The 72,089-nt window shown below is 40.7% G+C and overlaps 1 pseudogene; it reads left to right on the forward strand.

Annotated features, from left to right (window-relative positions):
* Window positions 1–29,119: 29,119 nt before the first annotated feature.
* Window positions 29,120–48,378, forward strand: LOC121764090 (annotated as a pseudogene).
* The last annotated feature ends 23,711 nt before the right edge of the window (window positions 48,379–72,089 follow it).

Raw genomic sequence — 72,089 nt, forward strand, 5'->3', positions numbered from 1 at the left:
TATAACCGCTACTCCAATGATAGCCCGAGCAATATGATAGTACCGCACCACACAAATGATGCGATGCAGGAAATCCAGGAAACTCAGAGGGAGCAGCGGGCGGCATTAGAGATGCTGACACATCATCTTTCTCTAGTTGCAACGTCGCTAGGAGAGTTAAAGGGAAATGACGGAAGAATTCCAGCTACTGAACAGCCGCCTGGGCGTGAACACATTAGCGAAGTGTCCCTAAGGTCGGGAAGGGTCTACCAAGGCCCCAGTTATCCTGCGACGTCCCAAACAATTGATCCTGGACCAAACCGTGAAGAGAAGGAAGAACCCAAGGTGGTGGATCAAGCGAAAGAGAAAGGCAAGGAAAAAGTGGGAGATGAAACCTCAGAAGGAAATCAGAAAAAGGGGGGTGAGAAAGTTAAGTTGTATCCGTACCGCGGAATGGTGGCAAGAAGGAAGGATGCCACAATCGATGTGGCGAGTATGTTAAAAGATGTGGACGTTAAAGTACCACTCTTAACGGCATTTAAAATGCCCCCTGTCAGCAAGTTTATTAAAGACTACCTGGCAGGGAATGTCAATGAGGAGGGTAGAATGATTGCAGATGAAACTGTCTCTGCCGTGATCCAACGGAATGACCTCCCTTCAAAGAAGACCGACCCAGGAATGTTCACGCTCCCAATTTTCAATCGGAGACGTCCAGGTGGAGCACGCCATTTGCGACCTGGGGGCATCTATCAATGTTCTGCCATACTCCATCTATCAACGGCTGGGAAAGGCAAAGCTAGTCGACACGGATATAATGATACAGCTGGCCGACAGATCATGTATTCACCCGGAAGGAATTTTGGAAGATGTTATTGTTAAGGTAAATAACTTTCTGTACCCAGCTGATTTCTTCGTAATCAAGATGACGGAGCCCGCAACAAAGGAGTCAAGCGGAGTCCTACTAGGATGGCCGTTCTTGTCCAAAACCAGCACTATCATAGACGTACGGAATGGAACGATCAGCCTAGATTTCAAAGGAGAACAATACACGTTCAATATTGATGAGGCCATGAAAAGGCCAGCCGACGGAGAGAACGTGTACTCCATCGATGTGACTGAGCCCTTGGTACAGGAGTATTTGGAGGAAGAATTTTTAAAAAGGCAGTTCACTGACTCCGCCGCAGATAAGGAAGTCGAAAAGGAAGTGGAAGAATGGTTTGAGACCATGAAGGTCGGAGAAATGGACGACCAAGCCGTCGCAAATGCAATAAATGTTTTTTGCGAGCGCCCAAAGCCAGCTGGGTCAAGTGGGACAGCTCAAGTATCTAGCCTAGCGAAGCGGCATGATCAAGGCGAGCTACTGGAAAGGGACACAGCAGAAAACCCTCTGCCCAATGAAGAACCAAAACCTGCAAAAGAGTTAAAACCCCTTCTCGCACATCTAAAGTACGCCTACCTGGGTGAAGATGAAACCAAGCCTGTCATCATCAACAATCAATTAACCCAGGGGCAGGAAGACAGATTGCTGGAAGTATTTAGAAGGAATCAGAGGGCCATCGGCTGGAAGCTGACAGATTTGGTAGGCATCTGCCCGGACTTATGCATGCATCACATCCGACTGGAGGAAGGAGCCAAGCCACACCGCGACCAACAATGAAAACTCAACCCCAACATGATGGAAGAGGTGCTAAAGGAAATCGTCAAGTTGGTTTCGATCGGGATTATCTATTCCATTCCCGACAGTAACTGGGTCAGCCCAGTGCACATGGTGCCTAAGAAAGGAGGGATTCAAGTGGTAAAAAATGAAAAAAATGAGCTAATCCCGACAAGGCCAGTTACTGGATGGAGAATGTGCATAGATTACAGGAAGTTGAACCAAGCTACGAAGAAAGATCACTTCCCTCTGCCGTTCATTGATCAAATGTTGGAGAAGTTGGCAGGGAAGCAGTACTTCAGTTTCCTGGATGGTTATAGTGGCTATTTCCAGATTGATGTGAATCCAGAAGACCAGGAGAAGACGACGTTCACCTTCCAGAGATGCATGATGAGCATTTTCTCAGACCTATTGGAGGACTGCATTGAGATTTTCATGGACGATTTTACTGTCTATAGGGATGATTTTGATCAAGGGCTGCATAGTCTAAACAGGGTATTGGAAAGATGCCGCCAGAAGGACTTGGTTCTGAATTTCGAGAAATGCCATTTTATGGTTACCGAAGGAATAGTCTTGGGCCACATAGTATCAAGCAGAGGGATCGAGGTCGACCCAGCAAAGATAGCGGTCATTGCAAAACTTCCATATCCTACCAACCAGAAGGAGATCAGAGCCTTTCTGGGGCACGCTGGGTTCTATAGACGATTCATAAAAGATTTCGCAAAGATAGCCCAGCCACTGACACGACTTCTTCAGAACGAGGTCGAGTTTGAGTTCTCAGATGCTTGCAAAGTCGCGTTCCAATTTCTAAAAGATCGATTGATAAGCTCTCCAATAATACGAGCCCCCGACTGGAATCACCCCTTTGAGGTGATGTGCGATGCTAGTGTCTATGCTGTGGGGGCAGTATTAGGTAAGAAAATCGAAGGGAAGAGTTATGTCATCTTTTACGCCTCCAAAACTCTGAATCAGGCACAAAAGAACTATGATGTGACCGAAAAGGAGATGCTATCGGTAGTCTTCGCGTTTGAAAAGTTCAAACCATACTTGCTTGGTTCCAAAGTAATTGTTTATACAGATCATGCGGCCATCAAATACCTCTTAGAAAAAAAGGAGTCAAAGCCGCGGTTAATCAGGTGGGTACTCCTTCTACATGAGTTTGATTGGGAAGCAGTGGATAAGAAAGGATGTGAGAACAAGGTGGAAGATCACCTAAGTCGAATTTTGCAAAAGGACAATGAAGAAGCAATTCCAGACGTTTTCCCTGAAGAGCATCTCTGCCTGATCGAGTCATCACCTGAATGCCGGTGGATCAACCAGGCGGAGGGAGTTGATCAAGGCAACCAGAGAAGCAAGGGACAGAACACGAGAAAGGAGCCATGGTTGGCGGACATGGCCAACTACTTGGTAACGGGCGAGTTACCTAGAGTGATGAGATTACAAGACCACAGAAGCTAAAGCTTAAAAGCGATTCACGATACTTCTATTGGGACGATCCTTACCTATGGAAAATGGGGGCAGATCAAGTAATCCGACGATGCATTCCAGAGTGGGAACAGGAAGACGTGATGATCCACTGCCACGCACTGGCTTGCGGTGGGCACTTTGGACCGAAGAAAACAGCAAGGAAAATACTTGATAGCGGGTTTTACTGGCCTTCCATCCATAGAGAGGCTTATGAGTTCTGCAAGAAGTGCTCTCGATGCCAACTTACTGGAGGGATATCTACTAGAGACGAGATGCCTCAAATCCCCATTATTGTCTTGAAATATTTGATGTATGGGGAATGGACTTTATGTGACCCTTTCCCGCATCTGAAGGCAATCTCTATATACTAGTGGCAGTGGACTATGTGTCCAAATGGATCGAGGCAAAGGCAACTAGGTTATGTGAGTCCAGAGAAGTAGCGAAGTTCTTGAAATCAAACATATTTACCCGATACGGGGTACCACGGGCAATCATCTGACCAAGGAACTCATTTTGTAAACAGAACTATCGAAGCCTTGATGCGGAAGTATGGAGTCCACCACCGCCTATCCACACCTTATCACCCGCAATCCAATGGTCAGGCTGAGGTTTCTAATAGAGAGATAAAGGCTATCCTAGAGAAGACAGTCAATCCCTCAAGGAAGGACTGGAGCCGTCGTTTGGAGGATGCACTCTGGGCATACAGGACCGCTTTCAAAACGCCTATAGGAATGTCCCCATACCGGCTGGTATTTGGAAAGATGTGCCATCTGTCGGTGGGAGTGGAACATCAAGCTTACTGGGCCATCAAAGAAATGAATATGAATACCGAAGCATGGACTACAGAAAGAAGAATGCAACTACAGGAGCTTGAGGAGCTCCGTCTGGATGCCTACGACTCTGCTATGTGGTACAAAGAAAAGACGAAGATGTGGCATGATAAGAATCTCCGCAAGAAGGAGCTCAAAGAAGGCCAGAAAGTGTTGCTATTTCAGTCCAGGCTGAAATTGATGCCAGGGAAGCTCAGATCAAGGTGGATAGGTCCCTATACCATTGTCCCCGTCCGAGCGAATGGTGCAATCGAACTCCAGAGAGGCGATTCAGATTCGCCTTCCTTCATGGTGAATGGTCATAGGGTAAAGCCATACAGAGAAGGAATGGAGGTATTTGTGGTGGACGACATTCCAATACTCATGCCTAACTCTCTCCAGTAATCAGGTAAAGGGAATGATCAGGTACTCATAGGTAGTCTGCTTGATCAAGCGGAAAAGTCTCAATCTATTAAACTGATCAAGTGACACCCTAGGGGGACCCGGTCAAAAACCCTTAGGAATTAGTGTAAATAGCTTGTAGTAAGTTTTATTTTTTATTTATTACTCCCTCCGTCCCACATAATTTGGGACACTTTAACCGGGCACGGGTTTTAAGAAATGTAATGAAAAGTGAGTTGAAAAAGTTAGTGGAATATGGGTCCTACTTTTATATATTAGTTTTATAATTAAATGTGAGTAGGAATGAGTTATTGGAATGTGGGGTCCACTACCAAAAATGGTAAAAGTGAAATGGGTCAAATTATGTGGGACGGCCCAAAATGGAAAACTGGGTCAAATTATGTGGGACGGATGGAGTATTATTCAAGTTAAAAAGATGGAAGAAAGGAGGAAGACTGATCAAGTGGAGCTAATTAAGTTTCTCTAAGAATTAATTGTGCACTTGATCAGTGCATTTCAAATTTAATTGGTGGTACATCGATTAAGTTGAGCAGGGCAGGAGATGAAAGGATGTGCGCAGCCACTGAAAAGATGTCAGGAAGCGCCATCCGACACAGTGAAAGGACACCCTGGAGAGCGAGGATACCTTCGTGCCCGCAGACCTGGCCAAAGAATTCTTCACATCCTTCCGGTTTTCCGGGAGTACAAACTTGGAGGCCAGGAGCGTCTCTTTCCGGGTGTTCAGGCGTAAGCAAAAGATGAGCCTGAACGAGTTCTCTGTGCGGATGGGACTCCATACCGAGACCAAGGTAGCCAGTGGAGAATGGTTCGGGCGCGACATTGGCCTTCCTCAGAGGAGGCCGGATTTTGATCAGCAGGCAGTCTGTCAAAGCCTGTGCAACGGACATGCCCCCAAGTTTAAAGCGTCTGAGTCCAGAGCGGACCATATTGCTGATCCGGCCCTTCGCCTTGCCCAAGCCTTACTAGCCTGCAACCTCCTGGGTCAAGCAAATACATTGTCAATTCTTACTCTGGCCGAGTTCTATTTCATGTCGTGCATGAAGGACCAAAGGAGGGTGCACCTGGGCTATTGGATTGCCCACTCGATAAGTCAGATTGCCTATCGCCCCGCCCGCCACCTCAACGTCTGCCACCTTCTCGGAGCATACCTAAGGCGAAATTGGACCCTGGAATTCCAGGAGGGTGTGGAGCTTCTCGATCGCTGCCCAAAACCTGAACTGTTTAACATTGATTTCTTTGTAAGAATTCAGGTGCTCGAACGACTGCGTGACGGAAAACTTTGCTTCATCTCAAAGGCTCGGAAGGAGAAGCAGGCAGAACAACAGGAGGACATGCGAGAAGAGCTAGAGGAGGTCAGACGCGAGAGAAGGAGGAGGATAACAGATCAACCGGCGAGCCCCGACAGACAGCCAAGGCAGAGGTTGGAGCTAGCAAACGTAGCAGAACCAGAGGAGGCTGCATGTGCTACAAATGAATGGAGACTCTGCATGGAGCAAATGCTAATGCAGCTAGTAGCAAATTCGGACGCCCAACTGGTCGCTCAATCGAGGGTTCTGCAGGCTCTTCGCCAGGTGACCCTCGCTATGCAAACACCACTTCCCTCTGCAAGCTCTCCTCCACCTCGGCACCCGCCATCCTCCAGGCCACCCTCGGCGTCCCCCAGTCAGCTCCGCAAGCATTGAGTATACCCCCCCGATCTCTACTCATTTCAAGTTCCGAAACTCTTTTAGTTTTATTTGTTTTTTTTGGGTATGTATAACTGTTATTCTGCTCCACACCATACTTAGACCTATATTGGGTCTAAGTGTGAGAAGTATGCATGTCCACTTTTGCTATCTGTTTTGTTCGTCTGCCCATATCTGTTTTGGTTTCCGTTTTTCTGTGTTTCTTAGCATGTTTTGATTATTGGCACCGCCTCACACTTAGCCCAATGCTTGGTCTAAGTGTGAGAAGTTTCCCTTGTTTGTTTTTGTGTTTATTGCATGTACCTAACCCTTCTTTCCACTGCATCCAGTCCCTCGAGGACGAGCTCATATGCAGTGGGGAGGGGGGACGGGTTAGTTACAGAAAATTCATACATGCTAAAATTTTTCAAAAATAACAAATTTTAGATAGCAATAAGATAGGAAATATGCATGAAATCAGATAAATGAAAGACTTGATTACTTCGTGGAAGAGTTAGAGAAAGAATTCAGTACGCTCACATGTAAAACTTGATTGCAAAAACTTGATCAATTTGAATGACGCAAGTATGATGGAATCGCTCAATTTCTAAACCAACTGTGAAGCCTCTCTATATGTGAGTTATAAGCCAAAAGTAGATCACTTTCTACTACTCTTTACAAAAGAAAAATTACGAGAGGCTAACTTTTAATATTGAGATGAAAATTGCACAAGTAGTGAGGACTAAAGGCATTAGTAGACGTCACCACGGTTCCGGAACCGGCGGTTCACGGTTCGGAACCGCCGGTTCCGGTTCAATAAATTGATGAACCTGAACCGGCCCGGCCAAGGTGTGGCGGTTCCGGTTCGTGAACCGTGGAACCGCCGGTTCAAGTGAACCGTGGAACCGCCGGTGATTGGCCGGTTCCGGGCCGGTTCGGCCGGTTCGGCGGTTCGTTTTGATTTTTTTTTTTTTTTTGCATTTTGTAAATTGTAATTCAAGTTTAAAATGTAAAAAAACTTGCGTAAATAACATTAGAATGAAGCGATGTACAAATGCAATTTTATTGATACAAATTACAACTTCAAAATTACAAATTACAACTTTAAAATTACAAATTACAAGTTAAAATTTACAAATTACAACATAAAAATTAGAAATTACAACTTCAAAATTATAAATTACAAAAGACTTAAAGTCTTCATTACAATTTACAAAATTACATATTCGAAATAAAGGGGAGAAAAAAGAAATAAAGGAAAAGGACTTGAGCTCAACTTAAATTTAAACTTAAATTTAAAATTTAAGTTGAAATATAAGTTGAGATGCCTACGTATCCTCAATGCTCAATTGCATTTTGGAATCAAAGTCCACGTAGTTCTCTTACCTTGCTTACCTATTTGGCTTGATCGGAAGTATTGGCGCCTACTCTTCTTCGTCGGGGAAGTAGTCTTGGTCGGGTTGTACTACTAGTTTGTCCCAATCCGGTTCTTGGTCTCTAATTTCGGCGGAGCACCAATCATCAAGTAACATGGTGGCTTCCATGTTTTGTCCGGTGAGCCTACTTCTTCGGTCGTCCAAGACGTTGCCTCCAACACTAAAGGCGGACTCGACGGCGACAGTGGAAGCCGGAACCGAAAAGATCTCCTTGGCCATTGATGCAAGGATGGGAAAATCTTTCTCGTGTGAAGACCACCAATCTAGGACGTCGATTTGTTGGGGAACGGGACCTCCTTCTTCCTCATTGAATGAAAAGTGTGAGTCTAAATATAAATCTAACTCACTTACCGAATGTGCCGTCCTTCCTCCGCTGCTGAAGGCGTATAGGTCCGCCAATTGGGATTGGGTGTCGGGGTCCATCAACTTGGAAGAAGCCAAAGTTCTGTGTTTGACGGGGGGGTCTAGGTCGAACTTGGTGGGTAGTGTTGTACTTGACTTCGTAATCGTGAAAGAGAGACCGCAAGTCGAACTCAAAATTTCTTTGGAGGCTTGGGAGGTGGGGGAGGTTTATTTGGAATTTTTGGGCAAGGTTTATGTAGTTGTCGTCGTCGTCAGTTTGCAAAGCTCGGAGTGGTTCAAGATCAATAGAAGCTAAACTGTTGTAATAAAATTCTAAAATTTTGAAAGTACCAACTAGTTTCCACTTTGGATCCAAAACTTTGGCAAGCAAAAAAACTGTTGGGATCTCATTGAAATACTTGAGCCATTTTTCAACCATGTAATATAAAACACACATAAGCTCAAGATTGTTTGCGGAATTTTTCATTGCAACTTATAACATATAAATCAAAGGAAGGACCACGCTGAGGCATTCCACAATAGGCCATCTTGCACAAGGATATAAGAAAAGGCGGTAGTCCGCACATAATCTTTTTCCGAGCAAGTATACCAAATGGTGCTCTCAAATTAAAGACTTATCATATAACATATTAAAACATATTAAAACTTACTAACATATTAAAACTTATATCATATAACATAATAAAACATATTAAAAAACTACTAACATATTAAAACTTATTATAACATATTAACATAGTAAAACATTTAATTTAGAAGTTTAGAACTTACTTGTAATCGAAGAGCGGCTCGCCTTCCCACCTCCTCCGCAACTTGTGCTCTAGAAGGGGCACGACGACGACGAGAGTCACTTTGATCTTGGGCAATTCCCTTGCCCCGATCACCACCACGACGAGATGAAGACATGATATTATGGAAATTGGAAGTAGAGAATAGAGAGTAGTGTTTATGTGATATTAACGTAAACAAGAACAACGTGAGTAAATTATGAGCGCAAATAACGTAAACAACTTGAGAGAAAGAGGATGGAGAATAGAGAAATTGAGATTGAGAGAGAAATTCTTATCAACACAAGAATGGGGTAAGTAGAAAATGAAGATGAGGGGGTATTTATAGGGGAAAAATGTGATTAAAAAAAGAAAAAAAAAAGAAAAAATTTCAAATTTTTGAAATCCGGCGGAACCGCCGGTTTACCGCCGGAACCGCCGGTTTACTCGTTGAACCGCCGGTTTTTGGTCAGAAACCGCCGGTTTCGTCAACGGTTTTCTGACAAAAACCGGCGGTTTCTGACCCGGTTTCTGAAAAGGATACGTCTAGGCCGGTGGTAGCCTGAAAAGGTGTCGGAACCGGCGAACCGCCGGTTCCGGTGAAAACCGGCGGTTCGGAACCGCCGGTTACGGTTCGCAAATTTCATGAACCTGAACCGGCCCGTCGGAACCGCCGGTTCCGGTCACGGTTCGGAACCGCCGCCGACGGTTCCGGTTCCGGTTCGGAACCGCCGGTGACGGTTCCGGGCCGGTTCAGCCGGGCCGGTTCGGTTTGGTGATGTCTAGGCATTAGGATTTAACCAGTTGAGCTGTTTTTCTTCCTTTTTTCCACGAGCCCGCCTCATTACTAAAGGCACCCCTTAGTTAGCCACTTTGAGCTCATACACTCTTACCCATTCTTTGAAACCTTAAAACCAAAAATTTTCGTATCACATGAGGGAAGAGGGTCAAGGAGATGAAATTTATCAAGGGGAACAAAAGGGGATAGCAATAGAATAAAAAAAAATTAAAGGTAGTCGGGTCGATAAAGTTAGACAATCAGGTTGATCATACAAAAAAATTGAGAAAAGGTTTAAGAAAAGAAAGGGGCAGGAAATAGTTGCAACCTGACCCAGGAAAAAAATAAAATAAAGCCGAAAGTTATAAGGCTAAGGGTCAACATTGACCGAGATGGAGCATCAAGTGGAAGAAGAAATAAACACCCCAAATTTGATCCAGCAAGTTTAGTCAAATCTTTGGCATTTTGACTCATGTGATTTTCTCTTTTAAACTTAGAACCCCTAGGACCCTACCCTAACAAGTTACTACCCCTGAGCCCTGTTACAACCCAAAATAAAGACCTTAAGGAACTATCTTGTACAGTCCGATTCAAAGTATTAAATTTATAGCAACACCGAGTGAACAGTCCTAACATCTCTGGTGAGAAATTAGTGACTGAGTGAATCCAATAGTGGTTTTTAAATTGAGCAATCTTGACAAGCTGACTCCTTGATCAAGCAGAAGCGAAAAAGCAAAAACATAAGCTACTGTTTAATGGTATGACCTCGACCTCGGGTATGATTGTTGGAAAATTATTCGGTCCAATGCATACATGTGAATACGTGTTTTTAGTTCTTGTTCTTCTTTCTTTTGCTTGTGAAATAAGTAAACCATGCCTGAAATTTGCCTTATCTTTTTCTCTTTCTTTTTCTTTCTCTTTATACTTGAGGACAAGTATGTTTTAAGTGTGAGCAGTTTGATAAGGCTCATTTCATGCATCGGTTTTGGGGGTAAAACATATACTACTTGATCGGTTTATCGCGCAAACAAGTGTTAAAATGTGCAGAAATGCTACTTATCCAAGGCAGAAAGGCCGAACTGATCAAGCACGTACAAAAGGCGAAAAAGGCCAAAAATCGGGGGAGTTGATCAAGGGGCGAGGTCAAGTAGTTAAAGTGGGGACCGCTGGTTTCTAGAAGGAAAACGTGAGGAAATGAGCTGGATGTGGCGCACCATTCTGTTACCCAGGACGACGTTCTAGAAGGGGACACGTGCCAGCTTGTGAAGACGCCAGGACGAACCGATCAGAAATTTGTTATCCAAAAGCGTCGTTATTCTAGAAGAAAGAGCACGTAGCAATCAATGAGTCGCTCATCCTCTGCATGAGTGAATATTCCCTGTCAACATCCTTATGCAGCTGGAGGCCGAATCGAGCTTATAAATAGAGGCTGCGCCACCACAAGAAAGTATCCGAGACTTTACTTTCCGCCTAGTTTAGCTTAGTTCAGCTCTCTAGCTTAGTTTAGCTTAGTTCTGCTCTCTTAGCTTAGTTTAGTTCAGATCTCTAGTTTAGCTTAGATAGCGTAGTTAAAAGGGTGACCGAAGGGAGCGCTGCAGAGTAACCATTTCTATCGGCGTAACTTAAGTTTCCCGCTGAGATTCTTCTCAGTTTACCGCTTTCTTTATTTTCGAAGTGTTAGCTTAGTTTATTTTCACGCTGTAATCATATCTTAGTTTAATCGAAGTTATTCTCTCTTTTAAATCGCGCATTTACTTTTCTGTTATTACCTGCAATTTACTTGACCCAGTGTTTAAATTTCCGTTGATCAAGCTATCTAGTTTGAATTCTGCCTAGATAAAAACCGTAGTTAAAACTCCCAAGTTAAAGCGTGGCAGCAGCCAACCCCCCTGTTCACTACTCACACACTCGACACACCAACTTCTCTGTGGGATCGACCCCGAACTTGCCACTTTACTGTTAAAGTAGTGCGAAATAGGGAGTTATAAATATTATCTTTGGCGCGTTTCGGTTCGAGGATTGATTCGATTAAGTGGCAACGACAATTTGCTAACTGGTCCAACCGATTCAGTTATCCTCCATATAACTTGATCCAATCTTAATCCGTGCGTTTTCGAGCCCGCCATATACATGGACGAAAAACAAGATTATCACTGTACGAACTAATGGTTGGCACCATTTGCTTTATACTTTAAATAATTCCAATGAAATTCAAGTCAATTTCAAACACGAGTTTTGAAAGTTGATGATGAAATTCGATCACTAGAAATATAGAAATTAAAAATAGTTTAAGACATTTATGAGAAACTACACTCCGAGTAAAACTTTTAAATATGTTAACTAGAGTATTATATTAAGTGGCAAACCTAGAATTGGTACAGAGATAAAAAACAAGATTATCACTGTGCGAGGACTGACAGACTGTTCAAAGAGTTCGTTGGTGCACCGAGCAGCAGCGGCTGCGGAGACGACGAGGAAGCAGCTCTCGACAGTAGGCTGGAAGGTGGCAGCAGATGACAACCCATGCCTTCTGGGTGGGCAGTTCTTGTGATAACAAAGCTATATATCAGAATCTCATACAGATGCTATTCTAAACACGTGCATTCCAGCCCCATTTCATGCACCATATCAGAAAATCAATCTTATGAATCATATTGTGATCAAACTAACTAGACAGTGTAGCTCAACTGAATCGTGTAAGACCTCAAGTTAACAATGAAACCCATTCATAGTATAAAAATCTCAAATGAGAATGTATTTGCACAAAATTTTCACACCTATCTCAATCAAGACAAACTAAGATTCATAGCAACAGAGACATAGTAATTAACGCCATCCACGATCCAGAATCCAATTATGGGAGCCAAAGTTGCACGACAAATACCAGACAGATTTGAAAGCCCAAAAGTTTCAAGACCGATAAAACATAAGAGTTCTTGTAAGAAATAAAGGGAGAGCTGAAATGTGGAGCGAACACACTTCACTTTGTAACCTTCTTGGTTGCTGCCATGGTGTTGACAACCTAATAATTTCCACATCCAACAGGGATAAGCTTAGTTGTAAAATCATAATTTGCATTAATAAACAATTCTAAGAATGTGATCTAATACCCAAAAGGATCAAACTTTGCTATAGAATCACAAAACATCTTAATTCAGATACAAAAGGAGATTCATAGAAAATAGCTACAGACGGAGGGACCTGGACCTAAATCCTGATAGAAAAATTCTAAGTAATATGATGCAATCTATCAGTCTATCTCTAATCAATAACCAACACTACACCTCTTCACTCTGATTTCTAAGATGCCAAAATTTAGATGCTGCAAAACAGAATAAAAACTTGAAAATTAGTTCGATTTTAATAAATGTGTTTATGTGTATGAACACGATGTATAGACATTCAAGAATCACAAAAACAACGCATATCAATTAATCATGTATCGTATTGTCAAAATAAGAAGATATTTCTTTACTCACCATCGTAGTTTCCATACTGAATGTTGTTTGATAACCACCATCTGATAACATATAAGTCATCAAAATCATTCATTTAAGTCAACCTCTATTCCATCGATGTCTTCACGAACCCAACCAAAGTCATCCGACTCTATACTATCAGCAGGAACACAAATATTACTTTGTAAGTAAGTCTCCACATAGGTTCCATGTCATAATGAGCTCGTGCTGCAGCAGAGACAACTACGCTCCATTGTGATTCAGTTGGATCCCCTACATAGAAGACTTGCTCAGCTTGAGATGCAAGAATAAATGGTTCATTATGGCGTATCACATTTGAAAAATTAGCTAATGTAAATCCATCAGCATCTGTCTTCAATCGTTTTCCTTTTGACACCCATTCACAATCAAATAACACAACTCTATGTCCACAATTGTAATCCAGCTCAACGACATCGGTTAGAATTCCATAATAGTCCAACTCACTTAAGATTGGATTTTGATCCCTAGTACTTGAAAAACTTGACGTTGTAGCTTTAACACGCACCCCACTATTTTGTGTTTTCTTTGTACACTCCAAATCTTTCGTGTGGAACCGAAAACCATTTACAATATACTTTTTATATTTTGCTCCAATTATATTAGGAATGCGAGCAAGTAACTTCAGAGCTCTTAATGTTGGATATTCCTCATGGACGGTTAACCTAAACCCATATAACTTATATATTGAGCAAACCAACCAGCAAACCTTTCACTGTGGATACGTTCCAACTGATGACGTGCAACGCGAGGATTAGATTGTTCAACTACTTCCCAATATTGCCTGAAATAGAATAATTCTTAGTTTCAAAAAAAAGTTCAAAAGTTATAATAAATAGGAATTCACAAAATAACTTACTCAATGTATGGTCTGACAGCCTCACAGTTGAACAATACATATTGATGAGCTTTCGTCAATGTTACGTCATCTAATCTCATTGCAGTTCCTTTTTCCAAGTTAACGACCGTTAATCGTAAATACATCTAATCGTATTTTTGCATTATCTGTAATAGTTTCGTTCCTAGATTCTCGATTAAATTTTGACTCCACGCGTCAGCTAAATACAAAGAGCAAAATCTCAAACATTCTTCTGCTAGATATCCTTTAGCAATCGAACTTTCAGGTTTACTTCGATTACGAACAATGATTTCAATGTGCCCAAATATCTATTTGCAGAAAAAATCAAGTATTAGATTTTCAAATATTTTAAATGGTTCATCATTGAAAAAACATCATTCATTATATACACTATTAAATTTCATAAATATAACTTGTAAATATATATTACCTCTCTATTGGATACATCCAACGGTAATGAACCAGCCCACATAGCTTCACTTCTGTAGCCAAATGTACAATCAAGTGTGTCATTACATCGAAGAATGATGGTGGAAATATCTTCTCCAATTGACAAACTACCACAATAATATCTTTCTGTAAACGAATGATATCAGCAGGACAAATTACTTTACAACAAAGTTCTCGAAAGTACTTACTAAGTTGAATCAAAGGTGAACGCATTGTCCTAGAGAGTGTTTTTTGCAATGCTATAGGTAATAATTGTTGCATCATAATATGATAGTCATGACTTTTCAAGCCTAGCAATTTTGATGGTTTTAACTGAACATACCTTGAGATGTTTGATGCATAACCATCAGGAACTTTAAGATTTTTTAAAACCTGACAAAATATTGTTCTCTCCTTCTTGCTCATTGTAAAAGCTGTCGCAGGTAAATAAACTTTTCCCCGCTCCATAGTAATTGGCTGAAGTTCAGGTCATATTCCCATCTGTTCCAAGTCTTGGCGTGATTTATAATTGTCTTTTGATTTACCATCCAAATCCACCAATATGGCACAAATGCTCTCGCAAACATTTTTTTCAGTATGCATGACATCAAGATTATGATGAACCATATTATCTTTCCAGTATGGCAACTCAAAAAATATACTCTTTTTTTCCAACTGAAAAGCTTTGGATTATCTTTAACTAGCTTACCATATTTCATAGTAAAGTCTCTCAAGTCATCCATCACCATATCCCCAGATAGTTGTTGCGGTGATTTTCCATACTCAACTGTGCCATCGAAGAGTCGTCTATTCTTCCGAAACTCGTGTTCTTTAGGTAGGAATATTCGATGCCCCATGTAACAATACTTTCCACCATGTTTCAGTATAATAGAATGTGTTTCTTTGTTACATACCGGACATGCATATTCACCTTGGGTACTCCATCCAGATAAATAGGCATATCCTGAAAAATCACTGATTGTCCATAACAATGAAGCACGTAGCTAAAAATTTTGCATTTTAGATGCGTCATACGTTTCAACTCCTACTTCCCACAAATCCTTTAGATCAACAATAAGTGGTTGCAAATAAATATAAATATTTTGTCCAAGAGCTAATGGACCGGGTATCAATAGAGATAACATAAAAGAAGACTCTTTCATGCACATCCATGGAGGAAGGTTATATGGAAACAATATGACAGGTCACATGTTGTGTGATATACTCATATTTTTGAAGGGATTAATTCTATCTGAAGCTAATCCCAATCGAACATTGCGAGATTCCTCAGCAAAATCAGGATGCAAACTATCAAATGTGCTTCATGCTGGGGAATCAGCGGGATGTCTCAGATACCCATCCTTCGTACGACTTTCAGCATGCTATCTCATATGGGATGCCGTTTTTGAAGACATGAACAACCTTTGCAACCTTAGTTTGAGTGGAAAATACCACAATACCTTTTGGGCAACCTTTCTTTTCTCACCCGTGGGATATTTATCAGTAGTACACCATCTAGGCTTATGGCATGTGTCACATGAAGTTTTGTTTTCATTCACCCCCTAATACAGAGTGCAATCATTTGGACAAGCATCAATTTTCTCATAACCAAGTCCTAGCTTTTTCATCAATTTATCAGCTTCATAATAAGACTTTGGTAGACCAACCATGACATCAGGAAAACATCTCTTAGTAAGTCCAATAGCATATCAAATACCTTATTATTTAATCTCCCAAGACACTTTAAATGCAACAAACGGATTATGAATGATAGTTTTGAGAATTTAGCACATCCTTCGTATAAAGGCTGGTTTGAATCATCAATCAATCTATAGAACTCTCTTGCTTGCCCATTAGCAATTTCAGAATCCATTTGGGAATTAGTACTATCCGTATATCCATCTTCATTTGGAACTCCAAAGACATCATGAACTAAACCCTGCATCATCATCACCTAAAGCCTCTACATTATTATATTGGTTTTCACACCTAGAAGCAAGAATACTAGGAGTTCTCCATGAGCTATCCAATCTGTGTATCCAGAAATAAATCCATCGACTGTCAAATGTTCATACGCCTCGTCTCTACTCGCAAATATTGCCATTTGGTAGCGTTAGCATGGAGACAATATCTTATCATTTATGCTTGCATTGCAAAAAGCATAATCTATAAATTACTGAAGTCCATTTTGGTACCCATCTGTTACTCTTGACTTTGTCATCCAACTTTTATTCATATTAATAAATTCCTACCAAACCTATATATATCATAAATTAATGTAGACAACTTAGTCAATAAGAGAATGAATAGTCATATAAAATGTCAAACAACATGAGATAAACATGTTAATTTTGTAATATTAATTGTGCTAAATTCACGAACAATTCCCAGATTGTATGGTTTTAATACATTCTAAATTATTGGACAAAATCTTTATAAAAAATTTATATTGGTTTTTAACATTCAAGTCATCAAGTATTTGTTCAAGTGCAATAGTAAAAAAATGTTCAAATGTAGTTATCTATATGAGAATAATAAGTGCTTAGCTTAATAATTATGAATTCCATATAAGCAATGTCCAAAAACAAAAATAGCTAGAAACAAGAATATCATAGGTTTTAAACAATTTGAACCGACTACTTCTTGTGAAGGGAACTAACAAATGTAGGAACAAAGGCTCCTTCAAGCAAGGTTACTTAACTAGCTAACATTGAGAGTATAGAATAAAGGCTCCTTCAAGCAAGGTTACTTAACTAGCTAACATTGAGAGTATAGAATATTTTGCATCTAGACCCACCGAGCGACACAATATTATTGATCATTGAAGCGTATCCGATGTTTTATATAAAAACTAAATCCTCATATCTTGAGTACAACCACAAGTATAGAATAAAAAAACATTTTTCACTTATCCAACAATGAAACTTAGATATTACAATCTGGAAAAACATGCTGAACACAAACATACTCAGTAAGCACAAACAGGAACAACAAGGTGAGCAAGCAAAACCTTAAAGCTCAATCTTATTGTTCATATCATGAATTATTAAAACCTTCAAACTCTTTCAGCAGGACAATAAGCATTGACAATGCAAAATAAAAAACCATATAAGCAAAAGTCAGAGTCAATAATTACCAATCGCTATGGAATTTGAGAGCCAAAAATCGAACTTGCTGTTAAAACAGTAATATGAATGCTCTTCAGTTCAATCCAAAATATCCACTGCAATCGTTCACCATATAAACTTATGTGATTTAATGTAAATCATGGGCAAATTAAAAATTGAAGTGAAAGGAAAACATTAAACTACCTTCAAATTATTTGATGATAACAAGTAGCGCCGAATCTACACCTGGAAATCTTGAATAATTTAGTTTCTGTGTGCAGCTGGAAATATTAGAGTATTTAGTTATTTTATTCATTAGTTTGTAAAAAAAATAATGATTAAGTGAGGAATTGAAAGTGCAAGTAAACAAGCATTATTATGGCATTAGTATTTGATAGCAGTGCAACAACACACTATTGTAATGACAAGTGATTTATACCGGCATCTTTAAGATAGACCTAAAGATATCCTATGCTTTGGAAATAATAACTAAATAACAAAAGGACAACTACTAAATTTAAAAGATTACTACCACTGAATTGGTATCGCATGGACTCATTTGAAATAAATCTACTAACGAATCAATTCTAAAAGATGAGAGTGGATATTCATGTTTCCTGATCGATATCAAACTAAACAAAAATGTCAAAAGTAAAACCAAACTTTATTGTACCTTGATCAACCATTCAACCACATTATCTTTATTTGATTATACAATAGTTAATTGTGACTAAGAAACTCTTATGCAATAAAAAGTGGTAGAAACAAAAATTAATTATTATGGAAATTCTTACAAAAAAGGCTATAAAACCAAAAATTAATTAAGAAGGCGAGATGATGATGAGCTGACCTGAGAGAGAAGACAAAGCACGACAGTGGTGTGGTGGCACGACAACCCTTCGTCCGAGATAGAGCACACAAGAAGAGAGATATTGAATTCTTTCGACTCAAATAGAATTGGCAGATGTGGAGAATGATAGAGCAGTAGGGGAGAGGAAGACAAGAACAGTGGGCTTGAAAAATAGAGTTGATTCTGTTAATTTAGAATGGTGGAGTTGATGAAGAGAAAGACAATAACGGTGGAGTTGATTCTGTTAATTTAGCATAAATTAGGGATTCTGTTTTGGGCCTTTTGGCTTAATGTAATTTTGACAATTTGCTATGAAACCCAATATATAATTAAAATAACAAAAGCAGTAAATATTGACAATTTGACTATTTGCTAATGCGGTACTTTGTCAACTTGCTATTATATTATGGATATTAAATGAATTTTGTAATAAATATAAATAAGAATAGAGCTAAATGTTAGAGTTTGTATGCTAGAAATCACTTTTCGAGTGATCGAATACTGTAAAACTCTATATTTTATTTTCTAATGGAATAAAACAGATTATTTTTGTCATAATGTTGTTATGTTTTACATTTAATGGATGTTTATTGCATATTTAAATGTATAAGCAACATAACAAAGTCTAAGTCTTTGTTTTAGTAGACCGGTTGTGGGCGTCGTCCATTTTAAGGTAACACGGTCAGTTCTGAACAAAGAAAAAGAAGAATTTCACAACCCAGATAGGTCTAGACTACCTATCGTGAAAGGTTGCAATTTCAGTCCGCATATTTCTAAGCCTTACTGCAATAAGATGACGTTGGTGTGGTATAGCACTGAATTGGATATAACGGCAAGACGAGTCTTTATGCTATCCACTGAAAGACGAGGTCTTGATAATTAATTTCTTAATCAGTGTACGTTAGCATTGAGCATACGATATTGATTATGCACTACTTTGACTTACCAAAAGGTGTGGGTTTTTCGTAACCCAAGAATCCTGGTATATTGGGTGGTGGTGATTTATATCTAGCGGTGCTAGGAATGCTATTACGTTGAATCGTGCGCGATGGGAGTCTCGTTTGATGACGTCCACAAGAGGAGCTCGAAACAAGGTTTTATTATTCAGAACCTAGCTAGTAGGAGTTTGATTACTCTATGAATAATAAATAAGCGTTTCTTGCTAAGTCTACTCTTGGAGTTTGTAATATGTTAATTAATTAAGTTCATAGCAGACATTGATTAATTAATGGAAGTTTCTATCTTAAGCACGGAAGTTAATGGCAAATAAATGGAAACCCGAAATACTTGTAATTTCAGATTTGGATGGGCAGTGCAATATTACTTCTCTAGTGGCTGCTCGCAATACTCCAATATAAGCTAATATTAAATTGTGGGTTCAATTTAATTCGTAAAAAGCTAATTGGGGGAGATATCCAAATTCTTTCATAGATCCCTGACTAGGCCCAATATGTGACTAAATATAAATAGGAGAATAAAGGAGACAGAAAATACACTTGTATTTTTCACAAAAATTTCGTCCCCCTCCTATTACTCATAGGGGACGATTTCTCTCCTTCAAGAGAAAGGTTTTCCGCCTTCTTTATTTAAGTCCTAGTATTCTAATATGATCAACCCACCCTAATATTAGATTACAGTCCGAGAACCAGTCAGAAGATTCGTGGTCTAGTACGCAAGATCTTCACGAGGAGACGAAGCAAGCCATCGTCGATTATTTATTGAATCAACAAGGTAAATTGGCTAACTCTGTAGCAAGCATTTTTTAGGTATTGTTCGTGCTAAAACGTATTTAAATTTAAATTATGAGCATGATGCATGTGAAAATTATAGGAATAGATTTTGTCTAAATAATCTGCTAAATAGATCAGAACTTTATGTGATTCGTTACAACGCACGTGATAAGTCGTATTCTAGGCCTTGGTTACTGGTCAGTATAATGTGCATAATTGGAATATATCTGCAAAACAGTTGCTAAAGTGTGCAGGGAAGTGTTCTAGCCAGTATGGGAATGTTAGGAGAATTCAGGTGAGAAGGGCGTCAGGATGTTGCTATCCTGACCAGTATGCATGCCAAAAAGGCTCGAGATGGAGAAGAAGGATAGCTGGAAAGATTAGCCACAAGCAAGGGGGCAAAAGAGTCATTTCATGTTTGAAGTCTACCCTAAAAATCAAGGGAGGCCTCCCTATAAAAGGAAGCCACTTGGAGAGAGAAAAGGATCAGTTCATCCACTCCTACACTTAGTTAACAATCTCTCTTCGGTATATCAATCCTTCAGCATTATCCTTCATATTCTCGTTCCTCGCCGACAGCCATGGTCACCTGAAGCTCATCGGTTCGCCGGAGTTCCACATCCCTTCGTTCCAGTCAGCGTGTTTCGTAGTGTTAACAGTTTCATCGCCCGGAGTGGCAAACAATCTTTATTTTCTTTCTTAGTTAATCGCACTTTGTTTTCTTACGTTTGATTTGTTGCACTTTCAATATTTGCTTATTTTTCAGTCTTAGTTGTGATCCAAATGTTTCTTTGATATGAAGTTATTTTTGTGGTTCGGTTTTGTTGGATCTTGTTCTTTTCTGCCTAGATAGCTTAATTCCAGTAGTTACGGTAATTTCTAGTTGTTGCGAGCATGTTTCCATTTCCGAATTGATAGATCTGAGTTCTTGAGTTCAGTTTGCTAGTAGATTTTAGATCTGAAATGGTTAAATGTGAAAGCCTAGTTTACGTAGTTTCTGCCACCTTGCATGTCACCCAGTAAGTTTAGTTGCAGTTTCGGTATTTGATCTTTTGATTTGAGGTTTTAATTGTAGATCTGTGTTCATGAAGTTGTTAATCTGTGTTTCTATGGTGATAATTCTGGATTCGCTGATCTGATTTGATTCATGTTGAAGAAGACAACATCTCCATCCAACTTTTGGACCACTTTTGCTTTTTAACCATTTTTTACTTTTGTCCTTTACTTTTCAGCTATCACTTTTCAGATCTGTAGGCCTAGTCACCTAAATACCTCTTTTCCTCTGATATTCCGTTTAGCCTTTTATAGTAAACTCGTACTTTCCATATATTTCCTGAAACCTATGCTCCCCACTTTCCACGTACACAGCTACATGTCAATTATCTTTCTCCCCGTCTCCTAGTCAGTAGAGTAACATCTTAAATTCCAGCCTAGATAAAGTCTCAACCCAAAGCGTGGTAGCTAACCAAACCTTTCCAGAATTTCACCATAATTCCCAAAGCGCATTCATCTCTGTGGGATTCGACCCTTACGTCCACTATACTAGTCAGTAGAAGTGGGTTGAGGAATTATTGATACCAGGTTCAGGCATAGCTGGGGTTCCATCCTGATCAGTAGGATACATCCTGTGCTCGACACGACACTTGACACAAACCTGCTCTTTCAAATGGCGCCGCTGCCGGGGATGAATGGCGTTATTAACTGTTATTGTGTGTGAAACTTTGGCATACATATTGTGGATAATTTTTCTATTTCTTTTTATTTCAGTTTATGAGAAGCAGTTCGGCTCCTGACTAGTGGAGACCGAAGATACTTCAGCGAGGATCTATACTCGTAACCACTCGATCCGGCCTGTCGACAGCTTTGTCTGATTTAGGTTCGAGTAGTGACGAAGAACAAGACACCATAGAAGGAGGAATACCAGACAATCCAAGGCTACAGTTGGAAGGCAATCCAAGGAGAATGGCTGACCACGATGATGACGATCCAGAGATCGGAACGCTGAATGCGCATACCGAAGGAGAACCACCGCAAGCTATAGTAGTCACCCCGGGGCAGACAGCCTGTGATGTGAAGCCTCATGTTATTGCAATCCTGTCCATGTACTGTGGAAAGAGCTATGAAGGCCCTTACGAATTCCTTCATGAGTTCTGTAAGATTTGTAGGGCACAGAGAAGGCCAGCAGGGGCGACCGAGGATGACTATAGATTGAAGGCTTTGCCGTTCGTTCTAAAAGGGGAGGCTAACACCTGGTTCATGCGACTGCCCCCCAATTCCATTGAGAGTTGGGCAGATTTCAAGTCGGCATTCTTAGGGGAATTCTTTCCGTCATCAAAGACGAGCGCGCTGAAGAGAGAGATCACTAGTGTGAAACAGGGGTACGATGAACCCTTGAGTGACTATTAGGTGATATATATGAGCCTCTTGGATGCATGTCCGAATCACCATATGGCCGATATAGAAATACACCATACCTTTTATGAGGGGATGAACAAGGCAACAAAGGACCTAGCAAACTCCTCGTCAGGAGGAAGTTTCACGCAGTTAAGGGTCAGTGAAGCTAAAAGAGTCCTAGGGAAGTTATTGAGTGCAAAGAAGGAGTACGACAATTCAAGAGATGGTGCCTTGTGCCTTGTCTACTGACCAGGAGCACAACTTAGAGCAGAAGATGGATTTGAAAATGGACGAATTGAAGAAGACACTCCTTAGCGCGATCGAGAAGAACGCACCACCCATTTCCCCAACTAGGAACTACAAGGGTACAGAGCAGGGAAATCAAGGACCAGGCTATGATTAGCCTAATGATTTCATCAATATGGAGCAAGTCAATGCTGCGGGGTACTATAATTCTAATGGGAATTGGATCCAGGGAAGGCAGCGGGACGCACCATGGAGGGACCATCCGAACTTTCGATGGGGAGACGGGAACCAAAATCAGAGCCAAGGTCAAGGTCAGAACCAATACAACCCCCACCCAAACCAGAATCCCAACCGTGGCCGAGAAAATTCTGACCACCAAGCCAACTGGTCAGGAAGGAACCAACAAACCCATAACCAGAACTCACAAAACCAGAACCCGAACCCTGTTTATATACCACTCCACTAGAGAAACTTTCAAAATTACCAGAATCAGCCTAATCAGGGTCAACAACATCAGCAAAACCAAAACCAGTTCCAAAACCAAAACCAGAACCAATATCACCAAGACCAGTACAACCCTCCTGGCCAGTATAACCAATACCCGCCTAACCAAAACCAGCAAAACTTCCAAAATTTTCAGCCCAACCAAAATTCCCAGTATAACCAGCACCAAGGGCCAAATCAGTCCCAATATCCTAACAGGTCAAGACGATCTATCGAGGATATGATGGGAGAATTGCTTGCTTCGCAGCAGGGCATCAAGGGTGAGTTGCAGTCCAATAATGAAGTAGTGCAGGGGATGCAGAATGCCCAGAAGGAGCATAAAGCGAACATTGATATGATGAATAGACAGTTGGCCCAGCTGGCAAGTTCGATGGGTGAGTTAAAAGGAAATTTAGGGAAACTCCCGTCTACAGTCCATGTGCCTGAGAAAGCAAACGTGAGCAAGGTCACATTGCGGTCCGGTACCTCCTATGAGGGGTCCAAACCAAATAAGTCCAGTGGGGAATCAAGTGGAGCAACATTACTGAGAGACGCTGTCTCGGAAGAGGAGCTACACAAACCTCTACCCCAAATGCAAGATCCATTTTTCTTGAGTGAGAAACCGTCGATGAACAGTGAAACCGGAAGCATGCAGCCCAAGGTGGACTCATCTAAGGAAAAAGAACTGATGAAGGAAACTCCAGCCCAGAATGTGCCCGAGAAAGACTCCAGGAAGGCTGTCGAGGAGCTGGTCGAAGAAGAGAAAGGGAAAAAGCCATTCACTTATCGTTTCGTGACCAAGAGGAAGAAGGAAAACCCAGTGGATTATATGTCAATTTTTGGGAAGCTGGATGTCACCATACCATTCCTCCAAGCCGTGAAGCTATCCCCGCTTGGAAAATTTATCAAAGAATTCATAGCCGGAAAAGCCCAGAAGGATGGGAAGATCATGGTGGAAGGGATAGCGTCAGCAATTGTGCAAGAAAAGCTACCACCCAAGAGAGCAGACCCAGGTATGTTCACTTTGCCTATAACTATAGGAGATGTAAAAATCGAGCATGCAATGTGTGATCTGGGAGCTTCTATAAATGTTATGCCATTGTTAGTTTATAATCGGCTGAAGGGAGTAACGTTATCTAGCACTAGGGTATTAATCCAACTGGCTGATAGGTCGTGTATAAGTCCTGAGGGAGTGTTAGAGAATGTGTTGGTGAGAGTACATGATTTTACATATCCTGCTGACTTTTACGTGATCAAGATGGGTGAGTCTGAAGCTAGGGAGTCTAGCGGTATTTTGTTAGGAAGGCCATTTCTTAGGACAACCAAGACGATTGTAGATATGGCTGAGGGAACAATTTGTATTGATTTTCATGGAAAAAAGTTTACCTTTGATATCAATGAGGCCATGAAAAAGCCTATCGATTCTGAAAATCTATGCTATGTGGATGTAATTGACCCTCTAGTCCAAGATTTTCTTGAGACTGAATTATTGCAGAAAAAGCTACAAGCATTGGATGTATATGGGCAGGCTGATGTAGAGTCAGCTGCATGGTGTGACCTGATCAGTAGCCAAGGGTTAACTGATGAAGAGATAGAATGAGCTATTAAGGACTTCTGCCGGCAATCAGAATTTATTGGAGCCGCAGGGGCTAAGCTACCAGTCAGTACAGATGAACTCTCAGATGGAAAATTAGAAAAGGAAGGGGATGCTGCAAGAAACCCTCTCCCAGCAGACACACTTCCCCCACAAGTTGAATTGAAGAAGTTGCCAGCAACCCTGAAGTATGCCTTTCTCGGGGAGGAAAACTTATATCCGGTAACAATAAGCAGTAGCCTGACAAAGGAGCAAGAAGCAAGGCTACTAACCGTTCTAGGCAGGAACATGAAAGCAATTGGATGGAGCCTTACAGACTTGGTGGGAATAAGCCCTGACGTCTGCATGCATCATATTAGGCTAGAAGAAGGTGCGAAGGCACATCGAGATTCGCAGAGAAAGGTGAATCCCAACAAGCGGGAGGAAATATTGAAGGAAATCTTGAAGTTGTTGTCATTAGGGATTATCTATTCGGTGCCCGATAGCGAGTGGGTCAGCCCTGTGCACATGGTCCCCAAGAAGTCCGGGATTCAAGTGGTTCAAAATGAGAAGAATGAGCTGATACCGACAAGGCTAGTCATTGGTTGGCGGATGTGCATAGACTACCGCAAGCTGAACGCCGCGACCAGGAAAGACCACTTCCCCCTACCGTTCATCGATCAGATGTTGGAGCGACTGGCTGGGAAGAAGTACTTTTGTTTTTTGGATGGGTACAGTGGGTATTTTCAGATTTACGTGAATCCTGAAGCCCAGGATAAAACTACCTTCACCTGCCCGTTTGGAACCTATGCTTACAGACGCATGTCGTTCGGACTTTGCACCGCTCCGGGAACATTTCAGCGATGCATGATGAGCATATTTTCTGATCTAATTGAGGAGTATATAGAAATATTCATGGATGACTTCACAGTCTACGGAGACTCTTTCGACTCATGCCTTCGTCATTTGGATGTAGTCTTGGAGAGGTGTCGAGCGAAGAGCCTAGTCTTGAATTTTGAGAAATGTCATTTCATGGTCACAGAGGGCATCGTCCTAGGGCATGTGGTGTCAGAGAGGCGTATCCAGGTGGATCAAGCCAAAGTGGACATCATTTCCAAACTACCTTTTCCTACTGACCAGAAGGAAATAAGGGGTTTTCTGGGGCACGCGGGATTTTATCGCCGATTCATTAAAGACTTCGCCAAAATTGCCCAACCCCTCACCAGAGTCCTCCAAAACGAAGTAGAATTCAATTTTGATAATCAATGCAAAGCTGCTTTCAACTTGCTCAAGGAAAAGCTGATATCCGCACCGATTATCCGGGCTCCTGACTGGGATCATTCGTTCGAAGTGATGTGTGATGCCAACGATTATGCAGTAGGAGCGGTTCTGGGTCAGAAGATCGAGGGAAAAAGGTATGTGATCTTTTATGCATCTAAGACATTGAATCAAGCTCAAAGGAATTATGATACCACGCAGAAGGAGATGATAGCCGTGGTTTATTCATTCGAGAAGTTCCGGTAATACTTGTTGGGGTCAAGGGTCATCGTTTATACTGACCATGCAGCCATTAAGTACCTGGATACCAAGAAAGAATCCAAACCCCGCTTAATCCGATGGGTACTCTTATTACAAGAGTTCGATTGGGAGGTGGAAGACAAGAAAAGGGTTGAGAATGTGGTTGCGGATCATTTGAGCAGGATAGTGCAGGATGGAAATAGCGAGGAGGTAAGAGATCGATTCCCGGAAGAACACTTATGTGAAGTTATTTTCGCCGCCAGAAAAATTGACTGGGAAGAAGTGATGAAGCTTACTGGTCAGGATGTGACAGAAAGAGGAAACGAAAAAGTAGGGGATGAGCCATGGTATCCGGACCTAGCCAACTACCTCGTTTCCGGGAAGCTTCCAGAAGTGCCGAATGTCACCAAAGCTCAAAGAATGAAGATCAAGAGTGAGTCGAAATACTACTTTTGGGATGACCCGTATCGTTGGAGGGTAGGAGCCGATCAAGTGATAAGAAGATGCGTTCCTGACTGGGAGCAGAGGGACGTATTGACGGATTGCCACTCTCTGGCATGTGGAGGACATTTCGGTCCCAAGAAGACGGCGAGAAAGATTCTGGATAGAGGATTTTATTGGCCAACCCTCAACAAAGATGCCTACGAGGTTAGAGGATGCTCTATGGACATATCGCACAGCCTACAAAACCCTCATAGGAATGTCCCCATACCGAATCGTTTTTGGAAAAATGTACCACTTACCAGTGGGAATTGAGCACCGAGCATACTGGGCAGTGCAGCAAGTGAATATGGATGCTACAGCCTGTGAAGAGGAAAGGAAGCTGCAGCTGCAGGAGTTAGAGGAACTCAGATTGGAGTCGTTTGATTCAGCCATGTGGTATAAAGAGCGAACCAAATTGTGGCACGACAGGAATCTAAGGACCAAAGATCTTCATGTTGGGAAGAAAGTACTACTCTTCCAGTCGAGGTTGAAGCTCATGCCTGGAAAACTCAAGTCGAAATGGACAGGGCCTTATGTCATCACCGCACTCCGTTCTAATGGAGCAGTGGAGATTTCAAGGAGTCTTCCTAACTCTGAACCCTTTATTGTGAATGGGCATAGGCTGAAGGTATTTAGGGCCAATAGTGATGTGGTTGTAGTGGATGAGATCCCATGCAACCACATACTCAGGTTTCATACTGACCGGTAGGATGGGGATTGGAATTCTACTGGGCTAGCTCCTTTTAGCGTAATGTACATATGCTGGCAAAGTAGAATTCCAATTTTCCTAAGGAAGATGTATATATGGTACATATGAGGTAGTTAATTAATTTGAACCTTTGCATGCTAGTTAATTTGAGAAAACCCAAAAATATTTTTAGGACCTCAAATGTTAATTGAGAGTACGTACTGACCATCAGAATACCATTTTGGTGAAACTCCCCAATTTATTTAAGTGTCCTTTTTACTTTGTTTCTACTCTAGAAAAATATAGGGGGAAATCATTATAGGGCAGAATTTGAATTTGGGGCTTGCTGCAGCTTTGCAGGCGGGCAGCGACTGAAAAGAGGCGCGTGGTGCAGTGAAAGGACGGGCGACATCCAATCAGGAGACCGCTAGCTAAACCTTCCCTCACACTAACTAAGGCCAACCTAAAACCGCCTATCACCGGTTAAAACCCCAACTACCCTTTTTCCACCCCATAACTGAACCGTCTCTCCCATTTTTCATTTCACAAACCCTCAATTTTTCCATTTCTCTCTGCATTTTTCCACCATCACTCCACAAAAACCACCACCCACATTCACCCAAGAAATCACAGATCTAAACTATGGGAAAGAAAGCATGGGCAACAAAAATCAAACCCACTTCAACCCGCAGGGAAGAAACTCCAGAATCACCACCGCCGCAGGAAGAACGACCTCCGAACCCGCCATCTCCGGCGCCAGTTCCTCAGGCGCCGACGATGATTTCTTTAGACGCCATGGCGGAGTTTCTGCGACTACAAGACCCTAATCGGGACTGGACAGCGGCGTTGGCTGGTTTCAGTCAAATAGGGGGAGCAGGGGACGCGACCAGAGGAGCCCCATCTGAACCGAATGTGCAATCCACGGTACAACCAACTGTTTCCATTCCGATTTCCGCTGAAATTCCACCAGAAAGAAAATCTCCATCGGTAACCGTACCGCCAGAATCTTCGGAACCCTCCCAAACTCCACAACAAAGTGATTCGATGGAGGTTGACCCCATATCCGCCCATTACGATTCTGACTCAGATGAACGTGAAGTGAGGAAGAGCAGAGAACAGGGGAGCCTACAGGGAGACGATGAACCAGAGAAAACGCCGGCGGCGGGGACCGTTTCTCAAGGGACGGCGAGGGAAGAGATAGATTTAAATGAGACGGCCAAGAAACAAGGCCTAATGACGGATGACGAATTCCATGCGATTTTGGAAGGAGTAAACCAGAGGGAAGATGATACTGCCACGATGGTTGAGGAACTGAACCTCACATCTAGGGCAGTAGGAGAAGATGAAGAAGGCAGGGAAGGAGAGAAAGAGCCAGAGTCAGTGAACCCCCAGACATAGGCGGGGAAAAGTGATGTGCATGCGGAAGCAGAAGAAACAGAAGCAAGAGCGGAGATACCAAAACCAGTAGCACCTCCGGTGACTAAACCGAAGGCAGTCAAGAGGAAGTTGGTGTTGAAGGGCGACCCTAGGGCAGAACTGCCAAAGCCGCAAAGGGTATCTCAACGATGCTTAGGAAAGTGGGCAGCTAGTAAGGCGAAGCCGAACACGGAGGCAGATCCGGTGGAGATCTGATGAGGTGAAGCCGAACATGGGGAGGAGTTTTGCCTACTACTGACTTAGAGGATACTGCAAGGGAAAACGAAGCAGTCTCTCCAACACTGAGTGGCCAAGGTGAAGAGGCTGACGGGATGGCTGAGGGTCTGGACCTCGCATCCAGGTCAGTAGGCCACAAGGAGACCAGTCCTACTGCCCAGGATCAATTTTTAACACAAGCTGAGAAGGAACCCGAAGAAGAGAAAGACGAGAATGACGGAGAGAAAGCCAGATATCAAGTAGAAAGGAAACGAAAGGGCAAGGCCCCTATGAAGAAGAAGTCCAGCAACAAGAAACCACGCACAGTGAACATAGGCATCGTTATCACAGATCCAGCTCAGAGAACCCCACCCCACTGTCAAGAGACAGACGACAGCGACTACGCTGCCAGTGAAGATTCGGACTCCGACAGTGATATCTCCCTGGAGGACGAGGAGTACAGTGAACAACAGCTTCCGCACGATCATCGGGAGCTAGTACATCCCCCGGTAGAGAGACTGAGGTACCGGTGCTGGACAGTAGACCTTACTGATGATCTGGTGGAGGAGATGAAGCTTTTCGACTCGAAGGAGCAACAAAAAGTTTTCGATAGCAAGGATGAAGAGAGTAAGCAAGTGAAGAGCGGAAAGGTACTTCATATTCCTTCTTTAGATGAGTTGGGTGCCCGCGAGAAGTTTCTCTCTTATTTGCATGCGTTAGGATTCGAATGGTTGTTGGAGAATGGAGATTCGAGTGTCCCGGTTAGATTAGCGAAGGAGTTTTTCAAGACCTTTAAGTTTAAGGTCACCACTGATCTAGATGAGGAATGTATCAGTTTTAGGCTGTTTGGCGGAGAGATACGGATGAATCTGATTGAGTGGACCGTGCGTCTGGGAATGTGCAGTTTGGAGGAGGCCATAGGGCCTGAGTGGAGAAGTAGGGAGCGGGGAATTCCTCGCAGACATGTGGAATTTGAGCCCCAGGAGGCATGGGAGGAGTTAACTCACCCAGCCTCTGGAGAATTTGCATCCACTCTCTCCCGCTCAATCCATTTCAATAACCTAATCCTACGCCTAGTCCAGCTTCACTTGGACTTCAATTTGTTGGGGCAGTTGAACTCCGCGGTAAGAACATCAATGACAGAGTTATACCTTCTGTGGTGCGCGAAGCACGGAAGGAAATTACATCTAGGATTCTGGACAGCATACCAATGCCATCTAATTGCCACCCACCCAGCGAGAAACCTCACTCTCTGCCATATCTTGGGAGTGTTCGTCAGAAACAACATCATCATCACGGAGGCCGAAGACTTATCCGACCAGATCATGGTGGATCCTCATGGTCTCTTTGACACACCTTTGTTCATCCGAACGAACACCGTTTATGTGAGGCAGGGCGTACCACGTTTCTATGCAATGGGAGAAGAAGCTATACCGACTGGGAGATCTGCTGCACATCCGGGAACACAAGATCAGGAGCAGAGATAGGAAAGGCTAAAGAAGACAATGGAAGAGTTGGCGGAAGAGAATCGAAAAGCAAGAGCGGAGTTAAGCCGTTTGGCAACTGTGATGGAAGGAATTTTGAAAGAGTTGGGAACCGGGAAGTTGGTCCGTGAAACTGGACCGAGTGGCCACGGAGGCCGAACTAATGAACCACGAGTATCAGAGGAGTTAGTACCCGAGACGGAAGAAGCAGAGCAGAAAGAAGAAGCGGAACAAGAGGAAGGAGATGCCGATGAGTCGGCAGAATCTGGGAACAAGCAGTCCGAGAATGAGGAGGAACAACCGGAAGAACCACCTGCACCACAACCTGCCCCGCGAAGGAGTAGGAGGAACAAGTGACCACCACCCCACCTGACAAGTTAGTTTTCTTTTTATTTTCAGTTTTTAGTTTTTCGTATTTTAATTGTGTTTTGCTGTTTTTTTTCAGGTAGTATAATCTGTGTAGTATGTGAGAAAACCCTTTTCATAACACTTAGCCTATACAATAGTCTAAGTGCGAGAAGTAAAGGGTTTGCTATTTTTGGCGCATGTGTTTGTGTTTTCTGTTTTCTTTTTCGTATGCATGTCAACTCACACTTAGCCTATTATATAGTTTAAGTGTGGGGACTTTGTTGTATATATGTGTTTAGGTTTGATGGTTTTTGTTTAGATTTTAAACTCTCTCACTTAGCCTATTATATAGTCTAAGTGTGAGAAGTTTTTAGTATAAGTATGTCTTGTTGTGTTTTGGTATGTCTGTGTGTCAGCCATACTGGCCATTACCTTTTTTCCACTTCACAGCCTCTTCTGAGGGCAGACACATGTGAAGTGGGAGGGGGGATGCAATGGCCAGTATGACATGTGTACATATGTGTTATCTGTGTTTAAGTGTTTGTGTAGTGTCTAGGTCTAGTTTTTTTATTTGTTTGGGCTTAAAACTCAACTGTCTCGAACTGACGGTGAGGGGAATTGAGGGAGATAGGACATGCTGGAAAATGGAAATCACCCCCCCTTAGTATCTCCTAGTCAGTATAGATGATGTGAGTATGAGAGAAAAGCCAACACTTAGAGCCCAAACACAAAAGCCCTCTTAAAATGTGAGTTAAAAGCCTAAAGTGGAACCACTTTCCACTAATTCAGAAAAGAAAAGAGTGGCTGCCACAAGGTGCCTAGGGTAAAGTGACCGCGTGTAGCAACACTGAAGGCAGTAGGAACCCCCCCCCCAAAAAAATATTTTCCAACCCTTAGAACCCCACTTTCTAGCCATATATACCCAGATATAACCCCTAGCCCCTGGAATTGTGTGTGTGCGAGGCATAAGGCAAGAAAGCAACTGGCCAGCAGGAGAGGCAAGGAGAAAATGACCAGGAAGACATTCCAGGCCCCAAAAAGATAAGAAGGAATTAGGGTGGCGAAGCCACAGAAGAAAATGAGAAAATGCGAAGAAAATGGTCGAAAATACTTGACCACAAAAAGAATGAGAATGAATAAGGGTGGCGAAGCCACAAGACGCTACTGACCAGTTGGGAAGCAACTCGGAAAAAGTCCAGCCAAGCAGAAGTGGCAGCCGAAAGCCTGAGCGCACACAGTTCCCCGCATCAGAATAAAATAATGATTTTTTAACCTTAGAGCCTTAGGAACAACCACCCCAAACACTATAACCCAATATCCCCATTACAAGCCTAAAAGACCTTCAGTAGCCGCACGTGAGATCTAAGTCCGAAGCATTTGTGGTTCAGCGCTATGAGAGAATACAGTCCTAACATCCCCAGTGAGGAGTGAGCTACTGAGAGAATCCAGTGTTAAGCCGAGAGTGTGGGTGATCTTGACAAGCGGATGTACTGACTGGGAAGGAAATGGGGGCGGCGGAAATTCAAGGTTGTCTATGGCCGGATTGCACCTGATCCCAAGGGGAGAGATGGTTGAAAATATAGCCCAATTAAGTTGTGTTAATGGGTTTAAGTGTCTTTAGTTCTGTTTATGTGTATGTGTTCGTGCTTATGTGTTTTTCTTTGCACCATAGTTTAGGGTCTAGGTTAGGATAGAGTCGGTCAGGGGAGTAATCAAGCTAGAATTTGACTTACTTGTTTTGTTGTTCTTCACGTTTGAGGACAAGCAGGTGGTAAGTGTGAGCAGTTAGATAAGTCGTATTCTAGGCCTTGGTTACTGGTCAGTATAATGTGCATAATTGGAATATATCTGCAAAACAGTTGCTAAAGTGTGCAGGGAAGTGTTCTAGCCAGTATGGGAATGTTAGGAGAATTCAGGTGAGAAGGGCGTCAGGATGTTGCTATCCTGACCAGTATAAATGCCAAAAAGGCTTGAGATGGAGAAGAAGGATAGCTGGGAAGATCAGCCGCAAGCAAGGGGGCAAAAGAGTCATTTCATGTTTGAAGTCTACCCTAAAAATCAAGGGAGGCCTCCCTATAAAAGGAAGCCACTTGGAGAGAGAAAAGGATCAGTTCATCCACTCCTACACTTAGTTAGCAATCTCTCTTTGGTAGATCAATCCTTCAGCATTATCCTTCATATTCTCGTTCCTCGCCAATAGCCATGGTCACCTGAAGCTCATCAGTTCACCGGAGTTCCACATCCCTTCGTTCCAGTCAGCGTGTTTCGTAGTGTTAAGAGTTTCATCGCCCGAAGTGGCAAACAATCTTTATTTGCTTTCTTAGTTAATCGCACTTTGTTTTCTTACGTTTGATTTGTTGCACTTTCAATATTTGCTTACTTTGCAGTCTTAGTTGTGATCCAAACGTTTCTTTGATATGAAGTTGTTTTTGTGCTTCGGTTCTTGTTTGATCTTGTTCTTTTCTGCCTAGATAGCTTAATTCCAGTAGTTACGGTAATTTCTAGTTGTTGCGAGCATGTTTCCATTTCCGAATTGATAGATCTGAGTTCTTGAGTTCAGTTTGCCAGTCGATTTTAGATCTGAAATGGTTAAATGTGAAAGTTTAGTTTACGTAGTTTCTGCCACCTTGCATGTCACCCAGTAAGTTTATTTGCAGTTTCGGTATTTGATCTTTTGATTTGAAGTTTTAATTGTAGATCTGTGTTCATGAAGTTGTTAATCTGTGTTTCTATGGTGATAATTCTGGATTCGCTGATCTGATTTGATTCATGTTGAAGAAGATAACATCTCCATCCAACTTTTGGACCACTTTCACTTTTTACCACTTTTTACTTTTGTCCTTTACTTTTCAGCTGTCACTTTTCAGATCTGTAGGCCTAGTCACCTAACTACCTCTTTTCCTCTGATATTCCGTTTAGCCTTTTATAGTAAACTCTTACTTTCCATATATTTCCTGAAACCTATGCTCCCCACTTTCCACGTACACAGCTACATGTCAATCATCTTTCTCCCCGCCTCCTAGTCAGTAGAGTAACATCTTAAATTCCAGCCTAGATAAAGTCTCAACCCAAAGCGTGGTAGAAAACCAAACCTTTCCAGAATTTCACCACAATTCCCAAAGCGCATTCATCTCTGTGGGATTCGATCCTTACGTCCACTATACTAGTCAGTAGAAGTGGGTTGAGGAATTTTGACACCAGGTTCAGGCATACCTGGGGTTCCATCCTGATCAGTAGGTACATCATGTGCTCGACACGACACCTGACACAAACATGCTCTTTCAGCACGTTTCCGCTGCCAACCCCAACAATTGGTATCAGAGTCAGTCTTTGGCTCTGATTATTTGGATTTAAATTTTGTGAAATTCATGTATGCATGCGTTATTTGATTACGAAACATGTTCTTGTTGTTTTTGTTTATAATTTATGCATGATGAACTCAAGAACTATCGAATCAAAGAACATGAATTTATCGATCGTACGAGACGTGCGATCTGTCGGCACTCGCGCCGAGACGGATCACACCACGCACGATCGGGAGAGGGTCGCCGAACCAGTGGGAGCCAAGGGATCGTGATCACGGGGCGACGTGCAAACATGCATGGGCTAGTGCGCGTCGCCGGACAAGACCGCAACCCCAAGAGGAACCCACCATCATTGTTGGCAGAGGGCGGAGACGTGGTGCGGTGCTCGTCCGAGAGCCACCGAGATGCCGAGACGTCGCCGAGGCCCGAACCCTAGGTGGAAACTCCGAGACGACGCTCTGGGCCAGGCCAAGAGCGGTGCACCACTAGGCGCGACGCTAGCTTGGCCAGTGGGAGCAGCCGAGGTCGAGAAAAGGCCGAGACGGGAGGGCGACGCTGGCCGAGAGCAGCCGCACCACCGCGCGTGCTGCTGGCCGAGAGCCCGCACCACCGCGCGTGCTGCTGGCCGAGAGCTCGCACCACCCGACAAGCAGAGGCATGCCAAGACAGAGTCAGCGGCTGGCTGAAAGCGAAACGCCTGTGTTGTCTCGCTGGCCGAGAGCTGCCGAGATACCGATGAGCCGGTGTGCGAGCCCGTCGGCCGTGAGCAGGCGCGCCTGGTACGTGCCGCTGGTCGAGGACGGAGGCGAGAGGCTGGCTGAGGGGATGCGTCACCCGACGCGTCTCGCTGGCCGAGGCGGCCGAGAGCTAGCGCACCACCTGTGCGCAGCTGGCCGAGATGCCTTAAACGTCGTGATCCAACGACGAACTCGTCAGAATTCTTCATCGTTCGTGCAAACCTCGTACGATGAGATATCGATGATAGATTATTTTAATGATTTTTTAATTAAATAATTAAAAGATATCATTAAAATATTATTATTTAATGGAAACAAAATATTTTGGGAAGATTTCCCTAGAGTTTAGGAATATTTGAATTATAGACTATATCTATGGAAATAAATAATATTATTTTGATTCCTAGATGATATGGACAAGAATAATTGAATAGTTTCCTAATTATAATATATCTACAATCCTAATAAGGATAGATATGAATGAATACATTAAATAATGAATTTCTCTTCCTAATCTTGAACATGGAAATAATTTGAATTTAATTTTTCATGTCTTATTAAGAATTAAATAATTCATTTATTTTAGATATATCTTATAGTAGACATGAATAATAATTAAATTCTAGAATAGTTAAATTTCCTAAAAGTAAGATACTAAAGATTTTGATAGATTTAATTATCCAGTCAATTAAATTCCAACAGAATTTAATTAAGCCTTTATCTGCCATAAGACTGAGGATAATTAAAGAAAAATCATAACCCAAATATCTAAGCTATAATTACGAACTTAATGTTTGTATATGGTTTCCATCGATTGGTCTGCAATTTATTAAGCTAATTTCCAATATTATCGCCACCCATTATGTGTGGACAATAATCCTAAGAAATAGTAAGTTCATGAGGGCGGACTTCTCAAATATAAATAGTGTGAACTGGAATGTGGTTTCCAATATTATCTCCACCCATTATGTGGGGACAATAATCCTAAGAAACTACAAGATTCAGGAGTCCACACAGAATTTATGAGATAACTCGATTTATTAGCAGCACATAAACATTGTTATGGGAGTGTGTTGTAGAAATGAGATTCTGTAATGCTAAATCTGGTGGTCTTGCTTAGGCAACATTAGGCGGCCATGCCATTATGTGGTCTTTGGACTATTCGTCGGTGTTGTGACCAGGAAAAATTATAGAATTTTAATGTGTATTGACCTCTTAAGGAGGGTACAAAATTTTAATTTTACAGTTGTAAGATTTTGAAAAGTTTTATGGTTAATCTACTCAAACTTCTTACATAAGTTTATGAAAAATAGTAAATATTATGTTTTGCAGTGCAAACTAAATCGTCAAGATGTCATTCAATCCTCTTTCTGCAATTCTTAAAGAAAACAAACTCGAGGGCCAAAATTACATTGAATGGAAACAAAATTTGGACATCGTTCTCACAACAAAAAATACAGTTTTGTGCTCACCACCCCACGACCTCCAGTGCCGCCGGCCAATGCTGCGGCAGGAGTCAGAGATGCGCACAAACGGTGGCATAAGGTGAATGAGATGGCTAAGTGCTACATGTTGGCGTCTATGTCTTCAGTACTCAAACATCAGCATTCTGTCATGGCAACTGCCACCGAGATTATGCAAAATCCCACAAATCTTTTTGGTACTCAGAATCGAACGGCTAAGTCTCAAGCCTTTCGGAGTATCATGACGAAGACAATGAAGGAAGGCACGTCTGTGCAGGACCATGTCCTCGAGATGATGGGACACCTCAACCAAATTGAGGTTTTGGGAGGGACGATCGATCCCGAGTCCCTAGTAACAATTATCCTTCAAAGTCTTCCCCCTAGCTTCCAGCAAGCTCAATTTCGAGATGAACAAAATGAATTACACCTTGGCAGAGCTGTTGACTGAACTTCAATCAGCAGAGGACCTTATGGTTCAGGCTAAGACAGCCATGTTGACTTTGGCACCCCGTTCCTCTAGCTCTAAGTCTGGCGTAGGAAAGAAGAGGGCACCGAACTCTGTTGCGGCTAAGACTGCTAAGGGAAAGAAGAAGAAGAAGGAGGCTAACAAGAAGCATTCGGGAAAGTGTTTCAAGTGTGGAGAGAAATGGGATTGGAAGCCAGATTGTCCTAAAAAGGGCAAGGCTACAAGTATGCACCAAGCTCTAGTAGTCGAGTCATGTTTGACTTCGACATCAACTCACGCTTGGGTTATAGACACAGGAGCCACTGATCATATTTGTTTTGATCCCGACTTAATGCAGGTGACAAGACGGCTACATGATCGTGAGCTCGAAGTCCAGCTGGGTGACGCTACAAAGTGGCGGCCGTTGCAGTGTGAGACATATATTTGCGTTTTAGTAGTGATTGATTTTTTATTTTGAAGAATGTTTTGTTGATACCTTCTTTTAGAAGAAATTTAATTTCAGTTTCTAAATTTGTTTTTGATGCATATTCGATTTCTTTTAATGACAATTGTTTTATTAAGAAAGATGGTTCTTATATCTGTCGTGGTATCATGGGAAACAATCTGTATACAACATCATAGTTTAATAATCGCAAATCAGAACTCAATACAACATCGAAAATTTCAAAGAAAAGAAAAACACCTTCAAGTTCAATGAACGAAACGTACTTATAGAACCTTAGACTTGGTCATGCCAATGAAAGGAGGATCCATTCTTTTGTCGAACAAGATCTTATTAAAGGTCTAGAGAAATAAACCTTTTCAAAAGTGTGAGTCATGCTTAGAAGGCAAGATGACCAAGAGTTCTTTTAAGACTAAGGGCAATAGGGTCAAGGAAGTACTTGAGCTCTTTCATACCGATGTGTGTGGACCAATGTCAACAGAAGCAAGAGGTGGTTTTCGATACTTCATCACTTTTATTGATGACTTCTCGAAAATTGGATATATCTATTTGATGCGCCACAAGTCTGAATCTTTTGACAAGTTCAAAGAGTTGAAGGCTTATGTGGAGACGTATCATGGAAGGAGTATCAAAAGCATGCGATCTGATCACGGAGGCGAGTACCTCGGTGCTGAGTTTTTGGACTACTTATCAGTGGCGGGAATCGAATCCCAACTGACTGCACCGGGCACGCCCCAGCAGAACGGCGTTGCTGAAAGAAGGAATAAGACCTTGTTGAACATGCTCCGGTCGATGATGAGTTTTGCACGGCTACCTATTTCATTTTAGGGACATGTCTTGCTTTCTGCAAGTTATATTTTAGACAACTTATCGTCAAAATCCGTGCCTACTACTCCTTATGAGTTGTGGACTGGGCGCAAGTCAAATCTTTTTTTTAATCAAAGACTGGGCGCAAGTCCAATCTTTTTTTTAATAAAAAACGCCCTTTGTGATGGGAGGTTTAGGCAGGCGCAAGCCCAATCTAGCACATCTCAAGATTTGGGGTTGCCTGGCTCATGTATTGGAAAAGGATCCAACTAAGCTGGGATCAAGGACGGAGGTATGTGTGTTTATAGGATACCCTAGATGATCGAAAGCTTATGAATTCTTTAGTCTCTGAGACAAGAAAGTCGTTGTGAGTACTCACGCGACATTCTTAGAGGAAGACTATGTAATGAATCATAAACCCAGCAGTGAAGTGGCTCTTGACGAGATAACTTCTGTCACAAGTTCCATTAATCAAGAACATGTACCAAGTGTACAAACAATTCCCGAAATTTCAACTTCAACTCCAAGAATTGTAGTGTCGGGCCACAGTGAGAGGGTCTCTCATGAGCCCCGATAGATATGTTGGTTTGGGGAATCCATGGATCACTCCTCGGATAGCAATGTATTAGATCCCTGGAACTTTGCAGAGGCGTGTCGATCATTGTGAATGGGTGAAAGCAATGGATTCGGAACTACAATCTATGATAGACAAAGACGTATACGATTTGTCCGTCCTACCCTAAGGTTGTACTGCCATTGGGAGCAAGTGGATATACAAACGTAAACGTGGACCCGATGGACGAGTTAAAGTCATTAAGGCAAGACTAGTGGCCAAGGGGTATACCCAAAAGGAAGGTATCGATTACGATGAGACCTTCTCCCCGGTGGCCATGCTCAAATCGATCCGGATACTGTTGTCTATCGCAGCTTACATGGATTGGGATGTATGGCAGATGGACGTTAAGACTGCGTTCTTGAACGGGAGTCTTGAGGAGACCATCTACATGGAACAACCCGAAGGATATACCGTGAAGGGCAAGGAACACATGGTTTGGAAGCTTAAGAAGTCCATTTATGGCCTCAAGCAAGCCTCTAGATCATGGAACCAGTGTTTCGATCAAACTATTCATAAGTTTGGATTCGAAAAGTGCCCAAATGAAAGCTGCGTTTATAGGAAGGTTGAAAAGGGGAATGTTGTGTTCTTGGTTTTATATGTAGATGACATTCTTCTAATTGGAAACAATAAAAAGATGTTGTCATCAGTACGAACATGGTTATCGAACCAGTTCGAGATGAAGGATATGGGAGACGCGGGACACATCCTCGGCATCAAAGTTCTTAGGAATCGCGAAAAGAGGATGTTGTGCTTATCTCAAGAATCTTACATCAATATTGTACTTAGTCGCTTTAGCATGCAAGATGTCAAGAAAGGTTTCTTACCTTTTAGACATGGCATCCATCTATCTCAAGAGATGTGCCCCAAAACGCCATCTGAGACAGAAGAGAAGAGAAGGATTCCATATGCTTCGGCTGTTGGAAATCGCATGTATGTTATGCTTTGTACAAGGCTTGATATTTGTTTTGTTGTTGGCATGGTGGCAAGATATCAGTCGAATCTGGGCCGATGACATTGGACTACCGTAAAAAACATACTCAAGTACCTTAAACGGACTAAGGACTATGCTCTAGTTTACAATGCAGCCGAGCTCTGTCCTTTGGGATATACTGACTCAGATTTTCATTCTGATCAAGACTCGAGAAAATCGACTTCGGGATATGTGTTCACCTTAGAAGGTGAGGCCGTAATTTGGAAGAATGTGAAGCAGAAATACATCGCGGACTCGACCATGGAAGCCGAGTATGTGGCCGCTTCAGAGGCTGCAAAAGAGGTTGTATGGTTCAAGAACTTCCTTATCGATTTAGGTGTGGTTACGAATCTTCCCAAGAGCATCACCATTTATTGTGACAATTCTGGTGCTGTGGCAAACTCGAAAGAACCGAGAGCTCACAAAGCAAGCAAGCACATAGAAAGGAAGTATCATATCATTAGAGATATAGTGCAGAGAGGTGACATACAAGTGGTCAAGATTGCGTCAGAGAACAACCTGGCAGATCCTTTTACAAAGGCATTGGCGGTTAAATCTTTCTAACGCCATGTTGAAGGGATGGAGGTTCGACTCATTCAAGACCTCAACTCCCTTTCAGTATAAGTGGGAGAATTAGACATATTGCACATATATATTGTATACTCGAAAGTTGCTTTGAGTATAAGTGGGAGATTGTTAGAGTTTGTATACTAGAAATCACATTTCGAGTGATTGAATACTGTAAAACACTATATTTTATTTTCCAATGGAATAAAATAGATTCTTTTTGTCATAATGTTGTTATGTTTTACATTTAATGGATGTTTATTGCATATTTAAATGTATAAGCAACATAACAAGTCTAAGTCTTTGTTTTAGTAGACCGGTTGTGGGCGTCGTCCACTTTAAGGTAACACGGTCAGTTTTGAACAAAGAAGAAAAAGAATTTCACAACCCAGATAGGTCTAGACTACCTATCGTGAAAGGTTTCAATGTCAGTACGCATATTTCTAAGCCTTACTGAAATAACATGACGTTGGTGTGGTATAGCACTGAATTGGATCTAACGGCAAGACGAGTCTTTATGCTATCCACTAAATGACGAGGTCTTGATAATTAATTTCTTAATCAATGTACGTTAGCATTGAGCATACGATATTGATTATGCACTACTTTGACTTACCAAAATATGCGGGTTTTTCGTAACCCAAGAATCCTGGTATATTGGGTGGTGGTGATTTATATCTAGCGGTGCTAGGATTGCTATTACATTGAATCGTGCGCGAGGGGAGTCTCGTTTGATAACGTCCACGAGAGGAGCTCGAAACAAGGTTTTATTATTCGGAACCTAGCTAGTTGGAGTTTGATTACTTTCATAGCAGACATTGATTAATTAATGGGCGTTTCTATCTTAAGCACGGGAAGTTAATGGCAAATAAATGGAAACCCAGAATACTTGTAATTTCAGATTTGGATGGGCAGTGCAATATTACTTCTCTAGTGGCTACTTCTAATATTCCAATATAAGCTTATATTAAATTGTGGGTTCAATTTAATTAGTAAAAAGCTATTTGGGGGAGGCCATATCCAAATTCATCCATAGATCCCTGACTAGGCCCAATATGTGACTAAATATAAATAGGAGAATAAAGGAGACAGAAAATACACTTGTATTTTTCACAAAAATTTCGTCCCCCTCCTATTACTCATAGGGGACGATTTCTCTCCTCCAAGAGAAAGGTTTTCCGTCTTCTTTATTTAAGTCATAGTATTCTAATATGATCAGCCCACCCTGATATTAAATTACAGTCCGGGAACCAATCAGAAGATCCGTGGTCTAGTACGCAAGATCTTCACGAGGAGACGAAGCAAGCCATCGTCGATTCTTTATTGAATCAACAAGGTAAATTGGCTTACTCCGTAGCAAGCATGTTTTAGGTGTTGTTCGTGCTAAAACGTGTTTAAATTCAAGTTATGAGCATGATGCATGTGAAAATTACGTGAATAGATTTTGTCTAAATAATCTGCTAAATAGATCAGAACTTTATGTGATCCGTTACAACGCATGTTTCCGCTGCCAACCCCAACACTAAACTTATACTCTCCGTCTCATAATTAGAATATGCACTCTTTCTTTTTAAATCCGTTCCACAAGGATATGTACTTTCCAATTTTAGAAAATCTTTTATCTCTAATGAGATGGAATCCATTCTCCACTAATAATATTTAATTATCTTTTCTCTCCACTTTTTTCTTACTTTACAAATTTTATATTAAAATCTATGTTAAACCTAAAGTGCACATTCTTTGAGAAAATTTAGTGCAAAATGAATTGAAAAGGGTGAAAATAGAAAATTTAGGGAAAACGTTGGGTGAAATTTTTGAAGAAAATGTTGGGCGAAAATTTTTGAGGGAAAACATATTTGGAGTCCGTTTTATTTTGAGATGAAACAAATTTTTCAATGTATTATTTATTGGTACTACACTTGGCAGAAGTGCCACTACGTGAATCTCTTCATGGCATTTATTTGGAGATGCAATATTAGTTTAGGATATAAGTGTGGCAAAAGGTTGGTGTATTGAGTGACTATCTCTAGTGGCGGTTTTTCAAAAGTTCCACAAACTTAATGTAGTTTTAGGCTAGTTTTCTAGTAGTGATTTCCATTTTTGAGATTCAGAAAAATGTCATCATAGTCCCGGATATACCTTTCCCGACCTTTTTTAACGTGCAAAACCAACAAAAACCAAACCATGTTAGATTCTGACACTGAGAATCAAAACCTGCCCAAACCGAGTCCATGGCAGATCTGGCAACACAATTTGCCGAATTTCTGAAGTTCATGGACAACAAATCAGGAAACTCCTTAAAGCAGCAGTCAACCCAAATGGAATTTTTTAGGGATATCAAGCTGGAACCAAACTCAACGGGGATAATTATCCATTTATCCCCTTTGGGCCAATCTAATGGAGAGAGCCATAGGGGGAAGAGGATTGACTTCTCACATTTCTGGAGTTTTAGATCCTCCCCTGTCCGATGATCCCAACTACTCAAAATGACAGCAACGAGATCACTGTTGTTTTAATAGGATTATATATCAACAATCTTGAAACAAGCTTGGTAAATGAAGTATCGCAATACAAGACTGCCAAAGATCTATTGGAAGGTCTGGCAATCACATATGGGAGTGGAGTAGATCCATTCCAAGTACATGACCGGCATACGCAAGCCATGTCAATAAAGCAAAAGGAGATTTTTCTCTAGTATTGTTCAATTTGAATGAATGTCTATGACTTTTTGTCAAAACACAAATTTCACAATTCAAAACATGCGAAGAAGACACTAACTCGGGAAAGAGTAGATGGAGATATCCTATAGATGGATGACATAACCGTCGATGTAAGAGCCAAATCGTTTGTCATTCAGTCCGTGAGAAAGCAACGCAGTACTCTGCTGGGCTATCTCATCCACGTAGTACAGTCCATGTCGCTCAGTGCCATGTCCAACTATCATCCCCGTCTTGATATCCTGTAACATGCAAAAACGAGGTTGCATAAGTAATTTGCAGCTAAGGTCTTTTATGACATGACTCACATATAAAAGTTTGTGGGACAAAGAAGGAACATAAAAATAATTTGAAAGGCATAGGGTTGGTGAGATAGTGATGGTTCCCGCCCCTCAACTTGTGCTAAATCCCCACGGCTGTTTGGATATAACTTTTCGTGGATTGAGAAATATCAAGGAAATCTGAGGCTCAAACGAAATTAGAAATGGAGATTGAAGAATGAAACAGCTGGCAAAATTGTAGGTGTTGATCGATGATGGTTGAATAATACACTACACATTGTCACATACATATATTAGTACTACTATATAAAAAGTACGAATAGTAGATGTTCAAACTTATTATGTTCTCAGACAAAGATGAGATTAATGGTTGCAAAACTAATAAACCTTGCAGCTCCGCCTTTATCTAGGAGGTCTTAGACACAAATGAAATTGGATTTTCGTATCTGTTGTTCTACCACCATAACTCAACCACATTGCAGATTGACAATTGGGTAGCTAATGAGTTCTGGAGCTTTTCGGATATTGGTGGAATCAATCAAAAGCAGCAGCAGACAATGTAGATGTGGGATATATATCACACCATGATAAGGATAAGATGAAGGCTTCCCATTTCCCAGTCACCACCTTTACTGTAGGAAACAGGAAAGTATACACACAACAAATCATTAATTGACATCATACATGAAAGTCCACTTGAATAAAATATTTCAAAAAAATGCAATCTTCTGGATAGAAGAATTTGGAGACTATAGGAATTAATTAGAGCGAATGAAATACATGGATTAGTCTACATGTCAAATTTTATGCGTACAAAGTAGTAATATGCAGCCTAGTAACACAAAAACTGATTCAGAATAAGTGTACTAGAGAGTAGAGAATTTTCAACTCCAATAATATACTTAATGAGTGGAGAACCACGTATAATTTATTTGAAATATAACACATGCTCTTATGATTAATCATCCAATACCACCATAATTTAAAAAACGTCGCAACTCGTGGTGGGACCAATTAGAATTTTCAGAGCAAAGAAAATCAGATTAAGGAAAAGTTGGCATTTGAAAAATATTGCAATACTACATGATCAACTAGTACGTAGAAAAAATGACTAGGCCATGCAAGAACAAGTCTCGTTTTACGGCACTTCACGATTCAAAAAAAATTCCCCTATAAATTGAGCTAATTAATTAACAATCACTCCAATCATCATTCATCCTAAATCACTAAGTATTCTTTCCTAACTTTGTGGAAACACTCAACATCATATACACATACATAACACGATGAAGATTTCATCCAATCATTATTATTATTATTTATACACTTCATCGTGCCATCTGATGCACAACTCTCTTCGACTTTCTACGACAGTACATGCCCTAATGCGCTGAGTACAATCCGGACCTCCATCCGGCAGGCCGCATCCCTCGTCCGCCTCCACTTCCACGACTGCTTCGTTCAGGTTAACATTCTCTCACTTTCATGATCATATCTTAGTATATCGTTACGTGTAATATACGATGGACACGGAAAATAATATTAATATGGGCTATCGACTTTATATATGGAGTACTATATAGTTAGTTAACTTGTCATTGTTATTAGGGATGTGATGGATAAATCCTATTGGATGATACCATTGGAGAAAGAGCTGCATTGCAGAATGTTAATTCTGTCAGAGGGTTCGAAGTGGTTGAGGCCTCGAAGCAGGCGGTGGAGTCGATATGCACCGGGGTGGTGTCGTGCGCGGACGTGCTGGCAGTGGCGGCGCGTGATGCAACGGTGGCTGCTGGAGGGCTGTCGTGGACAGTGAATCTAGGGAGGAGGGATTCCCCCGCCGCTTGCTGAAAACGATCTTCCTAGGTCCACCAATCCTCTCCAAACCCTCATATCCAACTTTGCAAACAAAAACTTAAACGTAAGGGATTTGGTTGCTTTGTCAGGTACTAAAAAACTTGGGTTTTGATATTTTCAATTTCAACATTTAATTTATAGAGTGCTCAGCTGATTAGTTAGAACGGAAATTTTGGCAGGGTGTCACACGATTGGGCAAGCGCAATGCGTGACTATCCGGGACCGGATCTACGACAACGAGAGCATCGACCCGGACTTCGCGATCAGGCTGCGGCGCACCTGCCGTCAAAGCGGTGGCGACGGCAATCTGGCGCCGTTGGATGGGGTAACTCCAAACAACTTCGATAACAATTACTTTAGGAATCTGCAGAATGGGAGAGTTCTGCTGGAATCGGATCAAGTTCTTGTCAGCGACGGACTGATCAACAGTATTGTGCAGGAATACATCGCATTAAATGATGAGTGAATTAATTGCATGGTTTCTGTGTGACCTAATTGCGTTTTGGAGTTGAGATTTGATTTGAATAGTCAAATCCGTTGAATAAATGACGTGGCTGTGAATAGTCAAGGATGTGGAATATATGGCGTGGTCGTTGAAAGGTCAATGTGTTGAGAACACGAGGTAGAAGTGAAAATGAATGAATTGTGATGTGATTGTTTGAATAATTGATGCGGGGTGAAATATATTGTGGTAAATTATTTTCTAAGGGTGAGTGAGATTAAATAGGATCATCAATAATTACCTTGCCCTTTTTATTTGAAATTTTCGACCACTATTATTTATTGGAGATGAATTCTTTTTTTCTGGATTTAATTATTTGTTGGGATAATTATCCTAATTAAATCCAAAACCCGATTATTCGTTATTTCTCCATGAGAAATTCGACCCCTATCTTATTCCTAGGGAGATTTCGAAATTCCCTTATTTAAGGGAAGAAGGAATGGTTTATTATATATTTTGATCCCTTATTTATTCCCTTCCATGAATAAATATAAATATTCTAGCAAATCTTACCATACCTAAGGAGATCTTGCCATAACCTATTTTTATTAGGATTTAAATTTAATTCCTTGTGGGAGAAGGAATAAAAATCGCCTACTCCATATAATATTGGGAGGATTATTATTTTTATTCTGCTTCGTATTATTTTATTCTACTCCGTGAAATACCAAATTAAATCATAAGCTAATTAAATAGCCTAGATTTCGAATTCCTCTTATTTTCTCTCATAATTCACGCCAACTTTCACTCTTCCATATCTTTTCAAATCTTTAATTTATTTAATTAAAGATTATATCTTGCACTATATAAATAAGGGAGAAACCCTCAACCTAAATCACAAAATACACACCTCCCACTCCCTTGAAATTCACGCCTCACTTCTCCCTCCCCCTCCCAAAATTTTCTTCTATTTTTCTCCATGAATTCTTCATCTTTTGAAAAGAATTTAAGTTGAAGCCTCAAGAATTTTGAAGAATCAAGACTATACTTTGTTTCTACCGTTTATTTTTTTATCAAGAAAGGTATAATTGAATTCTTTTCCTCATCCTTTCCATTGAAACCTTGATTTTGATTCTCTCATGCATATAATAAGTGTAGAGATCGTAGATCTAAGATTTAATCGGGTGGGATTGATGGTTGCATGAAAAAGGATATGTATATGCGTTTAGGGTCGTTTATGATTGAACTTGTGGATGATTTGTGGTGAATGCTATGTGAATATATGAGAACATGATGGTGAGATCTTTTTGAAGCATGATTATGTGTTGGAAGTATGAATATAGGTGTTGGGATGAATATATGATAAACCCTAATTCGAAATTTGAAAGCATGACAACTGTGGTGTTCGGACAGTAGATTCCGACATGTGTTTGACTGACCAAACGATCTTATCTTGGTGCGAAATTTTAATTGAGTAAACTTCAAGGTGTATTCTGTGTTGTGTGTAAATATCAGCCTTTTTGGTCGAAAGAAGAATTTCTAATGTATTTTTGAAGTCGACTGCGCAGTCCTACCAGAATTTGTATTCTCGACCAGTGAGTTCGTTTTTGATTTGACCGACTTAAGGCTGTGATTTTTATGTGAAATTTTAACTGGATGATCTTTGATATGTCTAATGTATTGTGGTAAAATTTCAACCTCAACGGAGGTCGGATGGATTTTTAACGATTTTTACAAAAATGACTGCGATCTTCTGCCAGATTTAAGTCATGCAAAAACAATCTATGTTAAGCTTTGAATGATACACATTATGCATATGTGTTAAGAAACCCATTCTATGATGTAGTGATGTGTTGTACGTTGATGTATGCTATGGTGTGTTTCCTTATGTTGATAAAACGAATTGATGGGAAAGGGGAAACGTTGGGGACATGCATGATTTTGAGTCCATAATTGAGACTGATTTGTGATACACATAAATTTTAAAGGTGATAACTCGCGCTCTCAGCGTGATAGCAAGGAGAAGAAAGTACTTGAGATCTAAGCCGTCGAGGTGGGCTTTCTTTTAAATAAGGACCATGTCCTAAATATTTTATCGATGGGAATGTAACTATATTTATCATGCTGTATTTTGATTTTAACGTGCCTATCTGATGTGGCTTTTGCCACTATTATTTAAATCGAACTCGGGTCCTCGTAGGGCCGCAAACCCTACTTGGATTAGTGTACACCTATGGTAGACTGTGTGCTAGCGTACGGGCTGGCCTGTCTAGTGACTTGGTTTGTGGCCACATTCCAAGTCATGTATTGGCAGATATGGTTAACGTCTATGGGAAAATGAATGATCAGTCGACTTTTACAATGAGAAATGATTTTTAGTGCCTCGGGCCTTTCTAAAGCTAAACCCCGATGGTTACTTATGTGTAGCATGACAAATAATACTTTTATTGAAAATGTTTTCGGCATGAGCTCACTGAGTATTTTTATAGTACTCAGCCCTGCATGTGTTTTCCCTATGTGCAGGTTGAGCGGCGACGAGAGTATGGTGGTGTTGAGCAAGTTAATTGAAGGATGAATTGTTTATCTTTGATCTGTGAGTGTCGTTGTGTCTTCATACATAACTTCACTCTTCTCTTGGATGCTTCCGCTGAGACCTGTTTTACTTATTGTTTGATCTTGATACTATTTTGAGTTCCGTTTTATCATCTAAAGACATGATACGTTTTGGAGTACGTTGAACCTGTATTATTTTGAATCCCAATGATAATAATTGTTTTCTCCTTTTGGTCTATCTGTCAAAGCGTCACCATTTTCTCTTGATTTATTGTTCATTTATTTCCTTGGTCCTTTTTATAAAACCCTAGCCCCTTTTCCTTGTTGCATTTAAGTCCTGTTAAGTCGCGATCGCCGCATTTATTATATCCTGGAAGGGCGGTCGTGACAGGTTCAATTCGGATTTCGCCGCAGCCATGATCAAAATGGGGGATATCGAACCATTAACTGGTGGAGCTGGGTTGATTAGAAGGACATGTGGTTCCAATAACTGATATGCGTATTAAAATTTAATGTTTTCGAAATTCGAATAATTTCATAGAATGTGTGCTGTGATCATCGTCATGTAACTCATGTTTGTTAATATGTCAAATTGTATCAGTTTTTCAATCATACGTTGCCTTTGTATTTCATACTAATAATTAGTATTCCTTCCTTCTAATAAGAATATACACTACACGGATTTTAATGCATAATTGATTAAGTTAGAGAAAAGTAGAAAGAAAAAGTAATTAAAGTATTGTGTGTGGAGAATAAATCTCACGATAAAATAAGCTTTAAAATTTACAAAGTGCATGTTCGATCGAGAAATTGCTGCCATTGAGACTTGAGAATCCATTATCGACTTATCGATAGTATCTGCAATCATCTAGTCACTTTTTCACTATTTGCAATGTTCATTTTTTTTTGACGTGGCCTCATTTTTTAATATTTCATACATAACCGTATTATTTATATTCATTTATTTCTTCAATAAAATAGATTAATTACATATAAAAATTAATTGAAAATTAGTTTAATTGCGTAATACCTAAAAACAAATAAAAAAGTGAAAACCCCAATAACTAAGTATTAAAAATCAAAGTAAAACAATAGTGCTTACTTGACTATCAGTATCAGTTGATGATATTTAAAAGTCAAAAGGGGGGTTTTCTTAATTCCAAATGCTATACAAATGTAGCAAAATCAAGTTGAATTACATTTACTAAACATCAAGACACTAACGCCTTTTAGGAATGACCCAAAACAGCGCGAACCACATTGCTGACATGTGTAGCTAGGCACTAGCTATATATGCTCGTAAATCTTCGGGGCCAAGGCTAAGCGCTCACCAATCAGCGAGTTCGAGAGTGGTGTTGCTAAATGGCCCATTTTTATTGTGATTAGTGAAATTTGGGTGAGAAGATTGGAGAATTTGACGTAGAAGTTGGATTATTTCGTATCAATAGTGATGGTATCCGTGAAAGACAGGTTTATGGACACAACAATTCTTTTGAATATGAAATGTCTGAACGGATAGGCAATCCCATCACTTTATGAAATACAGAAATTGTACAACGACCGAGGCACAGTAAAACTAACAAATGCACTTAAAAACAAGGGGCTCAAATATTACGATAAATATAGTAATGCACTTGAAGATGAAGAGGATAATAGAATCTAAAGAGTCCTAATGAGCATTTATCATTATCTATTTAATCAAGTTAATAAACGATGAGAAATGAAACATCAAGAAAATGGATAGTCTGTGAGTATTTTATAAAATGAAACCATTGGATAAATAAATAAATAAATATCATATCAGCTCCAATTGCCTTGACCTCCTAGACGGACAACGCTCACTCGCGCCACCGCCCAATCAAATTGTGCCACGTACCCTCCTCTCCCCACTGTGATGCTTGGCGAGACGAGCCACCTGTAATGGGCTCGCCCTGTCTCGTCTCGGCAGCGGGTGCTCTTACTTATTTGCCCTTACATGTAAAATTTTAGCGTAAATAATCGTTGTGTCAGGCATAATCCGTTCCTACTTTTGCAAGTGAAAAAGCAAATTATATACTACTTCTTCCGTCCCTGAAAAATACTCTTTCCGTCCCAAAAAATTATCAAACTTTTAAATGACACAAATTTTAATATGCAATTGGTTGGTAAATTAGTAAGAGAGAGATAAGAAAAAGTAAGAGAAAAAGGAAAGAAGTAGTAGAATGAGTATTAGTGGATTGTGGGTCCACATTATAATTGATATGTAGGATTATTATTTGTTGAAAAACTTTCAATATTTAGACTTTGTCTAATTTTGGAGGACGGCCCAAAATGGTAAAACTAGTATATTTTTTGGGATGGAGGGAGTATGCATTACTCTTTCTTTTTTAGTCCATCCCTAAAAGTATGAACTTTTTAATTTTGAAATTTCAACTACACTACTAATAAGGCAGATACTACTTTCCATTATCCTTTTTCTGCCTATTTTGGAGTATTATTTTACCAATTGTGTACTCCCTCCGTCCCACCGAAGATGACCCACTTTCCTTTTTCGTTCATCCCAATCAAGATGACCACATTCTTATTTATGAAATATTTAAAATACTCAATTATCTTTTCACTTTCTTACTTTATTCATATCTCCTACTTTTAAACATCGAACAACCTTTTCTCTCACTTACTTTTTACATCTCTCCTACTTTTAAACATTAACAACATTTTATCTCTATTACTTTATTCATCTCTCATACTTTTAAACGTCCAATAACTTTCTCTCTCCCTTTGTAAACACTTTAAAATTAGCATGCATAAAATCTCGTGCCGTCCCAAGAAGGGGTCATCTTCCTTGGGACGGATGGAGTATTAAAACTCTTGCATAATCAAAAGTTTATATTTTTTTAAGGGAAGAAGGGAGTAATATGTGGTTCCAACGATCTGAACTTTTTTTTTATTCTACTTTCATTTTTGGTTTCAGTAAGTTGTCATAATAATACTTAAATTCGCATCATTTTGAAAAATATAATGTTTATGCTGTAATTTATGAATAAAATTTCTTTCTATTATGACATTACAGCATAAAGAAATTTAGTGTTATTTGAAGCCCAGAATATTAGATGATGTGGACCAGATATTATAGGCTCAGAAAAGTAGAGGCCCACAGAGGATTATTGGTTGGCCCAAATCAAGTCTAATAATTGAATAAAGATAAAATGTACATGTGCATAATAATACTATCTGATATTTCAAATTAAATTTATTTAAATAGATAATTTATGAAGTACGTTATGTTTTAGTAATGAAAATTATATGAAAAATTCAACTGTGATTTTGAGCTTGATTTAGAAACGGTTATGTACTAGTACTAGATAAAAAGTTAAAATCTTTTCTTAGTATATACCTAAAATGTCTGATTATGTATATGGTTTTAATCTATACAAAACTTGATCTGAATATAGAAATGCAAAATAAAATCATACGTAGGGCATTTTTCTGTCATTGTTAGTTTATTTTTAGTTCATTTTAATTAAGGATGACTTAAAATGACCTAAAAATGACATCAAACCCAGATTTTATAAAATGATCTAAAACGGATTAGTAATGACCTTTCATATTTTTGATTAATTATCGTCCATTAGATCATTTAATTCTAGGACCAAGATTTGGGCTGCATTTTTAAATTTAAATCCATACTTGTTTTGATCAAAATGATGGTAGTTTAATGTATCAAATGTTGCAAATATAAGATGTCCTTAACAATATGAAAGCTTTATGTAAATATCCTAACTTATTAGTGGCATATGAAGTTCTCATAAGAGCAAACACACTATAAAAAAGAAGTAAACACATTATATTTTGTACATTACATGTTTCTAGCTTAAGTTTAGACTTTTGTTTTCATAATCTTTAAAAAAATCTATCTAGCCGTGTGGATGAATAAAAAACGTGGTGCTGACGTTGACATAGAATTAGTTTCCATGAGCGAATTTTGAAACAACATCAAGTAATCCCTCCATCCGTCTTAGAGCATCCGCAGCCGTGAGTGGACACTCGTCCGTCCGTTCGTCCGTGCCAGCGGCGCGGCACCGCATGCTCGCCGCTGCGCTCTTGCTCGATGGCACGGCGCTGCTCGATGCATCGAGCACGTCCGTGCCATCGAGCAGCTGACGTGGCGCATTCTGATTGGGCAACGTCATTTCCGTTGGAAATTCATTTTTTTTTAAATCAGATTCCCAAAAATATGGCCGATTTTTTTACCGTTTTTTTAGAATTTTTTATGTTTTATTCCCAAAATCATCTATAAATACACATATTTATCATCCATTTTTCACATCAAATCATCTCACATTCATCTCTCATTCATATTTTTAAATTTTATAAATTTAATTATGTAATTTTTAATTTTTAGGATTTTAATTATGTACTTTTTAATTTTTAGGATTTTAATTATGTAATTTTTAATTTTTTTTGTAATTTATAATAGTATTCCGGATATTTTTAATGCATTTTAATTTTGTGGAAATTTTTTTATTTAAATTGAATAATAGAATGGTGGGAGCCTTGAGTTTGTCCTTGCGGAAGAGCACGGATGTGGGTGTTGTGCTCTTGCCTAAGAGCATGGAGTAAAATTGGGTCCGGGCTCACATACGTGCTCGTTGGCAAGAGCACGGATGGGGATGCTCTTAGAAGTCTCATTTCTTGACGGCATGAGTTTTAAGAAAAGTTAAGCAAAGTGAATGAAAAAAGTTAGTGGAATAGATGTTCCACTTGTGTAAATTAGTTTTAAATGAAATGTGAGTGGAATGAGTTAGGCCATCCACAACGCTGTTCCTATACTGTTCCTAAACTGTTCCTTAAACTACTATTTGCGAGCCCACTGTACTTTTTTACTCCATTCCTTAACTAAGGAACCGAACCTGCAACCCTCCGTTTCTCATCCGTTTCTTAACCGTTCCTTAAATTACTATTCATTCAATTTCATTTCTTATTTTTATTTCCAACCCAATTCAATTAAAACAAACACACTTTATTAAATAAAATAAACTTACAACATAGAATTCTTCCATTGCCAGTGCATGCAATCAACGCTGCCGAGTATCCCGGGGAATCCGTGCACTGTTTCGTGAAGGTCGAGCAGGAACTGACAATCGGTCGTGCTTGGCCTCCGGAGAAATTCGTCGGTGAAGGCTGCCCGGACGCCTTTGCAGAATTTGAGCAAGCACATTCACCCAGTGCTGTCTCCGATGTGGAGGTATTCGTCGAACATGTCGGCCGTTTGTCCAGTCGCAAGCTGGCGGATTGCTGCAGTACATTTCTGCAGCGTCGTGTGGCTGGCACGGCCGACCGCGTCGAACCCTTCCTGGAAGAACTCTTCTCGGGCTGCCAAAGTATTCGCGATGTGGAGAAATAACGGTTTCCCCATGCGGAAACGGCGACGGAAGTACGTATCTCCCCAAACCGGGTTATCGCAGAAGTAGTCGCGTACTAACCTTGCGGCGGCTTCCTCCCGGTTACGATGGATGTACGTACGGGAGCGTCGTTGGGGCGGCGCGGCTTCTTCTGCCTCCCGTCGTCGATCTTCTTCAAGTGATTGTTCCAATATTTGACGCATTTGTTCAAAAGGATCCATTAGTTTGATTAAATTTGGGAGAAGAAAAACAGAGTTGATTTGAGATGAAAATTGGGGTGGAAATAGAGAGGATTTGAGAGGAATAGATGTGTGTTTGTGAGTGAAATGAGTATGAAATAGGAGTATTTATAGAGTAAATAAATTATAAAAAAAATAAAAATAAAATAAAAAAATGGATACAAAAAACGGTAACAATACCGTTGCAAAAAAAAATTTATTAAATTCAATTTTTTTTAAAAAAATGAATTATTGCGTCACCGTGACGAAACTCACTCGCGGGGCAGCGAGTGGGCGTCACGCGTCGAATGAGAGCCTGCCACGTCGCCTCGGCGCGTGGCGGAACGTGTCGTGCCGCGTGCCGCGGCAACGACACCCGGAACGGCATCGGCACGGAATGGCGACGAAACGGCAGCTGCAACGCGTGCCGCCGCGGAACAGTTCCTCCGGAACGGCATAGGCACCGCAACGGCACAGCGTTGCGGGTGCTCTTAGTCGAAGGTAAGACCATATTATCATTTATGGTAAAAATGAATCAGGACTCCTATTCGCAGACGGACTAAAATAAAAAAACGAGACTCATATTTGTGGATGGAGGAAATAGTTTATTAGAACCCGGCCAATTTAATTCCAAGCCATATTGAAATGACCATCAATATCTTCTTACAAGTGATGCGAGCACATACAACACACAAATTTTATCCACTCCTTGTTTACGCCAAATTATCTCTTGTAGAAGCACTACTTTTATACGAAGGGCCTTCCAAAACAATAGATTATCACAAAAAAAAAACAAAAAAAAACAGTTCCCCCAAATCCCAATACCATTCCAAAAAGGTTCTACATCCCTCAATCACAAAGATTTTTTGTGACAACTGCACCTCTCACCCTCTCAGAAAAACCAATAGTTTACAAATTCATAATTTTACTAAAGCAATAAAAATTAATACTATACATAATTAAACAAATTATATTAGAATTTTAATTAAAAAATATTAGAGAAAATTTTTAAGTGAAAAATAAGATTGTAGGAATATGAGTATGTATATAAATAAAAAGAGTAATGAAATAAAAAATCAAAATGGGTGGCCACAAGTCACCCATTAATCAACCTTTCTATATGCTCAAACACCTAGTTGTGTGTGAGTACATGATAAGGCTAATTTCATGCATGGGTCTAGGGATTTAATTCGTGATTTTACTGGGACTAACACACGTTTTAAGCCAGGTGTGTGAAGGAATTCGCCAGGTCCAGGAAAGAAGACCAAAAAATCACAAGGTCGAGGAACTGGCGATTTAGTGAACGATTATGAAGAGAATTGCTCGACGGAGAAAGCTCCAGAGTTGAAGGGTAGAATAGAGATTTCTACGAAGACTCAAGGGCTATTTCCGCATCTATAAAAGGCAGAAGCATGCAAGCTGGAGGGATCTTCCCGGGGGAGACCTCACCACAGCCTGTTGCTTAGTTCACTTTCCGCACACACACTTGATACTAGCTTTGAGGAGATCTCAGTTCGCACGTTCGGGTTTTACCTTAGCTTCCGATATGGTGTAACACCGCTCTTGTTAAGAGCGAAGAAACAATTTATTTTCTGCTTTCCGCATTTTGCTTACTTTGCCGAGCTTCGTTGTTCGAAGCTCGGTTCGCTGTTTTCACCGAATAGTTTCTGGTTTAATTGCAAGTTTGATTTTCCGTTATGGCGATTGTGTTGATTTCTGGTTTGATCGTTTCGCTTATTGAGATTTTGGAGTTTTAATTTGTCTGAGTTGGATGCGTTTCGCAGCTGTTTACTGAGTTATTGCAGGTTAATGGTCAGATCTGGGAGATTGGAGTTGGATTGTGGAAGAATTTTGGTTGGATTTGCTGGATTTGTTGGTTGTTGGGTTCGGATGTCTTGGATCCGGAGTGGATCAAGCATTCTGACGTGAATCTGAGTAGTTTCGATCTGATTTTCATGCTTGGTTTACGTGTTTTTTCTTTCATTCCGTCTAGTGTACGCAGATCTGATGTGTTTCCGAGTTGCAGCAAGATAACGGCGACCAAATCTCTATATTCTGTTCGAATCTCGCTTTTGCTCTGTTTTGTTCATCTGCAAGTTTAATTTGGTAGAGAGGATGCATTTTGCTGCGAGCTAGCGTCAGAGTTTGTTAATCTGCAGTTCTTTCCGTACTTGCCACTTTTGGAATTATGGTCCCTACTTTCAGTCATATTCTGTTTAGCTAGATTAGGTAGTTGTTTACACTGTCTAGGAAGTGGTTATGTTTCTTCTTGTCGAAATCTGAATTTACAAGTTTAACGTGTCCTAGGTCTAGCATTTACATTTTCTGCCTAGGTCTAGAGTTAGTTTAAAATTCTCAACCCTTTTGTTGCGTGGCAGCAGCCATTTGTCTGTCCAAAGTCTCTGAGCACTACTTTGCGAGTCCATCTCTGTGGGATCGACCCCACTTCCCTATACTAATTCATAAGTATTCGGGTTGAGGGATTTTTTTATAATTTTTGAAGGGGAGGAAGAGGAAGTTGAGATGGCACACGTAGCGGACCCAGATCCAGAAATAGGGTCGCTAACGGCTCATCTCGATGGAGAACCAGCACACGCAATAGTGATGAACCCACGTCAGAAATCTATTGAGATCAAAACGAATGTGTTAGGTGTCTTGCCAACATTTTCTGGGCGAAGGAGTGAATGCCCGTACGAGTTTTTGAACGAGTTTAGCAAGTTATGTGGCATTCAAAGGAGGCCTAATGATGCGACAGAGGAGGACTATCGCTTGCGCGCGATTCCTTTCACTCTAAAGGGGGAGGCAAATACATGGTTGTTGAGATTACCCCCGGATTCTATCCGCACCTGGAGGGACTTTAAATTGGAGTTCCTAGATTACTTCTTTCCATCCAACAAGACGAACGCTCTGAAGAAGGAGATAGTGGAATGCAAGCAGGATTACGATGAGTCATTGAGCCAATACTGGTCAAGGTTCAAGGGATTGCTGGACGCATGCCCGAATCATCGGATGATAGAGGCAGAGACCTACTCTCTGTTTTATGAAGGGGCAACTCCCGAGTCTAAGGATTTGATGAACTCCTCGAGCGGGGGGAATTTTACAAGAAAGAGAGGAAGTGAGGCAAGAGAGATTTTGGGAAGATTAATCGACGCCAAGAAGGCGTATGACAGTACGAGCAATGCTGTGAGAAGAGGCTCTGTGAATGCATTGAGGGAGCAGGAGGATGACAAAGTTGAAGCAAGGATTGATAGGTTGGAGAAAGCCTTGCTGAATGCTATCGAAAAAACTAATGCAGCCGCACCAAAGGAAACGGCTAAGTTGTTAGGTCCAATGGATAATCAACTCCAGCAATATTACGGACCTCAGGAAGGTGATTACCAGGCCCAGGCGAATGCTATGGGAAGTTGGAATCCTGATGGAAGTTGGAACCAAGGAAGACAAAGAGATGCACCCTGGAGGAATCACCCGAACTTTAGATGGTCTGAAAACGAGCAAAGCCAGCCAGCACCCCAACTGAGTATACAGTCCGCACCGCAGCCCGAGAGGCAGGGTAACTGGAGAAATCATGAGGGGCAAGGAAATTGGAACAACCGTAATCAAGGAGATCACTCGACCTGGGGAAACAAGAATCCAAATTATCAAGGGAATTCTTATGTACGACCACATCAAAGGAATTTCCAAGCACCTTACCCAGGTCAAGGAAGTAATTTCAACAACAATCCAGGAGGTCAAGGGCACATTCGCCCAGGCCAAGGAAGTGGAACAAACCAAAATATAGGGCCAGGCCCTAGTCAGCCAAGCTCTAGACCAAGGAACCTTGATGAGATGGTTCACGACCTCGTTAGTTCCCAGCAGCATATTCAGAACAATTTACAGTCGAACAATGATGTGGTCCACAAGCTTCAGGATGCGCAGCAAGAACAGAAGGCGGCAATGGATATGTTGGCCAAACAGTTGTCTCAAATAGCTACTTCCTTGAGTGATATGCGGGGAAACGAGGGCAAGATTCCTGCATCGGTAAGACCACCTGACAAAGCCAATATTAGCCAGATCACGCTGAGATCTGGGAAGGAGTACGAAGGGCCGGTCATGAGGTACAGAGAGGTCACGACCCCCATTAAGGATAAGGAAACAGAGGAAAAAACCACTGAATCAAGAAACTCGGTTGAAAGCAACCCTGCAGTTAGAGATGAACTTCAGGCAGGAGATTTGGAGAAACGGCTGCCCAGGACAATCGAACCATTTTTCCTAGATCCAGAACCGGAATTGGTAGAGAAAAAAGGAGTCGATGAATTTTCAGCAGGTGAATGTTCCGGAACCGGGAAACGACCAAAACCTTTCCCAAACCGAGGAGAGGCAAAGAAAAAGAAGGATGAGCCAGTGGATCTTATGGATATTTTCGGGAAACTGGAGATAAATCTACCCTTCTTACAGGCTTTGAAAATGCCCGTTTTCAGCAAGTTCATTAAAGAGTTTATAGCTGGGAAGGCTAGACCTAGTGGAAAAATCTTGATAGGCGAGAATGTGTCCGCGGTAATTCAGAAGCGGAGGATGCCTTCGAAATGCAATGACCCAGGTATGTTCACCTTGCCTATTTCCATCGGCGATGTAAAAATTGAGCATGCTATGTGTGACTTGGGAGCATCCATAAATGTGTTACCCCTGTCCATATACAAGAGGTTAGTGGGAGTAGGTATGGTGGATACGAAGGTTGTGATCCAATTGGCGGACAGGTCATGCATCTGCCCTGAAGGAGTGCTCGAGAACGTAATAGTCAAGGTACACGACTTCCTGTACCCGGCTGACTTCCATGTGATTAAGATGAGCGATAATGAGTCTGTAGAGTCTGGCGGAGTATTATTGGGGAGACCTTTCTTGCGAACTGCTAAGACTATCATTGATGTCTTTGATGGTACTATCTGTCTCGATTACAATGGGGATAAATATACATTCAGCATAGATGAGGCAATGAAGAAGCCACTTGATGTTGAAAATATGCATTCAGTAGATATCATTAACCCCTTGGTCCAGGAATACCTCGAGACTGAATTAATGCAGGGACAGATTGAGAACTCAGAGATGAGTCATGCTGTTGATAGGGAAGTGGCCAATTGGTGCCAAGCAATGAATACGAGCAAGTTGACAGATGAAGAGCTAGCAGAAGCAATTCTGGAATTTTGCACCAAGCCCGAGCTAGCCAGATCGAGGGAGACACTTTATGGGGCAAGCAAGGAAGATCTTCCTGGATCGACTAAGGGGATGACGACTGGAGCAGCAGAAAAGAACCCCCTGCCCCAGGAAAAAGATGTTCCCAAGAAGGAGTTGAAAACACTTCCGCCAGGCCTAAAATATGCTTACCTTGAGGCGAATGAGACTTTTCCGGTGATTATCAACAGCAACTTGATCAAGGAACAGGAAGAGGAGCTGCTGAAAGTCATCCGAAGGAACAAGAACGCTATTGGTTGGACACTTTCTGACTTGGTAGGGATTAGCCCTGATCTGTGCATGCATCACATTCGATTAAATGAAGGAGCGAAACCCTGCAGAGACCCTCAACGCAAATTGAATCCCAATATGAGGGAAGAGGTATTGAAGGAGGTATTGAAGTTGTTATCCCTAGGAATCATTTATTCCATACCAGACAGTGAATGGGTTAGCCCAGTACACATGGTACCCAAAAAGTCGGGAATCCAGGTTGTCAAGAACGACAAGAATGAGTTGGTACCGACCAGGCTAGTCACCGGCTGGAGGATGTGCATTGACTACAGAAAATTGAATGAGGCAACCAAGAAAGACCATTTTCCCCTTCCGTTCATTGACCAGATGCTGGAGAGATTAGCAGGCAAGCAATATTTCTGTTTCTTGGACGGATATAGTGGGTATTTCCAAATTTACGTGGACCCCGAGGACCAGGAGAAGACAACTTTCACGTGTCCGTTCGGAACGTATGCATATCGGAGAATGCCGTTTGGCCTTTGCAATGCACCAGGCACTTTTCAACGATGTATGATGAGTATTTTCTCAGACCTGCTGGAAGATTGCATCGAGATCTTTATGGACGACTTCACTGTATACGGGGATTCATTTGATTCATGTCTAGCGAGCTTGGATGTAGTGCTGAGAAGATGTCAAGAGAAGCACTTAGTTTTGAATTTCGAGAAATGCCACTTCATGGTCCCTGAAGGAATTGTCCTGGGGCATGTAGTATCGGAAAAGGGCATACAGGTGGACCAAGCAAAAGTGGACGTGATATCAAAACTGCCCCACCCGACAAATCAAAAGGAAGTGAGGGGATTCCTAGGTCACGCAGGATTCTACAGGAGATTTATAAAAGATTTTGCCAAAATTGCTCAGCCACTCACTCATCTGTTGCATAACGATGTTGAGTTTGTTTTTAATGAGGAGTGCATTAAGGCTTTTCAGCTGCTGAAGGACAGATTAGTATCTGCCCCCATCATCAGAGCACCTGATTGGGGTTTGCCGTTTGAAATCATGTGCGATGCGAGTGACTATGCAGTAGGGGCGGTGCTAGGTCAAAGAGTTGATGGAAAAAGTTACGTGATTTTCTATGCGTCAAAAACGCTAAATCAAGCCCAGAAAAATTACGACACCACGGAGAAGGAAATGTTGGCAGTCGTGTACTCTTTTGAAAAATTTCGACCATATCTGCTCGGGTCGAGGGTGATAGTCTTCACAGATCACGCTGCGATAAAGTACTTACTGGCAAAGAAGGAATCTAAGCCAAGGTTGATCCGATGGGTGTTACTGTTACAGGAGTTTAACTGGGAAGTCAGAGACAAGAAGGGGACGGAGAACAAGGTGGCTGATCACCTGAGTCGCATTTACCAAGGTGAGACGGATGAAGCAATACCTGATGCGTTCCCGGAAGAACATCTTTATTATTTTAACGATTCTCCTAGACCTATCAATTGGGAAGAAGTAATGGCAGCAACAGGTCCAGGAGATGCTGAAAAAAGGAAATGCCAGGCGAATGCAGAGCCATGGTTCGCTGATCTAGCAAATTACTTGGTCACTAGAGAAGTGCCCAGTTCCGACGAAATTTCCCGGGCCCAGAAGATGAAATTAAAAAGTGAAGCCAAATATTACTTTTGGGACGATCCGTATTTGTGGAAAATGGGAGCTGACCAGGTAATTAGGAGATGCATTCCGGAGTGGGAGCAAAGGGATGTGCTGAATCATTGCCATGCTTTAGCTTGTGGGGGTCACTTTGGACCTAGGAAGACTGCAAGGAAGGTTATAGATAGTGGTTTCTATTGGCCTACATTACATAAGGATGCATTCGAATTCTGCCAGAATTGCGAAAGGTGTCAGCAGATTGGAGGAATTTCTAGAAGGGACGAAATGCCACAAGTTCCGGTGATTGTTTGTGAGATTTTCGATGTTTGGGGTATGGACTTTATGGGTCCATTTCCATCTTCATATGGGAATACATACATACTTGTGGCGGTGGACTACGTTTCGAAATGGATAGAGGCAAAAGCTACGACCTCCTGCGAAGCTGTGGAAGTAGCCAAATTTCTGCGGTCTAACATTTTCAACAGGTACGGGATCCCTAGGGCTGTCATCTCAGACCAAGGAACCCATTTTAAGAACCGTACAATAGAGGCTCTCATGAAGAAATACGGAGTCCACCACAGGTTGTCTACACCTTATCATCCTCAGTCCAATGGCCAGGCAGAAATATCAAATAGGGAGATAAAGGCCATTCTCGAAAAAACGGTGAACCCGTCTAGGAAGGATTGGAGTAAGAGGCTGGATGATGCATTATGGGCTTATAGGACAGCTTATAAGACACCTATTGGTATGTCACCATATAGGTTGGTATTCGGAAAAATGTGCCACTTACCCGTGGGAATCGAACACAGAGCATACTGGGCGGTAAAAGAGATCAACATGAATCCGCAGGCTTGTGAAGAAGAGAGAAAGATGCAGCTCCAGGAACTGGAAGAGTTACGGCTTGAGTCTTATGAATCTGCCATGTGGTATAAGGAAAAAACTAAGCTTTGGCATGATAAAAATCTCCGGGTCAAGGAACTCAGGGTAGGACAGAAAGTCCTTTTGTTTCAATCCAAGCTCAAGTTGATGCCTGGAAAGTTAAAGTCTAAATGGATTGGGCCTTACATCATCATGGGACTTCGAGCAAACGGAGCAGTTGAAATCCAGGGAAGTGCACCAAATTCCATACCTTTTCTTGTCAATGGACATAGGATAAAGGTCTTTAGGGATAGCTCAGAGTTGTGTGTAGTGGACGAAGTGCCACTACGCGCACTCTTTGATATCACCTAACCAGTCTAGGAAGGAAGTGTTTTTAAAATATCTCCTGGGTCTAGTAATTAAAAGTTTGACCATACCCTGATCCAGGAAATTTTGAGAACACTTGACAACAATTTTGTAAATATTTAATTGCTTTCTTTAAATCAAGAAAAATCCAAACAAATAAAAAATTTTATTCTTCCAAAAATATTTTCGAAACACCAGACCCATCGGGAATGTTTTTGATGCTGTCATATCCTAGACCCGGGGAGTTTGGCGTTTCATATTTGTTTTTTTTAGTTTGATGTTTTCTTTTAGTGTGTTTTGGCAGAAGGAATTTACTTGAGCAAGGAATTGTGGGGTAAAAGAGTTTTGGAGGGAATTGACACCGGTCCGGATTTCAAAGAGCACTTTATGGGGAGGCGTACGGTCGCTGGCGTCACCACCTGCACCCGCCTGCAAAAGGAAACTGTCCTCTCCAATGCCTACACTATGATCGGTTTTGGCCTTTTTATTTTTTTCATTACTCATTCTCTCTCCAAATATTCTCTCTCCCAAATCAAAAACCCCAAATTTCAATATCTCTCTAACCCTAATCTGAAAATTTCGCCCAAGTTCTTTTCAAAATTTTCTGCAGAATACCATGGATAACCAACAAGGAACCAGCAGCGCTTCTGGATCCGCCGAGAAGAGTGCGGCGGAGTTCATGAATGAACTATTTCAGAAGTTCGGAGGGGCCTATAAAGCGATGCAAGCGTTCGCGATGTTTGCAATGGGACAACCCATGCCAGCCGTTCCAACAACCACCGTGACACAACCGGAGGTTGTCGAGACACCACCCACTGCTGTACAAGAAACCGCACCGGAGGCTGCTACCGTTATTCCAGAAGAAACCACCTGTGCCCAGGACACAGTTCCAGAAACCGCCACCAGGCCGGAGGACGATGCAGTGCTCGCCGTTCCAAGATCACCCATTGCGGAGATTCGCGAAGTAGAGACAGATCTGGCCGCGGGACTGACGTTATTGGCCGTAAGTGAACCCAGGTTAGGTTCTGATTCTCAGAAGGAAACCCCTGTTTTAAAGTTTGGAGGTGATGGTGTTTCAGAGGGAGTAAAACTTGATATTTCTGCTGTGAATTTGGTGGAAAGTGTTGTTGGGGGGGTAGATGCTCTTGTTGCGGTAGTTGAGGACACCGCTATTACTGTTAGTAGGATTGAGGGGGAAACCCCTGTTCTGGAGGCGTCTGTTGAGAGGGATGCCGTTGTTGGTGATGATGATGTTCAAGTGGGCGGAGAAGCCCTAAATTCTGAGAAGGATGTCGAAAAGGAAACCCTAGACGTAGTTGGGGGCGATGAAGCCCAATTTACTGAGGAAGATGTTGATGCGGGAAGGACTCCCGAAAAATCTGTGGGCACTGAAGCCCAACCTGAAGGAAATCTTACGGGGTTAGAAACCCCTGTTTATATCACGGGGGCAACCCCATTGTTAGCGGAGGAAAGTGGAGCACTCGATTCTGAGGGTGCTCAAGAAACTGTCGATGCAGGACTCACCATGATAGTGGATTTAACTGAGGTCTCTGAGGAGGCCGATTCGCAGCTTAATCTTAGGGAAACAAGGAGACGGACACGTCGACGTATTCTTGATGACGTTGACGTATCTGCCCAACAAAAGGAAAAGGATACACTGGACCTAGCGACAGCCGTGTCTGCGCAGGAAGACTCCCCCAGGCCGAGTGTAAGGGAGAGTGACGAAGAGGGGCGCCGCGCGAGGGCTAAGAAGAGGAAAGGGAAACAAATTGCTTCCTCCTCGACCGAGAAGGAGAGGGGGAAATCTACTGAATCCCCACTTCCTCCACCCGCCAAGGTACCATACGCCACAGAGCCCGAGAATCTTGCCAGGTCCAGTGATTCAGAGGAGGAGCAAGACGAGGATGTACTGAACTTTGAGCCGACGGAGATTTGGATTACAAAAGAGCTGCTAGACGATATGAGAAGATTTGACGATCCAAAACGTGTGGCCATATACAAGGAAAAGAGTGCTGAGGGAAAGGTGGCGAAGTCCGGAAAAATGTACCACCCGGCGGAACTCAAACATATCAGCTCTAACGATGAGTTCAGGGGGTATATAGATGCAATCGGTTTTGATTGGTTACTAAAGCACAGCACTTTCGAAGTTCCAGTCGACGCGGCCCGTGAATTCTTTTCCACCTTCCGGTTCAAATCCACCGCCGATTTGGATACGGATTCCATAGCTTTCCGGCTTTTTAATGAAGAACATAGGATGAGTATCCGGGAGTGGACGCTGCGGATGGGCTTGCTATCGAGAACAGAAGATGATGAGGGCCTGTGGAACGACAGAATGGTCGGTCCGCCGAAGTTGACGCCAGGATTTCAGGCACAAGGTGCGTGGGAGTTCTTGACTCACTCAAGAGTGGGTCAATTTAAAACAAGTTTTTCGAAGGCACACAATATAGAAAATCGGGTCCTGCGATTCGCCCAAACTTTTGTTAGCTACAACTTGATGGGCACTGCCAACAACGCCCTGACGACCGCCGACCTTTACTTTACGTGGTGCATGGCCACAGGAGTACGAGTTCATTTGGGCTATTGGTTAGCCCAAGCCTGCCATCAAGTCACCTCCAACCCGTCCAGGCATCTGTACACGTGCCATCTTCTCGGGGCCTATTTGCAGCGCAACATTGTAATTAAAATCAGCAAGGCCTGCCGTGTAGTAAAGATGTGCTCAGCCCCGGAAGTCTTCAATTTCGATTTTTTTATCAACAAGGGGTTGCTGATCGCCCGAGGGAAGGAGGTGTGTTTTTATGAGGTCGGTAAGTCAGAGGCACAAGTCAAGCAGGAACCCGATGGTGTGGAGGTAAAGGATCAAGCCACTGAGGACGAAGTCAGGCTGATGGTTCAAGGAGTTCAGAAAGAGGTTGAGGAGGTAAGGAAAAGAATCGACGGGGTACGCAAGGAAATGACTGAGATCCGAAGGGAATTCGGAAGGAGCAGGGAAGAGGCCGCAGTCCTGAGGGGACGTATCACCGATTGGGTGGCTTCGTCCACTGAGCAAACCAACAGGATGGCGGAGGGTGTTGCTTTGATGACGACCATGCTGAAATGGCTGCACAAAAAGTTCCCGGATGCATCAGAAACTATTCCTGGGTCTAGCGGCAACATTACAACGCTAAGTCCAGGAGGTGTGTCCGCGCAGAAGCCATCACAAGGCCCGAGGCCTCACATCACCCCCTCTTCCGCTAGACCCGTGGTCCTGAGGACAGCCATACCCCGACCTACTGATGACAGACCAGTGAAGCCGGAGATGCCGGCCAGGAAGAAAGCAAAGGTGACCCAGCCGACGGTGCCACCAAAGTTTGGCTCCCACGGGGGCCAGACACCGAATTGAATTTCCCCTCAAACCCAAGTAACTTTTTCTTTCTTTTATTTAACAGTTCTTTCGTTTTATTTCTGTTTTACCTGCCAGCATGCTAGGTTCTGTATATATGTGTTGTATGTTGTTCCTTCTCCCACTTAGCCCAATGCTTGGTCTAAGTGTGAGAAGTTTGTGTTTTGTTGAGTGTGTTTCATGTCGCCACTAACTGGCCTGCTTTCCACTTCATGCGGATTGCTTGGGGACAAGCATAAATGAAGTGGGAGGGGGGACGCAGTTAGTGCAGTTAGTGTCTTGTACATATTCTGTTAGGTCTAGGAGTTTGTAGAATTTTTTTTTAGGTTTCGTGTTTGCATAACTGGTAAAATAAATAGCAAAAAGCCCCTTAGGGAGAGTAATTGAAGAGAAAATACATGCTAAATTGTGAATCCTTTTCTCTTAATAAATCAAAGTCAGTTGGATGAAGTGAGAACGATAGAGGATGCCTTAGATAACCCAGTTGTGCAGCCCTACTATAAGAGCGAGTTATAAGCCTATACACTTTGAGCTAACTTGTAAAAAGAATGGGCTACCACTGAATGCTTAGGGAGAAGAGTCTGATGGAAAAAAAAGGGTTTCTGGAGGTATAAGCTGGACGAAGTCCAGGAAAAGGAGGTATAAGCTGGACGAAGTCCAGGAAAAAGGAGGTATAAGCTGGACGAAGTCCAGGGGAGGAGTTAAAATAATAAAACCGGAGGTATAAGCTGGACGAAGTCCAGGAAAAGAGTTAAAATAATAAAACCGGAGGTATAAGCTGGACGAAGTCCAGGGGAGGAGTTAAAATAATAAAACCGGAGGTATAAGCTGGACGAAGTCCAGGAAAAAAAAAAAAAAAAAAAAAAAATTTAATTCAGGGTAGGAAGCAGTAGTAACCAGACCCAGGAATAAAAAGGAGACGGTAGGAAGGAGAAACTCTCATAACCCGATGCATCAGTGGAGTAACTCTAACTTAAGAGCGATCCGATCCTAACATCCCTGGTGAGGAATGAGTGATCGAGTGAATCTAACAATTGGGAAGTCAGAAGGCTATCTTGACGAACTGACAACTCGACTAGATAGAAGAAGGGAAGGGGAGGAATCTGAGGCTGTAAACGCTTGGATTGACCTTAAACTTGTGGGGATGGCTGCTAGGAAAATACCAGTTTATGCGCTTATGTGTTTTCGTTTCTTTTGTGATTTTTATGTGTTTCGTGTTGAAGTTGTCTAGGTCTAGGAGTCTGTTTTGTTTGTAGAATAGTACTTGGGGGGACCGTGCATTGAAATTCGCCTTATTTCTTTTTCTTGTCTTTCATACTTGAGGACAAGCATGGTTTAAGTGTGAGCAGTTTGATAAGGCTAATTTCATGCATGGGTCTAGGGATTTAATTCGTGATTTTACTGGGACTAACACACGTTTTAAGCCAGGTGTGTGAAGGAATTCGCCAGGTCCAGGAAAGAAGACCAAAAAATCACAAGGTCGAGGAACTGGCGATTTAGTGAACGATTATGAAGAGAATTGCTCGACGGAGGAAGCTCCAGAGTTGAAGGGTAGAATAGAGATTTCTACGAAGACTCAAGGGCTATTTCCGCATCTATAAAAGGCAGAAGCATGCAAGCTGGAGGGATCTTCCCGGGGGAGACCTCACCACAGCCTGTTGCTTAGTTCACTTTCCGCACACACACTTGATACTAGCTTTGAGGAGATCTCAGTTCGCACGTTCGGGTTTTACCTTAGCTTCCGATATGGTGTAACACCGCTCTTGTTAAGAGCGAAGAAACAATTTATTTTCTGCTTTCCGCATTTTGCTTACTTTGCCGAGCTTCGTTGTTCGAAGCTCGGTTCGCTGTTTTCACCGAATAGTTTCTGGTTTAATTGCAAGTTTGATTTTCCGTTATGGCGATTGTGTTGATTTCTGGTTTGATCGTTTCGCTTATTGAGATTTTGGAGTTTTAATTTGTCTGAGTTGGATGCGTTTCGCAGCTGTTTACTGAGTTATTGCAGGTTAATGGTCAGATCTGGGAGATTGGAGTTGGATTGTGGAAGAATTTTGGTTGGATTTGCTGGATTTGTTGGTTGTTGGGTTCGGATGTCTTGGATCCGGAGTGGATCAAGCATTCTGACGTGAATCTGAGTAGTTTCGATCTGATTTTCATGCTTGGTTTACGTGTTTTTTCTTTCATTCCGTCTAGTGTACGCAGATCTGATGTGTTTCCGAGTTGCAGCAAGATAACGGCGACCAAATCTCTATATTCTGTTCGAATCTCGCTTTTGCTCTGTTTTGTTCATCTGCAAGTTTAATTTGGTAGAGAGGATGCATTTTGCTGCGAGCTAGCGTCAGAGTTTGTTAATCTGCAGTTCTTTCCGTACTTGCCACTTTTGGAATTATGGTCCCTACTTTCAGTCATATTCTGTTTAGCTAGATTAGGTAGTTGTTTACACTGTCTAGGAAGTGGTTATGTTTCTTCTTGTCGAAATCTGAATTTACAAGTTTAACGTGTCCTAGGTCTAGCATTTACATTTTCTGCCTAGGTCTAGAGTTAGTTTAAAATTCTCAACCCTTTTGTTGCGTGGCAGCAGCCATTTGTCTGTCCAAAGTCTCTGAGCACTACTTTGCGAGTCCATCTCTGTGGGATCGACCCCACTTCCCTATACTAATTCATAAGTATTCGGGTTGAGGGATTTTTTTATAATTTTTGAAGGGGAGTCGATGTGTGTCCAACGACCAAGCACTCTATGTTCTCTTAAGTTCCTAGACCTTGTGCTCTAGTGGGTTTAAGGAGCGTGGTGTCTTGACCAAGCGCTTGCAGTGATCCATTTCTGTGCACACTCGAAACAAAATTTACCTCTCTTCAGTACAGCAGCAACAATGTGCTTAGTACTTAAGCACGTCTGCACGTGTTTACGTGCTTAATGCAACCGTTAAGCAAGCGGCTGCAAAACTTAAGCCATAGGACTTTTCTACTAGAAGTAGTATTATTATTTCAATATAAAAATTCTTATGGATTTTGGATTGAGACACAATTAAGTTGGAAAATTTTAAACAATAATAAAAATTTAGGATGCAAAAGAAAACGTTTGTAAATGAATGATAAATTAACTTAATCTTTTGAAGCGTTGGTATAAATAGAAATACAAATTAAAGTCATTAATTATATTGAAAAATATGCTTTGGTGGGTTTTTAATTTATTTTTTTTATTGTTGTAGTGACTGCTAGTTTGGAAACTGATAATTATTGCCAATATAATTTTATGGAATATTACAACTCTCCAATTGGTTTTTGTATTTAATGCTGAATATGTCAGTTACAATTAGAATTTTTATTATATTGGTAACTAATATTTGCAATTATAGTTGCAATTATATTTGCATTGGACTTGAGATTATTATTATTATTATTATTATTATTATTATTATTATTATTATTATTATCTATACATATATAAAAGTTGAGTTTTGGGGGCATTTTGGGAATTACAAATTTTGGTTTGGGATTATAATGTGCCATTATAAATATTTAAATGAAATTATAATGTGTGTGGTTTTTATTGTTGTTATAATAAAACCAATTTGAATATTTATGCAATAATGAATTCCTTCATGTGGCTATTACATGCGTAACAATCAACTACACATTAAATTGTATATAAGTGCATAATTGACAAACATGGTATGAAACATAAATTACGTGACATTAATTGAATAAATAACAATGGGATTACTAAAGGTCAAGAAGAATAGCAAAACCACGGTAAAGATTACTAATTAAGTTCTTTTAATCTTTATCAAACCATTAAATATAATAATTATTGCAATATAACCTTAATTCTCTTTAAAGCACCCAATTTAATAAGCAAAAACCGATTGGAACCAACATTAATAATATTTTTGTAACTTTTGGAATTGGGGAATTTAAAAAGCTTTTCATTTATTCTTATGTTTAATAGAGAAAATGAAAGGTTTTGGAAGAGCCCCTACGTTGTTTTACTATAAATATATGACATTTGACATTTTATAATATACACATTCCTAAATGGAATTTGCTTTGGTGGCTTTGGTTGTGTCGCGGCGTCGGAATTGATTTTGTAGGCCTTGCATGTCGACGGGAATGGTGGGATAAAAAAATAGTGAGCAAGATAAGTGTAGAGTGTAGATTGTACCATTACAATATTTGTCAACATTTTGGAGAAAGTTGACTCGTGTTTAGGTATTCTTCTGATTCTTCATCAATATTGTTACAACATTAAGTTAGTTTCTTTTGTTATACGAATTCTTTTTTGTATATTAGTAATATTTGTTTTGCGCCCTCAAATCGCTCTATCGTGATTGTGGATTATTTTTCTGATTTGGGCTTTGACTTTGTTTTTTGAATTCATCAGATGTTGAAGATGAGCTCTAAGTTGGAATATCGGCGTTGTCGGAGACTTTTTGGAAGATGGGCTACGTCAATCATGCCCTAACACATACATCAATAATTTTCTCCATTTTTCTTTCGTTAAACATTAAATTGTAATCAACATGTGTTTGTGATGTATCTTTTTGTATTAGAGATTGAAAGTATTTTTATTGACGTGTGTTTTGTGTTCAAATTTTAGTTTCGAAACTTATTTATCGGAATTTTAATTCGTATTGTACATTGTTATTATTATATACATTTGTGAGTTTGCAATTTATATCATGTTGTTTCTCATTTTAAAAATGTTGGACTCACGTTTCTAATTAGTACAAGTAGAATTATGTTGGCATATGTTTTCTCATATTGTACATTGTTATTATTTTATACATTTGTAAGATTTTCAAGAGACATGACGGTTATGATCAATTATTTTATAATTGAGCAAATAATTTGTTGATCCAAACTAATTAACAGTAATAAAATGTATGCCAATAAAAACGTTTTTGGCCTTTGACTTTCTATCTCTTCTAACCTCTATCATTATAATTGGGAATTAAAACTTTTGGTTTGATTTTTTAGTTGTATGACTTTTTCACATCTTTATTTTTATCTATCTATCCTATATAAAATGTGAGTTTTGACATTTTTTTAAAAATATTTATAGATTTTGTACTTATTCCGAAATATTTATAAGTTATAGGATCAATTTGAATATTTATGAAATAACTACTTCCTTGCCATTACATGAACAAACGTTACTTTTCAACGTCGTCTGAAATTCCAACGTTGATTGATAATGATTCATTGTAAATACAAATTTAAAATCAATATGGCCGTTTCATCTTAAATGCAGTCATTCTTTATAATTAAAAATTATTAATTGATTAATGAATCTATAAATTTTAGAGTTATTATATTGAAAGATCAACTAATTAAATGCTACATCTTTTACTTTTAATATATAAGCATAAAACGCTTCTTATTTATATAAACTTAAATACTAATTAATCTCCACGTTTATCACTACGTATAGCTCTTAATAAGTAAAAAACAACCAAGGAGTTACTATCAAATCTTCTATAAATACCAATTCTATTAATAAAAAAAATACTATTTCAATAAAGATGCTTCTGTCCGTCAAATCATGTGGGGTATTATCTTTCTCTTTAAGCTATTTAATCTAATTTGTGTTTTTAATTATGTTATTTTACTTTTGATGCTTATCTTATTTTAGTTTCTTATCTTTCCTTTTTATTACTATATTTTATTATATTCATTATATTATTGCAAACAATTTAAAAATATATGTGGGCAACTATTTTATAAAATCTTCACTTATTTTTGCAGGTATACTTTTGTCTTGAGAAAGCTTTAAAAGTAACAATTTTGCACCAAGATATAAATCCACATATGTTGGTTTGAAAAAAATAGATATTATCATATGGGAAGACATGGTTAGTTGGAGATTTGTGGCTATTCAGTTATACCTTACTTAACTAAATTATAAACAATTCAAGATATTGACAGATTGGTTTACCTCTCTTGCTTTCATTCTTGCTTTCAAGAACTACATTACTGCTGCTTGCATACTTGCTTTCAAGAGCAATATTATGAAGTTACAATTTTTTTATATACAATTTTTCTTAGACATATTAGAATTTCATTGGCTATTGAAAAAAACTTGAATTTCATAAAACAATTAAACTTAAGCATGGAATTTGAAAACCTGCTAATAATGATGCATTGCTTTCCACGTCTATTGCTTGTGCAACATGAAACATGGAGTTTGTGAGAAAATTAATACTATAATACAAATTTATTTAATTCAATCATTTAATTTTCTTTCTCATTTTTAGCGTCTTTTATATTTCATTACTTTGATTAATAATAATATATAAAATACAATCCAATAAAATTTAATCGTAGTTAATAACGTATTGATATAAAATTTACAATTGCCAATTTGTGGGGCTTTAATATTGAGGAAATTAAAAGGTTTTATTTTAAAATAACTAATGAATTTAGGACATAAACATTTGTATGCAAAATTGTAGTACTAATATTGAAAACGGTAGGGATATTTTCCATGTGCAATATAATTGTTCGGTATAATATCTATATATCATATTACTTTTATATTTTGAATTATATTTTTCTGTATTATAGATCTAAATTAGTTACAATCTACCACTATAATTATGCATCTATCCCTAAACTTATAAAATTAAATTAGTGTTAGGTTTTGAGTTTTCAAATAAAATTCTATTCATTTAAAGTTTAATTATATATGACAAAATTGTATTCGTGGATTCAGTTAAGATTTGAAAATTAATTCTACAATAATTACTTGAACTAATTTATTTATGAATATAATATTGACATTAATTGACTATGTATTATTTTAATTTCTTTATTTTGCTATTCTTATTATTGTACTTTTTGGGGTTGTTTACAATACTTTTTTTTCATAATTTACGAATTAGTATTATTTTATTTACTAAAGTTAAGTTTTATTAATATTTATT

This window comes from Salvia splendens, chromosome 14 (genome assembly GCF_004379255.2).
Source record: "Salvia splendens isolate huo1 chromosome 14, SspV2, whole genome shotgun sequence".
In the NCBI taxonomy this organism is placed as follows: Eukaryota; Viridiplantae; Streptophyta; class Magnoliopsida; order Lamiales; family Lamiaceae; genus Salvia; species Salvia splendens.